Genomic DNA, 72,089 nt, shown 5'->3' with positions numbered 1-72,089 from the left:
ATTAGTGTGAATGGTCTGGAGCAATAAACTCCTCAGTTATTTCGCTGTTTGACCTCAGCTATGAGACATCACAAGCTAACATACCTGCGTTTGATTTGGGCTCACCAAAATGCTTGATCAAACATGTCCAAATTCAAGTTATTTTCAAAAACAGCTTTGTTTATGAATCTGCACTTTGGTTAGGACTTCGCAGGACAGGACCCATCATTTCTGATAGCATCAGGTGAAAGATTTCTTTCTAAAACGCCTCATTCACGCAGCTGCTGAGTTGGTCAGTCCTACCTGTCACCTACTGTTCAACTGTGAGTATATTGGAAGCTCCAGGGCTTTCCACAAGACCCTCTCCATAAAGGGCTGTCTGTACTGTATCACAGTATGGTGTACAGATATGAAGAGCAATGTTCAACAGACAGAAAGTGGAAGTCTCAGTTTAATTAAACAAACTTAAAACAAAATTTTATTTTCTTTCTTATTAATTAAGCCAATTTCTGAAAAGGATAGATTAGTGGATTATGTGTAATAATTCAGAAAAGTAGATATCCATATATTATACATGTAAGTACTCTCACTATACTTTATCTAAAAATGGAAAAGATGAGGGCCTAGCATGCACAGAGTCCCAGGTTCAATCACCAGTACCACAGATACATGAGAATGGTGAGTTATTTTAGGATATTAGTGTTATAGTTAAAAAACTGATCATGTTTATGTATTATAAAGTATTTTCTTATAAGTAATTATAAAGTTTTGTATTATAAGTAATGATATTTTGATTGGTTTTACTATAAAAGAAATAAAAATAGCTTTTTTTTTTTTTTTTTTTTTTACAAGGTTGATGAGCTGGCCCTGGTGAAATAATATCTTCAGGTAAGGACCATCAGTGACTCTTCACAACATGAGCAACCGGTTAGTACCTGCCTTGTCTGCAAGCCCACAACACTACCTAGAAAATTTTCTGCCAAAAAATATATACTATTAAACTTTAGTTTGATTAAGTCTGATGTTCTCAAGAAATAGACCCTTATCTAAAATTTCAAAGACACAGATTTAAGAATCTTTTAGTGAACTTGGCCAAGTTGTGTTTCTTCTTGTTCTGTAAAAGTAAGAGGTTAGACTAAGAAAAAGAATAAAGTCTCTGTGGGTTTTTGGTTTCCAGTAATCTGTGGCTCAGCTCTTGATTCATAGTTTCTCACTGAGCTTTTAGTATTTCATGTGCCCTTTATTTGTTTAATACTTTAGCATGGTTCACCTGTACTCAAAATTTACAGAAAGTTGGAGGAAGAAGGAAGGCAATGATTAAATTCTGGAATGTGGGAAACTCTAAATGTTAAATGACGGGGGGGGGGGGCGTGGGGGTGGGGGCAGAATCCCGTATTACATACCTCAGGATTTTTTTGTTTTGTTTTGTTTTATTTGTTTGGGTTTTTCAAGATGGGGTTACTCTGTGTATCTCTGGCTGTCCTGGTACTCACTCTGTAGACCAGGCAGGCCTGGAACTCACAGAGATTCCCCCTGTCTCTGCCTCGTGAAGTCTGGGATCAAAGGCGTGTGCCACTGTCACCCAGCTACCTCACAATTTCTAAACCTTACGACTAGCAAGCGACCTTTGGTCTGAATACGGTTTAGCTTTTAGCTCCAAGCTCCCACCTCTTCTTAGTTAGGATGATGCTGCCTTCTCAGGCAAGTTGTGGTAACCAAAAATATATCCAGACATTGATCTGTCTCCTAGGAACAAAAATGCCCCTACCTTTGAATAAATATAGACCCAAAGAAATAATTAAATGATACAATGAAAAAAGTAACCAATTTATATTCTGATATGTCTGAGTCAATTGTAAAGAATTAGGGGATAATTAGAAAAATTATAATAATATATACAAGCAACTATATTTGGTGACATCTATGGATAATTGTTAGATTTAGATGTATCATAATTAAAATATAATTACTTTTTATTAAACATCTAGATTTTTAATGATACATATTCATTAGGTATTTACAGTTAGAATGACAAAATATCTTGTATTGCTTTATAATATTACAGTTGAGGTGGATGGGTGGACAAGTAAATATAGATTTCCCAGGAAATGGCGTTACTCTCTAACTTTTTATGTAACTAACATTTTCCATAGCAATTTTTATGAAAAATGGTAGCAAGAGGAAGGTTCAACAACACATGCACGTGTGCATATTCTTAAAGTCACTTTTGCTGTTATTACCTTTGAATATCACTCTGCACATATGCATGTACATATGCATGTATGTGTGTATGTGTGTGTGTGTATATGTATGTATGTGTGTATACATGTATGTAGTCATGTGTTCATCAGTTCATGCTCAAGTTATTACCAGATGTAAGTAAAAAGAGTTGGAAATAGTAGCCTTTAAAGAGAGACAGGTGAATGCCAGGGAACTGCTTCATTACGTTCAATAAATATTTTAGTATTATTTAACAAAGCAATGTGCATGGATCACTTTGATGAGTAATAAAACAATTAAAATAAAGAATACAACACCGGAGAAAACCTACCAATTTAAATTTTGTAAACATGTAGCTTAGTGTAGTTATGTGTGTGTTTCCAAGAAGCCAAGTTGGGGAAGCTTTCAACTGAGCTCAGAATTTAAAGCATTGGACATGGCACATTACTTAAGTCTGAAGCCAAACTCTCTCTTTTCTTTTTTCGTCTTTTGTCTTAGACATGCTAAGACAGCAAGGGCTTCTAAGGATGCTCTGCTTAGCCTTAAGTCAGGAAAGCCCCAACTGAGGAATTTCCTAGATCAAATTGGCTTGTTGTAATGCCTGTCAAATATTATCTCGATTATTAACTGATGAAGAAAAGCCCCGTCCACCGTGGGTGTCACCATCCCAAAGCAGGTGGTCCTGAGCTGTAAGAGAAAGCTAGTTCAACATGCGCAAGGGAAGAAGCCAGCTGCGTTGTGCCTCCCTGGTTTCTGCCTTGAGTTGTCCTGACTTCCCTCAGTGATGGACTGTGACCTTGAAGTGTAAACCCAATCAACTCTTCCTGCCTCTAAATTGCTTTTGTATACAGTGTCTTATCTCAGGAACAGAAATCAAACTAGCACAAAGGAGGTGGGAATTTCTTGACAAGGCAGGGCTGGCCCTTTGGTCACAGCAGCCGGTCACTTTTCTCTGACCCAGTAAATGGACCATAGAGCAAACAAGAGTGTTTGCATGCTTAATCCTATCTTATGAGCTTTTTGTAAAAACAATTACTCCTGACATAAGCTTCATTTACCTGTTAAGTTTTTTTTTTATTTGCCACTGTTTTGTTTTTGCCAGGTTTTTATAGGCAGGGAGGGTGAATATTTGCCAAGTTATTAATAAAAGCCTTGTTGTTATCTCTACTGAGTTGTTTGTGTGATGCCTTGGCAGGGGCCCCACTGTGGACAAAGAATAAATGGATTCAGACTCAAAACCCCATCCTGAGCTCTAACAGCCTTTATAGTTACAAGCAAAACAAACATTTCTCCCAGTCTTCTATTCATAAACAACTTGTCAAACTCACAGATGCTTCTTTTCATACGATAACATCTAAGACAGCCAAGGTTCCTAGGAGACAGATCACCCTAGCAACCCTAGGCTAAGGCAGGTGAACAGACCAACAAAATAATGCAATTTAAAGGCACCCTGCCAGCATTTTCAGGTCTATTCCCTGAGGTTCTAGGTACCAGGGTGCTTAAAGGTTCCACTTTAAAGTCAAAGCCTTCATCTTCACTACAACATGTTAGCGTGGAGAAAGAATGCACCAAGTGTATACACCCATACACATGCTACTTAATCACGGGCTGCTTTATTAAGTTTATTTAAGTTGACAGGAGAGTTTTCCTACGGATTGAAGTATTCTCCTATCAAAGGCCCATCTATTGATGCACTGTATTGGAGATGGTCTACAAGCCTTAGGAAGTGGAGCTGAGCTTGAGGAGAAAGACAGTAGAGATGTATCTGGTCCTACCTCCTTCCTATCCTACCTCACATCCACCATGAAATGAACATGTCTTTCACAGCCTCCCCATAGAGACAAACTAAAACCTCTGATATTGTGAACTCAGTAAACTTGTTCTACTTTTAAATTGTTTACATCAGAAATTTTGTCATAGCAATGCGAAAGCTGATTAATAGCATCTCTACAGTAAGGAATTACAAAGTAGATGCCTTCTGTTGGTACCAGAAGATTCAGGGAAGGGGTAAAGGTAAAATAAGAGGAAGGAAGAAATCACAGAGAGATGCATAGGAGGTCATGGTCTAGGGACATCCTGAACAGATAGCTGGGACCAGGAAGACTCTAAGAGGTTTGGCCATTTTCTCCTGGAACTCCTGCTGTTATTTTTGTGTATCTGAGTAGGACAGCAACCATCTTTACCTTGGAACTGAGTACTCAAAATGTAACCAGTGGCTCCGAGAAACTAGAACTACAGAATTTAGAATTTTGTTTACTTTTCACTACATTTTACCTTTGTAACTTAAAAGGCTACAAGTGGCCAAGAACTCCTATTTTGGACAGCACACCTGGATGAGGAACACAGGGTTGTGCTATCTGATGTTTGTTGCACATATTGGCAGAGGAATTGACTTTATTTACTAGTGTTACTGTGAAGCATAATAATCTTTAAAAATTCCAATCATAAAGTTAGAAAGTATAAAAAAAGTCCATATGCAGTTGATAAAGGAAACAAAACATAATTGTACTTAATTCATGTTTTGCATGGTATTACTTTTGTAGGCAATTGGTAATATATCCATTCCAAAATATATATTCAACAAATTAACTTGTATTATAAAATGTACAGGTTTTATGGGCAGTTTAAAGTTACCATGGAAGGTTTGTTTTTTCATATGAACATAACCCATGAAATAAACACATGAGTCAGAAAGGGGAATTCATTAGTTAATGTTCAAGGAAGGATACACCTACATGTTACTTTTCCTAATGTGTGATTCCAAAATTTGAGTAATTTTTAAAATAATGATTATTTTTCCTCATTGCGGTCACTTTCACACATTTGAACTAGGATAGTCCACAAGATGTAGTCCTCATCGCCTTCAGAGACACTGCTGCTGATCCCAGAAAAAACCAATAGATGACGGCAGCAATGTCTCTTCTAGTGCTAACGTACAGATTAACATATAAGCATAGTTTTGTTCACCAGTGTAAAAATGTATAATAAAATAATTTTAGAATTGTTTGTATCAAAGGTGAACTGTTCAAAAAGTCTTAACAAATTGACACCAGAAATTTTGCCTAAAATGAATGGAATTAGAAAATAAGCTTCCTGAGCAAGACAGCCCAGACCCAGAAAGACAAACATGACACGTACTTACTTATAAGTGGATAGTAAAGGATAATCATGCTATACTCCAAAGACCTGGAAAGGCTAAGTGACAAAAAGGGTTCTAAGGGGCACACACGGATCTCCCTGGGAAGGGGAAATAGAATAGGAAATACAGGTGGACTGGGGATGGGTAAGGATGGGAACAGGAGGGATAGAGGGAGAGAGAACTGGGAGAGATGAGAGGAAATGAGGAGCATTTTGGGAGGCTATATAGAAATCTAGTATGGTAGCAGCTTCCTGGAACCTATGACAATGAGCCCAGTGAGGACTGCTAGTAATGGATTTGAAGTCCGAAGTAGCCGTCTTCTATAACCAGGCAAGAAAACCCAGTCACAAAACCTTCAACCCACAACCTGTCCTGCCTGCAAGGTGTGCTGCGACAATGGTGGCTCAGAGCTTGTGGGAGTGACTCACTTTTTTATACCACATGAAAATGTCAATGCCCCACTCCCAGACTTCTGTGTGTTTCAAGTTTATAATCTCGTGGCCATTAAAGACTCTAAAACTCTGTTTCTCCTGAATTAATTGGGTTGGAAGATGACTCATCTTACCATCCTCCTGCTGGGATTCTGTTCTGACAAACCAAACCTTGTATATTTTCCACGGATTCCTACCCTCGTGATGCTTGTGCATCAGAATTACACATTTTATTTATGTATATTGTTACCCAAGATACTAAAATTTCCTTGGAAAAGTGGAGGAGGATCCTGGGTCAGACAGGGCAAGAAGCATAAGTTTCATCACTGATGATCTAATTCCAGATAGGCCATTTGTTCCTCACACATAACAGATGAATAGACCATCTAGGATCTGGCCCTTGAGTTACTTTGTACAATGACCTCCCCTTGACTCTGATTTTACATTCTGTGGTTTCAGTCACCCATGGCCAATCCATCGCAGCTGGGAAGGAAAAAAAGATTTCCATAAATAAATAATTTGCAAGTTTTACATTTTATGCTATTCTTCATGGTGGTGCTGTTCTTCGTGATGTAATGAAACTCCATGTTGTCCTGCTCTGTCTTGCTCAGGACATGGACCACTTTGTCTAGCCTATCCATGCTGTACCTACTACCCATCCATCCATGCCTTCAGAGCCATCTTGGTTGTCAGGCTGACAACAGAAATCTTGTAGTGCTTGTGTTGAAGTCACCCTCAGTTTATGTGATGATGGCTCCAAAGAACACAGTAGTGATGTTGGTAATTCAGATATGCCAAGGAGAAGAAGCTATATTGCTCCTTTAAGTGAAAAGTTGAAAGTCATTGATTGAATAAGGAAAAAGGTGGTTATTCTGCTGATTGGTGGTGGGGAGGGCCATTCACACATTCATAGTTTTCAAGAGCACTCAGAAGTTTGCCCATGAATTTATGGGATTGTTTTCTTTAGTTTTGCCCTCCCTGCGATAGATTCCTGACACTCCCCAGCATCCATCTTCTCACAAGACATTCTTTTGGCAAGGTATTTAGACTGGATTTTCTTCACTCTACTGCACATTTTTCTGCAACTGCCTCTGTCCTTGGGTCTTAGGGATCATAGGGTCAGAGAAAAGCAATAGGTTTCTTAGAACACTTCTTAGTACCAAAAAGAATCAGGCCATCTTTTTTTTTTTTTTTTTTTTTTTTTTTTTTTTTGTCTTAAAGTCTTTTATGAATCAGGCCATCTTGTCAGGAACCCCGCACCCTCAATCTTCATTTCTGTCAACACCACCACACTGTGGGATTGCCTAGTAGTGAGGGTGATTTGTGAAATGAGGAATTTGTGTGTTAGTGTAGTGGTTTGGATGAGAATAGTCCCCAAAGGCTCATATATTTTCATGCTTACTTACCAGTTAGTGGAACCCTTTAGAAATGATTAGGAGGTGTGGTCTTTATTGAGGAGGTATGTCACTGGAATTGGGCTTTGAAGTTTCAAAATGCCAATGCCAGGCTCAGTTTCTCTTTGCCTCCTGTCTGTCTGTCTGTTTCTCTCTCTCTCTCTCTCTCTCTCTCTCTCTCTCTCTCTCTCTCTCTCTCTCTCTCCTGTCTAAAGATCAGGGTGTAAAGTTCTCAGCTACTACTCTAAAACCATGCTTTTCTGATTCCCACAATAATGATAATGGAGTAACCCTCTAAACTGCAAGCAAGCCCCCAACTAAATGATTTCTTTTTATAAAAATGGCCTTGGCTATAGTGTCTCTTCACAGAACTATAACTAAGACAGAATTCTATATCTGAGAAAGGGAAAATAATTCAGGATTTTTACAACGTGTTATTCTCTATGTTTTAAATTTACAACACAATTGGCAATTAAATATGTTGGGCTTGTAGAGATGCCTCAGAAGTTAAGAGTACTTGTTGCTCTTCCAGAGGACCTGAGTTCAGTTCCCAGAACTCATATTGGATGGCTCACAACTCTCTGTAACTCCAGCTTCAGTGGATCCAATGAGTCTTGCCTCTACTGGATTCTGAGGTCATGTGAACATGCCCACCCCACTTCCTTATACACATAATTAAAAATAACAAAAATAAATTAGAAATGACTAATGGATGATTAACTGAAATTTAGTTTGAAATTTGTTGGGCTGAAGATTGACTTTCAATTTTGTTTGGGTGAATGAGTGGAAAACCCAAGATAATAACAAAACCCTAGTCTAGGCTGCAGACTGTTCTTACCCTCAGAGCACAGGATCAGTCTCTCTCTCTCTCTCTCTCTCTCTCTCTCTCTCTCTCTCTCTCTCTCTCTCCCTCCCTCCCTCCCTCCCTCCCTCCCTCTCTCTCTCTCTCTGTATGCATATACTTGTGTGAGCTTGCATGTTTATAGATATGCTTGCAGTCATACGTGGAGGCCAGAGGTCAATATTGTTAGCCACTTTTCACTCTAGATTTTGAGGCAGTGTCTCGAGCCCCAGGGACCCTCCTGTCTCTGCTTCCCCAGTCCTGGAATTACAGGGCATGATGCCATACCCATCTTTTTATGCAGGTGCCAAGGATTACATTCAGGTCCTCATGTTTGCAGAGCAAGCCCTTTACTACCAGAACAATCTCCCCAGCCCCAGAAGCTATCTGTGTTCTTTCAGGCTTGTCATTTCTCATTGGGTTCCTTAAATTCAAATTCTGTTCTCTGACATCTCAAACTGATAAGCTTGCATATTTCTGTATGAATAATAAGAAAGTGATTTGGATTGAATATCCTTTCCAGAAAAGCTTTATATGCCCAAATTGTACACATGGAATAAATTCCTTTTTCCAATTTTTATCTTCTTATTCCACCATGTTAACTTCCATTATCTCTTATCTCTTGTCTGGAGTTCTTTCTGCCACAAACTTCTCTTCTAATTCCAGAGTAATATCCCAAACTGCTAAGCATATTTACTCATTTATACAGCAACTCTCAGATTCAAAATCTCATGACATTTTGCCATTTGATTTCTTTTTGCTTTTCTTTGTTTCTTTTCCTTTCCTTTTTTTTTTGTTTTTGAAAATAAAACTTTAGAGAATTGAAACCCTATTTATATCAATTCAAATCTTACTCTCTTTCCCAGTGGCAACCACTGCCTCGAGGTTAGTGAAGGGTCTCCCTTTTCAAGTGTCTGCATACTTACTGCATAATTTGTACATCTGTGCAAAGGATTCCATACTCTATTTTTGCAACATTCTCATATTTTACACGTCTATTTCTGGTATAGACCTAATTAATTCATCTGAAATGCCTAGTTACTATTTTAAAGCTATTTACATCTTTTCTTTGTTGCTTTAAAGGGCATAAACAACTTATCATTAAATCAAGATTGGGGTTTTCTTTTGAGCTAAACTTTAATGGTCCTTCAAGTTCTCCCCAGGTAAATGAAAAATGCTATTCTGAAATAGGAGTTTTGGGAGCAAAGAGATGCTATGCTCGTCTATCCAGGGAATATGGGCTTTGCTTTGAGCAGTTATGTCATGTTGATTAAGTGGTTAAGTGGGAGAGCAGGGAAAACTGAGGGTTCCTCTGAGATGACTCTGTCTACAGACAGTAAAATAGTGGCCATCAACTTCAGCATTGATGAGGTTTCTAGTGAATGAATATAATAAAGTTTCTCTTGCAGTAGAAATAACTGGTATCTTCTTTTAAGTTTTCTGTTAAGATTTTCAGTGTGTGGGGGAGGAGGCTGCACATGCAAGTGTACGTGTGTTGTATGTGTGTGGGGAGAGCTCATGAAGGTATAGGTGCATGCATGTGAAAGTGTACATGTGTGTGCACATGTATGTGGAGGTCAGAGGTTTGTGTGCCTAGCATGTATCAACTTTATTCCAACTGAAGTCATTTGGGAATAGGAAACCTCAACTGAGAAAAATGCTTCCACAAGATTGGCCTGTGGGCAAGTTTGTAGTGCATTTATTTTTTTAGTGATAGATGTGGGAGGACCTAGCACTTTGTGGATGGTGAATGGTGCCACCACAGGACAGGTGATCCTAGGGAGTATAAGAAAGCAGGCTGATTAAGCCTTGGAGAAGCAGTCCAATAAGTAACACTCCTTTATAGCCTCTGTCCCAGTTGTGGCCTCCAGGTTCCTGCTTTGACATCCTCTCCTGATTTCTCTGGATAATGGACTACAAACTGTAAGATGAAATAAATCTTTTTCTTTCCTAGTTGCATTTGGTCATGGTGTATTATCATAGCAAAAGAACAGTCCCCAAAGGCTTATAGATTTGAACTCTTAGGGAGTAGTACTATGTTGACGGGTTTTCTGTCCTGCCTGGTTTCTTTCCTCCCACCAGGTCCCAATGCTGCCTGGTTCCTGCAATCATTAAGACCCAAAGAAAATCACACAGAGTTCTACATAAGTTATAAACTGGCCCATTAGCTCAGGCTTCCCCCTCTTTTTTTTTTTTTAAATAAAACAAGAACATCCATAGTCCATTTTTGGGGAATGTGGACGTAGTTTTCCAGGTTCCTTCCTGTTGATTTAGGCTGCTGATAATCTTATGGGGACCTAAAGAAAATTTAGAATTATGATCAAGTCCTGATTGGAGTATCCTGTGAGTCTTGATCATCTCAGGCAGCAGTGTTGAATCTGTTCTGAATGTAAAACTCTGGCATCTGGGCCATCTGTTCCTACTGGAGATTTCTCAGGTGGGCTTCCTTGATCAAACCTGATTTTTCTTAACTCAGAATGAATCCACAACCTCTCATTTCCTGTGAAAACAAAAGCCAACCCTTTTCTCCAAAGTAACATACCTTTGACTTCAATTTTGAAGTCAAGGTATTTTCAAAATACCTATCTTGGATTAATCAAGATTCTCTGTGTATTTAAAATCTTTATGTCGCTTTACTTTAACCCCTATTTCTCTTATTTTTACTTTTAATTTTTGGCTTTTTGAGACAGGTTCTCTATGTATCTTTGACTGTCCTATAATTGATTCTATAGACCAGGCTGTCCTTGAACTCACAGAGATCTGCCTGCCTCTGCCTCCCAAGTGCTGGGATTAAAGGCATGTGCCACCATACCTTGAACTACCAAGTGTTGGTATTAAAGGTGTGCACCACCATACCTGACTACTGTCTTTCTTTCTTCTTTATTTTAAGGACTTTAGCCTGCATATATTTTTAACACACTGTAAAAAATTTAGAGGTTTTCTTCATCTTTGAATCTCTCTTTACTGCATACTCTCTTTTTCTGACCACACGAGTCGTTAATTTTCTAGGCAATATGGCTAGGATTAAAGCTGAGGCTTTGACAGCTGGATCCAGCCCATTCCTTAGCTTTCTGAGATTTTAGTCTCATGGCAGAGGTATCACTGGAGCCATGTTTATTGCCACAACTCTATGGCGTTTCAAGGTCCCTACCAGCAAGCAAGCTGTAGCAATGTGCTCACAAACCACACTTAAATGCTCCATAGTTGGACTGTCTGCCTGAAAGAGTGAGAGTTTGCCCTGGCAGAACAGCCCAGAAAGCCGGCATTTTAAAACAGCACAGCTTTTTTTCTCCTATGGCTGAAAACCAAAAAGCATGTGGTCAGCTTTTCATCAACACCATTTAAGTGTTTTGTTACAGGACCTCTTAAAGAGCTGCAGAGTTTTGCAGCTAATGCTGAGTCAGGAAGCCTCTCTTAAATAAGAGTGCTTGTCTCTAGCAAGCAGAATCCACCAGAGAAAATGCTGCTATCAATAAGCTATGCTTTATTCTATTCTTTTCTGTCTAGAATTACTTCCCGAGCTCTTTCAGGCTTTATGTGGATAAAGTCATCCATATGTTGGCATCATTCTGTAGCATGTGGGCCTGATTGCTGGGGTTTCTGTCCTGCCCAATTCCCACAGCCAGCAAATCCCAAAGAAAATCACACAGAGTTCCACATAAGTTATAAACTGATTGGCCCATTAGCTCAGGCTTCTTATTAACTTGTATAACTTATATTAGCCCATTATTCTAGTATATGTTAGCCACATGGCTCGGTACCTTTTTCAGCAGGGCAGGTCACATCTTCCTTCTTTGGTGTCTAAACAGGATTGGAAAGAGCTTCCTTCTTCCCAGAATACTCCTGTTCTCATTGCCCCACCTCTACTTCCTGTCTGGTTGCCCCACCAATACTTCCTGCCTGGCTACTGGCTAATCAGCATTTATTTTAAACATAGTTGACAGAATAGAGAATTGTCCTGCACCAGTACTGTTTAAAAGGATTAGAAAGTGAGGCCTTGTTGGAGAAAAACAAGTCATTGAAGGTGGGTTTTGAGGTTTCAGAAGACCAAGCCAGGCCAATTTGTGTATATGTGTGAGTATGTGAATGTGTATATGTGTATGCATACGTGTGTAAAAGTATGTATGTGAGTGTGTGAAGGGTGTGTATGTGTGAGGATGTGTGTGTAAGAGTGTGTGTATGTGTGAGTGTGTGAGCATGCGAGTGTGTGTTAGAAGATAGAAATCAATGACCCACAACTTATTTAAAGAACCCCTTTTCTTAGACTCTTGACTTCTGACAGTGTCTTGATTTTTTTTATAGCAAATTTTTTAGTAACCTCACTGCTGTTTAAAGAATTCATTGTAAAATTCGCCAGATGTTAGAAAACTCAATAAGACAGTTTTGGGTAGAGTTAAAATCATTAGCTACTTGGAGTGATAAACCACAGAAGGATTTGGTGATACCTGATAGAGTCACTGTGGAAAACTGTGGGACCTGAGTGACAAGTGTGGAATTGTTTGTTTAAAAAAACAAAAAGAGATTTATTCCAATTGTTACAGTTTATTTCTTAAGTGTTTCCATCCCCAAACCCATGTTAAAGGCTTAGTCTCTAGCTTAGAACATTAGGGAGTGGGGGAATGTGAGGTGTTTAATCCTGAAGGAGATTGTGAGCTCACTCCTTCTACTTCTCCTTCACTTTCGGGTGATGGATTATGTGGCTCTGCTCTCCCCCATTCCCCCACCATGATGCACCACTCCTGGCCCCAAGGAAAGAAGGTAATTTACCCTGATCTTAAAACTCTAACACTGTAAGTAAAAGAAAACTTTTTTCTATCTAAGTTGGTTATCTCAGGCATTTTATAGTAATGTAAAGTTGACTAACACAAAGGAAATAGTGAAAAAGGCATTTTGAGTATGAGCAGGTAGTTTTGGTTGTTTGTGTTTTGCACTTGAGAAATATCAAGAAATGCCGGTGGTTGAACAGAGATGACTCAGACAAATTGCTGCTGAAAAGGGAGAGAGGTGGGGCCAGGTTACGTATACAGTCCTGCAGGCTATGATGAGTTCTGTGTTTATGGACTTTATGATTGATTGAAAACATTATTTTAAAATGTCTTGACCAGAAAGATCCCCATTATAAAACTCTGTATTGATTCTTTACAGATACAAATACATAGAATATGTGTCCCCAAAACTTAACATGAGAAATCTCTAAGGGTTGATTTCAGATTGTATTGTTTCCTTTTTTTGATTTTTCTGTACTGTTTGAATTATCTATGAGAAAAACACAGCCATGCTTGTCAAATGTACATACATGAAAATCTACCAAACTTCTCTTTGGCTAAGATTTCATATTAAGAAAATATAGACAGTAATGTAGCTTACAAACTCAGGTGAGAGAAAGGGAGATTATATAAAGAAAATTTTGTCAACTTTAGTTAACAATTATAAAAATAAAATATGTTTGTGGGGGGAGGGTTTTCAATGGATATAAAATATTTAAAAGACACAAAAAGCCTTCAGTACCCAGAACACAAACAATCATTGAAATCCCTTTTGTTGTACACCAAAATTAAGTTTCTAACACGCAAGTGGCATTTTAAGGGTAAGTATTTAAAAACAAAACAAAACAAAAAAAAAAACATAAAACATGATTTTAAAAGATAACCCATTTAAATGGAATTTCCCTGCATGTGTAAATAATTCTGCTCCCAGAAGCTATCACTTATTAAACAAAAGTTCCAGAGACAGGTGTGGATACCACCCTGTAGTAGTTACTTTTTTTATTTCTGTGATAAAATATCACAACTGAGGCAACTTATAAAAGAGAAACTTTATTTGGGTTTGCAGTTCCAGGGGGATGGGAGTCCATCTTGGTGAGGGAAGCATGGTAGCAAGCGGCAGTGGCAGGAATCCGGTGGATCACATCTCCAAATACAGACATGCACTTGGAAGATGGAACTGGCTTTTAACCTCAAGCCCATTCCTCGTGCAGTACTTCCTTCAGCAGTGGAGGGCCATCTGAAGCTCCACAAACAGGGTCACCAACTGGGGACCAAATATACGTATGCCTGGGTGGTGACATTTTGTTTGTGATCTAACAAATAAAGCTTGCCTTGAGATCAGAGTGCAGAGTTAAGCCACTAGTTAGCCATAGAGGCCAGACAGTGGTGACACACACTTTAATCTCAGTACTTGGGAAGCAGAAACAAGTGGAGCTCTGTGAGTTCAAGGTCATCCTGGGCTCCACTAGATTGATTCAGTCTCAAAGAGGAACAGAGCCAGGTGGTGGTGGCTCACATCTTTAATCACAGTACTTGAGAGTCACATGCCTTCAGTTTTAGAACTAGGGAGGTGGAGACAGGAAGGGATATGTCTGGGAGGAGAGAGGAATATAAGATTCAGGAGGAGCCATGAGATCATGGCGTTTAGTCTGAGGATATGTGGAGACAGAATCTTGCCCATTTTGGTCTGAGGATTCGGTAGTGGTAAAAGGTCTCTCTAGGTCTGGTTCCTTTACTTCTCTGATCTTTCAGCATTTACCCTGCTATCTGACTCTGGGTTTTTATTTAATAAGACTAATTAGGATTATGTTACAAACCTGAGATTGTAGGGACATTTCTCATCCAAACCACCACACACTCAAAGAGCTGTTGATGGCAGAGGTTCCACAGGATATTGCCATCAATCAATCTTGGTAGCCCTCCAGAACTTGTTGGTAAGGCCCTTTTGCTGAAGACATCATAAATTTTGTCTCAGAACATGGAGAAACCAAGGTGGAACTGAGTCGAAAGTTTCCTTCATGCTGGCTAATTTTCACGGTGCTAGGAGGCACAGTGTAGTCTGCTGTGAGAAAAACAAGTCCCCAGTGGTTTCTCCCAGTGATCAGCTCTGTGTGAGACAACATTCACTGTCAGAGAAATGTGTTCCCTGGTGCCACAGGGAATGACTGACTCCTGGGGTATCCAGCTGCTCTGGGATTGGATTTGGGGTTCTCCCTACAAGAGGAAATTCATGCCTGGTACTGTCAACCAGACTAGGGAGGTCATAGGCCTTAGAGGGGATTCTACACCATTGCTTTGCTAAATGGTGTTGTCAAGATGTCTTCTAAATATTTGGGTCTACACAGACAGACAGGACTGCTCTCACCCTTGGTCAGAGAAGTTTCTTTTTACAGTGGGCAGCAGTCAGTATAGAGATGTGTAACTGGTCAAAGCGCTTAGAATAAGTGACTGGTGCTCAACTCCAGTGGTTGGAGAACACCCGCTGCTTCTGCAACGGACCGGGATGCAGTTCTTGGCACCCACGTGGTGGATCACAGCCATGTCTGACATCAGCATCAAGTGACCTGGTGCCTTCATCTGGCCTCCTTGGGAATCAGGCACACATGTAGTCCACATACATATATATAGCATGATTAATAGCCCAGAGATAGAAATTAGGGTTCAACCAGAAGGTCAGAAAAGCAAAACAGCCAGCCAATGGCTCTTCCCTCTATCCCAGTCTAATATGGAGATCCTGCCTCCAGGAATCTCAGAATGAGATTTGTCTGAGAGCTGTCTCCTCCCATTTTATAATCCTCTCTAGTTCTGGGATTAAAGGCATGCACCACTGCCCCCTGGTTTCTAGGGTACGGTACTGTGGCTACTGGGATTAAAGGTGCATGTCATTGCTGCCTGGCCTGGCTGGCCAGTGTGACTGTTTTACTTTACTGATTCCCAGGCAAACTTTATTTATATACAACTTTATTTATATTTATTTATTTATTTATATACAACTTTATTTATATTTATTTATATATATATATACAAATGAAAGGCAGCTACACATACATGTAAGGAAACACTCATAAACATAAAATAAAAATACATACATTCTTGAAAAGTACTCAGCTGTGAAAAGGGTGTCCGTCTCTGTCACCCTCTTAGACACTAAGGGAACACTGCTGATAATGGGGTGGAAAGAATGTCAAAGCTGGAGGGTGAGGAAAAGTGCTGTGAAACACAGCTATGGCCACTGCACACTTGAATTCCTAACAACTGTTGTTACCTAAATAAGGCCCGCATAATACTGAACCTGTTAACAAATAAACATGCATGGGGGAGGGTATTATGAGGGTCCCACTCCTGGCAGAGGAGCTATAGGCAGTTAATGGTTACTTAAAGGAGGGGGAGTCTTTTTTTCTGGGGTGTAGCCATTGGCATATTACCCATGCTTCAGTAAATAACCTCAACCCACACTCATGGAAGCAACTTTGTTTAAAACATAGTGGGTCATTAAAAAAAAAGAAAAAGATTAAAAAGTAGGCGAGAGAGATTTCTTGTTGGGCAGAAAAATCAGTTAAGAGGGAGGAAAAAAAAGGGTCATAAGGGTAGATATGATCTATATGTATGAATACATAAAAAAGTTTAAAAATGATAACAGAAGGAAGGGAGTAGAAAAAAAGAAATAGTATTCAAGTTATATGTTGATTTGACTATGCATTTTCTCCACAGAGATTTTAATTTAAGCTGTGCTAAACAAACAGGTGGCATGCATGCGCTGTAGCTGAGTAAGAGTTTGATGGTTATAGAATAATGAACACAAAGGGAAGTAGACAGGATAGCACAGAACTTGTCAGTTCACAGAGCCTTGCCAACCTCTTGAAGTTTCAATACCATGCTAATAAATTACTAGAAAATTATTTTTGTATCTTCTTTCATGAAAGCATTTCTATTTTTCTATATGACTATTCTTCTTGTGATCTATGTTCATCTTTTGTCCCATTAGATTCTCATATTTTGAAGTATCAATGCAGCTCTAAAGCATAAGAGTTTGAGCTAGGTTTGGATGTCACATGTAACAGCCACATCTAACAGTCCCAGGAAAACTGAAAGTGTCTTTTAATGCTACGAATTACTTATTAAGATAATCCAATGAGAACCACCATTTTTTCTGCCTGTAAAATAGCTTACATTTTATTTTACATCTGTAGGAATAGCTTCTGTGCGTAGACATTTAAATAATTATGTATCTTTTGGGAAGGAAGTAGAAAACCATTAATCATTTCCAGTCCATCTGTATCAGGCTGTTTGCTCCCCAAAGACAAAGATTGAATTTCTTCCTGAGATCTCCAGGTATGTTCTCACCAGTGTGGTAACTTTAGAAAAATTGAGAAGGGTTTCTTTGCACCTGCATCTTGCTTAGAAGACTAGTCTATGAGCAGGAGCATAGGCATGCCTTGCTAATTCATGTAGATGACCTGCTGTCTGCACTGCTGTCACCTTATTGGAGGCTTTGATTCAAAATCAGTCACATTCAGCGAGGCTTGAGGGTGCTGCCGCTTCCCACGCCCCACCACTATCTCTTCAGACATGCCAGATTGTTGTCAGAGTTGGATCGTATACCTGGTTATATTCAAACACACCCTTCATTCTTCAACTTTGGTTCAGTTTCTTTACCACACAGGATTGCCCCACCCGACCTTTTGATCACTTCGGTTTATGGGCTCAGACTTGGCTTTTGATTCTTAGTTTAGGAGCCGCTGCAGTAAGTGTGGCAACTGTTGCCAGCCTAGCTCCCCCTTAGACTCTGACTTAGGAATTGAGGCCTGAGCCGAGGCTGGCCTCAGACTGCCGTGGTGGGTACCAGTACTGTACTGTAAGGAAAAGGGATGAAGCAATGATGGGCAGAAAGCATGACGGTATATGAGTCAACCCATGTCCGCGAAAAATACAGAAGCCCAGGCTAGTGAAGGGCTATAATTGTCACTCGTGACTTTCTATAAATATCCCATCCACCCCACACTGAGATGACATGGGCTTTTCTTATTCATGTCTGTAAGTCTTAGCTGAATGGGCCATTTGCTATTCAGCTCTGACCAACACTTTAAAAACATCATTAAACAGTCTATGAAATTTACCACTTAGCATTCCTGATTTCAGATTCTACATTTGAGGATTAAGTCACTTTTTAATTCAACTAGTTACATCCTCATTCAATCCTAAAGGTAATCTTTGATAAATGGAGGTTAATATTTATTTGACTGTTTCAGATTTCTTACTAAAACAGGCAATATAACAAACCTTTTCAAAATATTTAAATATATAGAAACATTTAGAGAAATAATAGATACTCTTTACATGGATTTATAACCACATCGTAAACTCTTCTGACCTTATTCTTAGATTTTTCTATTGAAGTTTTCTGCAGTCTTAGGGCCCTTTCTATGGTTGTTATATGGACTTGTGGTCTCATTCACATCAGTTTGGTGTTAAAAGCTGTTGTCGTCACCCAGGTTAGCATCACAAATCTGTTTCCAAGTCAGTGACATTTTGATTGCTTTCATCTGCTGTATCTTCTTAGCTTTATGGAACAGAGGAAGCAGAAGAAGTGAAAAAGAGGAAGGGCATTCTATCTGAGGACACAGCAGCTGCATTTTTATAATTGCACAGATGTCGTAAGGAGAAACATTGAATTCCTACCGATTTTTAAGCTACTGGGAAATATGTGGTATTCACAGTTGAAACTGTATACAGTGTTCCTGTTCTACGCTATGTACTCTTGACAATTTATTCACAAGTCCACTGTGTGAAGTCTAGACCAAAAGGGACGAGGATCTATGAAAAAGAAAAGGAATAAAAAATATTTCTGCCCCATGTCGGCTGTTACTTGGCAATTGGGATGCATGACTAAGGGGTGCACAAATGTATTATTGAACCCAGTAAGAAGTGGCAGATAGAACATTCTACAGCAAATGTTCATACTTAACCAATATAATCCACAGTAATCACTCAAAAATGTTGATACTCATAAGTTTAAAGTTATGTTTTTGCATCGTGTTCCTTCATGTCCCTTCTATGAATTACAACCCGGCGAGTTGCTGGCTTCAAGACTAGGACATCTGTATTCTTTGAAGTGGAAATTTACTTTCACCCTTTTAGGAGCCTGAACAAATAATGAACTTTTGGTGGAGTGTCTTGAGAATATAAACAATGTAGACTAACATGTTTTAATTTCCTTTTTAAAAAAACAGACAAATAAATAAATGAAATAGTTTGGATAAACAAATGCCCGAAGAAATGCGTCACCCTGTTCACAGGTCAGTTCTGGTATTATTATTGCTGTTGCTGTGATTATCAAAACTGAGAGTGATTGCTAGTTTTAAAATATAATTATGTTAAGACAAATAAGGTGACTAAGATTACAGTATTGGCTAATACTATCCAGCAGCTATGATAGTTATTGCAGGATTGTCTGACTAGCTAGCAATGGCCTCTGAGAAAAGTGGAAAAGTGTGAACTTTTTATCTAATGTTTTTTTTTCCTAAGTTTTGCAGAAAATCAGAACCTCTGTATCTCTAGAGAGCCCACTTCTGCTCTGTTACATTGATGTTTATTGATGTAAGCAAGGAGGTACCACCTTTGTGAGTTCCTAGTTTCCCCGGCTTGCTAACACCAGAACAGGAAGGAAGTAGTTACAACTCAGAGACTGAAAAGTTTCTGCAAAAATGGTTTCTCTTTTTGTTTGAGAAAAAAGGTCAGAATCCTCCTTGGCTCACAGGCAAACAATGTCAGACATGTTCACACTAATGAAGAACATGGTTCACAAATGCCTTCCAATGTGTTTGTGTTATGTGTGAATGTGTGTGTGTGTGTGTGTGTGTGTGTTCCTAGCTGTATCTTCAAATCATGAATGTTTAATTTTTTGGAACATTATCTCTGCAACATGATCTAAAAACATGGCAGTGTCTCATGGCATTTCTCTTTTTGAAAATGAGTCTTATATGTTGTCCTATTAGAGGGCCAGAAAGTTTCACAGTAAAACAACATTTGCCCTTAATTTGATCCAGATCTCCAGCCCCAATTATCTTTTATCATAAAAAATCCTTTTTCAGATAATGATGGAGTAATTACCAATGCTTCAAAATTGTTGAAGAATAAGAGAACAGTGTTTTCAAGACACTAAGGAGGGTAAAAAGGAAGGAAAAAATAGAGAAAAGTTAGATACATGGTACTGTCAGTTAAATGTGTTAGGCAACCTTAAAGGCACCAAAATGCCTCCTGTCACATTAAGGAAAGGAAATATATCACATCCCATTAGATTACTTTGACCAGGATGAGCCTGAGTTTGAATTCTTCACTTCTTTCCCTGTTTCTTTTATCTGTTTTTTAGTTTGTGGTTTCTGGCTTGTGCATAGTCTGTCTGTATGTATCTTGTTGGTCTCCATTGTCTAAGTGTGTTTTATCCCTAACATCCCTGCTTGATCTTTTTTATTGAATGGCACAAAAAAACATCATATAGGGAAGCAATGATGGATACTTTATAAAAATCTTTAGCATATTTTTACAAAATATTAAGTCACTGGTATTTTTACAAGGTATTAATTTCAACTGACCCCAAAACACCTGGTATAACATACATACCATTATCAAATAATATCTATATGCTATTTCTAATATTTTTGAGAGACATTTGTTATATAAGGTTGCTTTTTTAAAAAAATAGTTAATTAATTTTACATCCTAGTTGAAGTCTCCCCTTCTTTATCTCCTCCTAGACCCTTCTTCATACCCCTACAACTCCCCGATCCACTCCTCCATTTCTGTTTAGGAAAGGACAGGTGTCCCATAAGTATTAATAAAACAGGGCACATCCATTTTCAGTAAGACGAAGCATCTTCCCATGTATTAAGGCTGGGCAAGGTGACTCAGAATGAGGAATAGGGTACCAAAAGCCAGTGAAAGAGTCCGAGCCAGTCCCTGTTCCCACTATTAAGAGTCCCATAAGAGGGCCAAGATACACAACTGTAACATATATGCAGAGTGCCTATGTCAGTCCTATGCAGACTTCCTGGGTTTTGGTTCAGTCTCTGTGAGCTCCTATGAACCCATGTTAGTTGATTCTGTGAGTTTTTCGGGGGGTGTCCTTGAACCCTCTGGTCTCTACAATCCTTTATCCCCCTCTTTTGCAGGGATTCACTGAACTTTGTCTAATGGGTCTACATCTGTTTTCATCAGTTGCTAGATGAAATCTCTCTGATAACAATTAGACTAGGTACTAAGCTGGCCACAGGAGAAGGCCAGTTCAAGCTGTGTATCCACTATTGCTAGGAGTCTTAGCTGGGGTCATCTTGTAGATTCCTGGGATGTTGACAGAGGTTTCTGTCCTACCTGGTCCTGTAGCTATTCAGTTCCAAAGAAACACACAGAGGTCTACATTAATTATAAATGGGTTAGTCTATTAGCTCAGGCTTCTTATTAACTCTTACATCTTAAATTAACCCATAATCCTTGTCCATGTTAGCCCCGTGGCTTGGTACCTTTTATCAGTGAGGCATTCTTATCTTGCTTCCTCTGCATCTGGGTGATGACTATAGATTGAGCCTTTCCTCTTCCCAGAATTCTCCTGTTCTTGTCACCCCACCTATACTTCCTGACTTGCATTTTATTAAACCAATACAAGTGACAAATCTTTACAGGGTACAACATTGTTCCACAGCACTGGGAGAATTCCCTTGTGCCAGGATTTTATTTGACCCCCAAATTCCTCCCTCTATTTCCAGTAGTCTCTTTCAGTACTTCTCCCTCCATGTGCCCAACCTGATCACTCATGTTCTCATCCCTACCCGCCCTCATTCCACTCATAAGTTCTCTTCTACTTCCCCTTCCCAGGGATATTTGAGTGTATCCCATGAACCTTCCTTGTTACCTAGTCTCTCTGGGTCTATGGATTATAGTATAGTTATCTTTTATTTTATAACTAATAGTTACTTATTAGTGATTATATACGTTTGCCTTTCTTGGAATGTGTTTCCTCACTCAGGATGATTTTTTTCTGGTTCCATCCATTTGCCTTCAAATTTCCTGATGTCCTTGTTTTAAACAGCTGAGTAATACTCTATTGTGTTAATGTACCACATTTTCTTTATCCATTCCTTGGTTAATGGACATCTAGGTTGTTTTCAGGTTCTGGCTATTACAAATAAAGCTGCTGTGAACATAGTTGAACAAGTGTCCTTTTGGTATGACTGTGCATCATACGGTTACTTTTGACTTGCCTGTTTTCAGCAAATGATTATCTTCTCTCTCTCTCTCTCTCTCTCTCTCTCTCTCTCTCTCTCTCTCTCTCACACACACACACACACACACACACACACACACAGCTCTGAGTTGGTGATGTGCAAGAGTACATAATTTAACAAAGTTATACATTAGTTTACATTGTAAATGCTGCTTACATGGGAAATCCAAGACAAGAAAGGATGGCTGTTTCATGATTTTCTTTAAGGCAGTTAAACAAACAGGCTGAGAACACACCAAGATATCAGGCTAAATCTTAAGTGATCTTAGGGTGTATTATTAACTTGACTGTGAGGTTCAGCACAAGTTGCAGTCTCTTGGGATATAAGTGTTATTTTCACAATAATGTATCACCACAAGGTACCACTCTAGAGTAAGGTAGGAGAAACTTACTCTAGCCTTGTGCAATGAAGTAGAGTGACTCCATTGGATGACCATTTATGGTATGTTTTAAAGCAAGCAAAAAAGTCCCAATGAATAGAAATGACACATGTTTGAGGAAATGAAAATGTTTATTACTTTCATTAGGTCATTGCACTTTAAGTGTATTGAATTATTGCATTTCTCATAATTGTTATAAATATGTACCAGTTGAAAATGTTTGAAAATATTATACACTGAAGTGTTTTAGTTCTGTAAACATGCAGAAACTACTAACTTGGGTGATTTCTCAAAGCCTGGATCTGTTTATGTGCTATTAGGTCCCTAAATTCTTTCTATTTTAATAGCTGTGGATAAAGTGGCTTCCCGAGCCTTGTGATAAGACAAACATTCACACTTATTTTCCTTCCTAAAATCTCATTCTGTTGTGTTTGGCCAGTCAATTAAGCTAATGCCATGTCTCTTCTGTTATCTTTTGCTATCTCTGGTATTCAGTGAAGTTAGCACTAAAATATGTATAGTTTCTTCTAGGAGAGCATGCTTGTCTCAGTGGGGGGAAAAGTAGAAATAAAGGGAATAAAAGCTCCTCTGGTATCTGAGGATTCATGTCCTTGGTGGAACTTACAAAAGACAACAAACAGTATTTTTTAAAACATAATTTTTTATTGATTCTTTGGAAATTTCACATCATGTACCCCAATGCTGCTCACCTCCCAATCACTCCATATCTGCCCCTTGCCACAAATTAATTAAAACCAAACCAAAACAACAAAAAACGACCATCTTTCCAACAACTCTTCATTCATCCTAGCGGCATCGAGAGCTGCAGTGTCTCACATAGTGGTATACCCCTTCTGTCTAATCGGCCCCACTGCAAAATATTCCTTTCAACGAGTCATTGGTCTGGTTCAAGGCCTCTGGTTTTTGGTACACCACCATCACCGGGCTGGACCCTCACCGAATTCCTTTCAGATATCTTATTGTTGCCCTGAGTTATGGAGACGCGGTTATCGTCCTGGAGGAGCAGTCCATTTGCCCAGCAGGTCAAAGATGGTGCAGCTTAAAGGCGGGCCAACCCAACATCCAGGATGCATGTCTGAGTGGTAGCCGAGCTGGTTGGTTTGGGTCATTGTGACAACACCCTCAGGTAAGGGACAGAGCCAGTAACTCTCCTAGACCCATGATGCGTGGTGGGGCCATCTCTCCCAGTGCTGGGCTCAGCTATTCAATGGATGTGGATGGCGCCAGTTTTCCTGTTATAGTGTCCAACAAGGTCAGCTATCCTGGGGCCAGTGAGGGACAGGGCTGACTCAGCACAGCCTTTGGATTTTAATGCATGGTTCCTATAACCGACCCCCTGTGACACTTTGAGCCATGGACATCATCCCATACCCTGGCTGCTGTTGAACCATGGACCCCGATATGGCCCCAGGATTCGGCCCAGACACTGGACATCAATGTGGCCTTTGGTGGCACCCTGGGTCAAGGATATCACAGACCCTGACTGTAATTTGACTACAGACTCGGACATAGTCCCAGGCAGTAGCCTGGGCTCAGATGTCACCATGGACTCAGGTGGGGGCCCAGTGTAGGGGAGACCCAGCCAATCACCCCGCTAGCAGGGGGCGGGGTCCCCCGAGGATATTTTTTACTTATAAAGATTGCGGTTGTGCTCCCAGCCGCCCCTTCTGTTTTCCTGTTCTCTGCTGGAACTTCGGTTCTGTGAGTCTTTCCCTAATTAAAGCTGAATATTTTATTATAATTTCCGTCTGCTGTTCATTTACGCCGTGACAGCCCAGAGCCCTGGTTTCAGCATGGCCTTCAATGGTATCAGGAGCCCCCAACACCGACTCAGACCCACCCTGGCTGTGGTAGGGCCACAGAAACAAAAGTATTTTTAAAATACAAATTCACTTTGTGTCTTAGATTATTTCATAAATGGAAATTTGCATATATTAATTTAATTTAAGGAGGAAATTCTAAGTTTCTTGGTTCTTTGTCTAATATTAAAAGGATTAGTTGGTTAACTCTGTAGATGTATTATTTGTTTAATGGTTCAGATGTCAAAGAAAAAATGCAGGCAGAAATGCAGAATAAGTGACTGCTAACCAGGTTATTCCCACGTATGCTGCCAGGAAATTCAATACCCTGTAAGGTCCCACTTTGTCCTCTGCCTCACCCACAGATAAAAACCAAAGAATTGGACAAGCTGAAATCTTGACCAAGAGAAAATATTGAGGTTAAAAATCATAGACACTTTCTCCAGGCCGTAATGCACACATGGCTTTCTGATTTGCTTCACAGAGCACATAGCACAGCTGTGCTTTGGAGCTTCCTGAATTAAACCAGATAGTTCAGACTGGTAACGTAAACAGCAGAAGCCCTGCCCTCCCAATCATTTCAGATAAAAGTCTTATTGTGAAGATTAATACTCTCAAACATAAAAGACCTTATTAGGAGTTATCCTCATATCTGAGGACATCTGTTGTCTTAAACGACTACTTTTTAAAGGTGTGTGTAACTGTAGACATATTTTAGAGTATAAAAGGAAAAGCAGAAAATGACATAGAAAACTTCAATGTTAATATTTCATCACTCTTGCTATCTCTCTTTACTACTTCTTTTTCTCTTAAGTATTTCAAAACTAATACCAGGAATTGTATGATTTTGGAACATGCACCTCTAGTCAAAGTTTTCATATTTCATAATGTGCATTACTCAATTTGATAAAAATGGAAAATATTCCTTAATGTCTTCTGATACTGAATATCCTCCATGATCTCTCTAGCTTGGACTCTGGTTTATTCCTTATGCGTTTTTGTCCAGCTAGAACCCTGGTTTCTCAGGATCGGGGACACGGGGGAAGTGGAGTGCTCTTTCTTCACCCTAAAGCACCAACTTAAGCCTTCATTTCCAGATTTCTCTAATTTTGAACTCTCAGGCCACTGACACGGGGAAATGAGATCAATGAATGAGATTCACATCAAGTTATTTCTCTGGTCAAGAGATATTAATTCAAAATCTTAGAGTCCTTTCTCATTAGATTCCTCAGCCATATGGGAAGCATAGAAGCAGAAAGGGAGCCCAGCTGCTGGAAATAAAGCAAAACTCCCTCCTGGGAAGCAAGGTGTTTTCCTTTCATGGGGATGCCATGCTTGGGTATGCTTTTGAATATCTATAGTAGCTCTGGTGATAGTGGGTCACTGTTTCTGCATGCAGCGGACTCTTCCTTCATACTTACTGTATGAAAGTGTACTAACAGAAGCAGATGGCCTAAAGAAAAGGTATGGGAGGGAAATGCAATAAAGTGCAATGGGACTCAAAAGCACATTTCCTTTTTATGTGTGATGTTGGTTCAAGAGGCACTTAACTGGGACCTTAAGTGAATTATAAATTTTGAATACTAGGAGAGCAAAAAGGTCCATTGTAGGAGAAGGTGTGAGCAAAGGCAGACAGGAAGAGAAAAGCAAAGTCGTGCAGGGAAATGCTGAGAGCGATCTGGAGGATACAGTATTCTCTTCGGGTCAAACATCACATAATGCCGTGACTAGCCTTGCCATGCAGCTAGGTGTAGCTATATAATAACCTGGTAAACAGAGATTCTGGTAACTCACATCGCTTGCTGCTGCTGGGAACTATTAGTCATCCAGCATACTTAGGATGTCAAGACAATGATTGTTAATGAGTGACCAAGCACGAAAACTGATGACTACTCAAGGCATCCAATCCAAAGAGATATAATAATTAATCTAATATTTTACCTCCATGTGGTTGGGGATTTCTCAATTATCTCATAAATTTCCAGAAGGTCAAATTCCATTAAGTAAAGCGTTTTGTGTGGGACTAGGTCCTCCTCCTTTAATGAATTACTCATTTATTATTCTCAAGGGACTTTTTTGTTTGTTTGCTTTCTTGATTTTTCAGATTATTATTATTATTATCATCATTATTATTATCATATCAAAATCTTGTTGATTCCCAAATTAGGCTTGAAGCTGCTGTCCTTTGATGACTAAAGAATGGATTCAAGTAGGCCATGTCATTATTGCTTTGAGTTTATCATTCTGTGTTCCGTATGGACCTCCAGAAAATTAGTTCACATGTAGGTGGTCCAGTATCTGACCATGTATGTGCCTTGTGGTGCTGCAGAAAAAAAGTGTCTTCTGTCATTCCCAACGTGACCTAGAAATGAATTTTCAGCTGACGGTGCACCGCGTGTGGATTGTGTGCTAGGCACTGTGTCAGTTAGATCACAATTATCTGGTGTAATCCTTGAAATGAACATAATTGCCTTCAGTGCAGAGATGAGGAAGCTAGATCGTAGGAAAGGTTAGTAATTTATGCTGGATCACAGAGCAAGTGGCAGGGCTGGTTTGGAAGCCTGTTTTGTCTGTTGTGACAGAGCATAGAGCACCTGTGTCTGACAGGGCCCGCGTGTAGAGATGGGAAGCGGCTGGCGAGAAATCAGATGGCTCTTCTTCCCCTCTCTGTCTCTTCCAATCCCCAACCTTTTCCTCACTTCTTCCTCTTTCATGTTTCAAGCCTCCATCTCCCTGCTCTTTTACATAATTTTCTTTTTAGAAACAAAAACAAGTTAACTTATTGGGAAAAATCTGAAAATAATAAAATGGCCTTCATAATAAGTATAATAATAATAATAATAATAATAATAATAAAAACAGGCCTGCCCGGCTACCACATGGCTAGCTTTATACCTGAAATAACAACACACAAACTGTATTCATAGAAACACTGCTTGGCCCATTAGCTCCAGCCTCCTACTGGCCAACTCTCACATCCTTATCAACCTACCTCCATTAATGTGTGTAGCACCACGAGGTGGTGACCCACCAGGAAGATTCTAGCGTACGTCCATCTTGGGCTGGAGCTTCATCGCATCTGCTGCTGGAGAGGAGAGGCATGGCGTCTGCCTCACTTCCTCTTCCTCCCAGCATTCTGTTCTGTTTACTCCACCCACCTATGTTCTAACCTATCAGGCCAAGCAGTTTCTTTATTAATTAACCAATGAAAGCAACAGATTGATATATGATACTCCCACATCAAACAATGAACAAATTTTAGGATATTAATATGAAACATTAAGAATTCACATGAAAACTCCATGTGTTCTAGGTTAAGCAGCTGTTTCTAGACATGTCAACACTTGCTTCTTAGATGCATTCCCCACACTGCAGACCTTGCTCTCCTCTGGATCATAGCAGAGGTCTACTCTGCTCATAATCCCAGATGAACAGCACAGATCTTGGGGACAAGCGACCACAGCAGACCAGCCCTGAAGCCAGATCACTTAGGACTTTATTGGTACTGAGGTGTGACAAGGACCTAGTAGGTCCTGGCTTTAACAGGCACAAAAAAGCTCAGCATGGCCAGACCTACAGCAATTAGCCAGCCTTTTGGAGCACCACGAGACAGAAGCCTGACTTTGCCCCAGAAGCCAGCAAAAGAATGGGCAATCCTCTCTTCCTACTACTGCCATGAGAGGTGAAGACGAAACTGAAGGCAGACGCCTAACTGAGGAGCTTTGGCTGACCTCTGACTCCACAAAGGCTCCTGGGCCTGCGTGGCACCCATGTGTGTTACTTGTTTATGTACATGCACTGCACACAGGGCTCCCTATGGCTGCTGCTCATATGCATACTAAGACTTTTGTGGAAGGAGGGCAGGTCCTCAAGCCTGATGTCAATAGTGAGCTGGTCTCAAAACCCTTGGGACCACTGTGTAAGGGACGAGTGGAAGTCCAGTCCTGGGCTGTCTGAATTTGCCTGGGCATAATATAAACACTAGACAACAGGCAGTCTCTTCTAAATCTTCACAAAGCATGTACAAGAAAATATGTACATAATCACTTCACAAAGTTTAAAATGAAATAGATGTGTACACAGAATTTAAGATGTCTCAGGAAGTGCTACCCTGCTATTTGAGGAATGAGAGATTGCTGAATGGCTGAGCAAGGAGCTTTCTCTTTCTGCTTTGGAAAGAGACAGGGGCCTTGGGCCAAACTTAGAGGCACCTAACCATCACATGCCTTGCCAACCCATAGTAAAGCTGCCAGGTGACCCCAAGAGTTGCAGGGGGAAAGGTACAGGCCCTGGGGAAAAGCACTGCAGCTAAAGGGAAATTTCTGGCTGAGACATTTATTTCGTTATCAAAGGGAAGAAAAATTATTTCTGACCCCTCAGAACTTCAACAGACTGATCTATGGAAATTCTTGACCTGGAATCTCAAGGGGGCCCTTGAGAAAGATGTAGGACACCCAGTCCCATTCTCATTTTGCTTTTGTCGAAATGAAAAAGAGGTTTAAAGACATTAGAAAGCTGACCTGTTCTTCAAAAGACTCACCCAAGCTCTCCCAACAAGGTATACAAGACACAGATGCCTGGACAGCCATGTAGTTTGTCAAGGCCAGGCCAGTCAGAAGGCCAGCGGTAAGGCCCCCAAGTGCTTGAGGGTTCAGGTTGGAGGCTGGGAAGTGAGGCCTAGCTGTTCTCCTCATACTGGACCTCATCTTCTGGGAAGTGAGCTTGCTTCCTTCGAGCATTCCAGTGCAGACACTGGACAAGGCTCTCAAACCCGCAACTCACAGGGCCACACACACAGATAGAGGGCAGCAGGGAGCAGGAGGCGCTGATGCTGATGCTGTCTCCATGGCTCATTTCCTGCTTCTTCCATCCATCAAAAGATACTCATGCAGTGTTCCTGGCTTCAGGTGACAGCATAATCTTCAGCTTGACTCCTGCGGGGACCACAGTGAGCCAGAATGACAGTGAGTGGGGGCAATGACTGTAATCATGATGACCAGCACACTGGGGAGGACCATGGAAGCCCCGGCTGCAGCTGCATATACCGTGCTGCCCATCAGGATGGACATGATCACTCCAGCACTCTGCACAGTGGTGACAAGGTATCCATCCAGGTAGACATCTATGTTTGACAGGTATGAGGAGGGGCCCCTGTCGATCACCACTTCATTCAAAACCTAGTACTGAATGACCAGCTTTCTGTCCTGTGTGGCCAGGCCATTTTCGCTGAGGCCATAATAGATGGCTATCTTCTTGTCTCTGAGCATTTTCACCACCTTGACCTTCAGCCGGCTCCTTGGGATAACAACAGCCGTCACCTCTATCACCTGATTCACTTGGGATTAGAAGTTCTCAAAGATGAATGGGGTCAGGAACCCAGAGAGCCAAGGTGGAAGGAAGGCAGTGACAGGAGGCATACTGCCCTAGAAAAGGGAGGAAGCATAGAGCATGGTGCTGTCTCCTCCAAGGCATATGATGAAGTCTATCTGGTTGGAAATGGCATCATAATCTTCATGGAGAGTGTAGAACTTCTTCCTCGTTGGTCTAAAGTTTTCCCCACTCACTATAGCAGGGTCTTCAGCACTGTCTTTTCCACATACACGATCATGTTGCTCTCCTCCATGAGGTATATACAGAGCTCTTTGAAGGGCTGCAGTAGGCTGGCATCTCAGATCTGTTTGATGATAAGCACACTCTTGGGAGACTTGTTCCATGTCAACCTCTGGCTTTCAGGGTCCTGGATGTTTATGATGGTCTGGGGGTTCTGTAGCACGCAGACCTTTGGTTCAAACATGGTCACCCGGCATGGCCCATTGAGAGAGTGGGTCCTCCTGAGCTCCTTGCTGCTGCACAGGGCAGGTGAAGCTAAGAGGCTCTGGGACTTGGCTCGGAGCCTGATGGAATGATTGTAGGTCTCATCCCCATGACACGCTGTGCAGTGGTATGAGGCTTAATGAGGGCTCTCTTCCTAAATCAATTCTTTTCCTGTTCAATTTCCACTGTTGATATGAGGAAAACGCCTTGGCTACCATGTGCCCACGTGGGTGTCTACATGCTGGGCCAAGTCAGCAGTCCCTGCTGCCCTACTGCTACCTGGCTGTTAGTGACCCAGCTGCCAGCCACCCCACGGCTGCTCAGTACAGAGTCCCTTCTATGTAATGTTCTGTTTGATTACCATTAATTTATTTTATTAGACCTTGCCCATAGTAAAATCTGAAAGAGAGATAACAAGCGAACAAATGAAGGAATACATATCGCACACCATTGTAAATACTGGGTTTGCATTATCCTAGGGACACAAAGCCGGGGGAGGGGGGGATTTGAAGTCTAGGAAACTATGCTATACTAGAGTTTTGTCTTCAAAAAAGAGAACCTGTCCAAATGAGGTAGGAAGGGCTCTTTGGGCAGGTGTTTAGACACTGCCTGTCAGTGGATCAGCCAGGGTGCTTCCTGATAGTCCTAAGAGACAGAGTTGGAGAGAAAGGCAGGGGCCAGATCTGAAGCACTGTGTGCTCGGTAAGAATCTGATTGTCAGTTACAGGGATTCTTTGTAAGGCTTTAAATAAGGGAAATGAACAATTGTGTACTGTATAGGTAGCATTCCATATCATTGTTATATTAGATATATATCACCGTATTTGCATGACTAACTTCAATGTCTGGAAACAAACAAACAAAAAAAACAAGTTAGTACCAAGAAAGGACTTGGTCTTCTTCTTCTAATACAGCTAACTCATGGTCTCAGAAGTTCTGATTAGCCGTGATCCTCAAGAAAAGGTGTTTTACACACACACACACACACAGAGAAAGAGAGAGAGAGAGAGAGAGAGAGAGAGAGAGAGAGAGAGAGAGAGAGAGAGAGAAGAAGTCCTACTTTCTCTCAGGCTCCTCTTTCTACATCCACTTCTTAAGCAAGGTTCAGTGCAGCTGTATCAGAATAGTAATGTTCTGGGCAGTTTTGCTCTGCCATTACGTCTGAAGGCTGGGGAAAATTCAGTGAATTTCTCTGCAGGGGAGAAACCCACGGAGGAAGGTGGGTGGGAGAAACAGTAGGTGTCACCGGAAGTTGCAAGGAGCAGACAATAGAAGTGTAGGCTGCTTAAATGTGGATAGACTTTGCACACTCCCCATGAAAATACTTTAGTACAATTGCATCCTCCATCATATTTTAACCTGTATGTGCGTATGTGTCTATTGGGGTGTGTGTGTGTGTGTGTGTCTGTGTGTGTGTGTGTGTGAGTGTCCACGCTTGTGGAAACCAGAGGGCAACCTCCAATGACATTCCTCATGAATTTATTTACTTTGTTTCTGTGATAAGGCCTCTCACTGGTGTGGAGCTCTCTGATTGGGTTGGGCTGGTTGGTATCCACCTATCTCTGTTTCCCGAGGACTGGGGTTGCAAGTTCCTGCTGCTTTGCACAACTTTTTACATGGATTTTGGGGATCCATCTCAGGTCTGTGTGGCAAGTACTTTATTGGTGAGAGAGAGAGAGAGAGAGAGAGAGAGAGAGAGAGAGAGAGACCATGATTTTTTTTCACGTTTTGTTTAAAAAATTACAAGTGGAAGTTCTACTGTGTTGTACGTATTAGCAATTTCATACTGAAATGAGAACCTTACTCTTTTATGTGTATAGTATGGAATCCAGGAGCTCTTACCATCTGATATTCTCCAGTGACTAGACAATGGACCCATGGCAATGCAATCAAGCATAGTATAGTTAAATGATAGTGTATCCAATGGTTCTAATAGCAAAATGATTGAAGGTAATGATAATCATTACTTGTAAGCTTGCCTCATTTCCAGTTTTGCCACTGTGCTGATATCAAAGCAGTTCCAACTCAGTTTCCCCCAACTTTTTCTATGATACATTCTCCCTCTGTTCTTTCAAGTATTTCTGTGACAACTCATATAGATGAGTCTCTTAGGAGCACAACATTCCAGAGAAGAATTCTGTTAAAGGACTAATCCTAAACAGGGCGGAGATGGTGCACACCTTTGATCCCAGCACTCAGGAAGCAGAGCCAAGTAGATCTCTGTGAGTTTGAGGCCAGCCTGGTCTACACAGAGAGTTCCAGGACAAGGAGAACTACACATAGACACTCTGTATTTAAAAAAAAACAAAAACAAAAACAAAAAAAACCCCAAAACTAAACAAAAATAGTAATTTATGTATCTGGTACTCCGATTCAACTAGTGGATGGAATCAAGGCTCAGGGAATTAGGTCAAAGGTGCTGTTTGAATGCTTCCTCCTTCAGATTGAAGCTTGATGACCCAGGTGACAGTTTTGAGACACGGACTAAGGTAAGTCTGATGGATCAAGTAGTTACTGATTCCCCGACTGCCCCTGCTGATTTACATATAGATCGAGTATGACCAGTTCTACAGAGAGAATGAGGCTCAGTATGCCTGTAATTCTCACTTTTACACTTTCACAGATGTATATAAAACAGTGTCAGAACTTGATGGTAGCTGGTTTAAAGTAGCAGAGGCTGCACAGAGTCAGGGCCCACATTCATGTTTCAGGCATAGAAATGACATGTCCTTGTGTCAATCCTCGGGGAGGTCTCAGTGTCCTCAGATGTAAAAGCAGAGTGTGGGCTAGAGGAGTCTTAAACTTCTCTATAGCGCTACCTTTCAATAATAGTGTGTTGCCTACAATCCAGACAAAGTCACAGTTCCATTAAAGGTTCGAATATGAATCAGTTAGCTGAGGTTCAGTGCCATAAGGAAGGTTTCATGGAGAAGATAAAATTGGGCTGAGGGGTCACAGAGGCATGATGCATGGCTTTGTCAGGGCAAGGTGACTGGAGCAAATGTTTCTCGCCAAGGGCTAGAAGCACTAAGGTGACAGGCATGGTGTTACCAGAGTACTGAGATCACAGATAAGCAATTGCAGCCAGTATATAGTGACATTAAGTTACTCATGGTAGTTTTATGTTACACTGAGTCACGATACTTGTCAAATACTATTGTTTGCTGGGGAAATTCAGGATTACATTCTGGTAGCCTTAGGTCACAATATCTTCTTCAATAGATTAATACATAGCCCTGCTTTCAAAGTGTGTTTAAAGGTACTTTATTTAATATTTATTATTGATTAGTTAACAGTGAATTCACAGATAGTAAAATTACGTCTTATTCCTGGATATGACTTATCTAATATATACATATTATCCTTAAGGAATATTATAGCCATATTGTAGTCAGAAACACCAACTGATATTTCAACAGTATGATTGATGGCATTCTTACACAGTGAACTCACTAAGCAACAGGACAAAAGATGAACAGCAACATCCACCGGGGCACATTAATGGGGCTCTGTGAAGGATACTTGTTTACAGACTGAGAATTGAGCAAGAAAGGAATGCTGCCCTGCTTGATCCCAGTGAGGAATATGCATGTTAGATAACGAGAAGGTTTTGCTGTTCAAAGCATGGCAGCAAAGGATTTTGAGAGTACGTTGCTATCAAATGAACTCAAGTTTCACGGTATACCAAATATGTGCTTTTGTGTTTCAGCAAAATAAGATGTCTTCCTCAAATTGGGAGGTATCTGGAGGGAAACTGATTTCTTATTGTTATCTGGACTACTTTCTTCTGCATTAGCTGTCTTGTTGGTAAATTATGAAAACTGAGTTGCTTAAAATTATGTCTTAGGGTTTTATTGCTATGAAGAGAGACCATGACCATGGCAATTCTTATAAAGAAAAACATTTATTTGGAGCTGGCATACAGTTTGGAGGTTTAGTCCGTTATTGTCATGGTGGGAAGCATGGCGTCATGCAGGCAGATATGGTGCTGGAGATATAGTTGAAAGTCTTACATCTCGGTCTGTAGACAGCAGAAAGAGACAGTGAGTCACTAGTTCTAGCTTGAGCTTTTGAAACCTGAAAGCCCACCCCCTAGTGACATACTGCCTCCACCAAGGTCATACCTCTTAATAGTGCCACTTACTGTTGGCCTGTGGGGTCATTTTCTTTTAAACCACCACAAAAGTGAAGAGTGAAGTCAACTCAAACCAAGACATCGACATCAGATCCTCCTCTACATGAAATACACAAGTTTTTCTGGTTACAGAGTTCTTGTTAATTTATATTTGGGCCAGTTTTGAAAATGTAGTAATAAAAGTTGCATTTGTTGACATGCTGTGTTCACATCACTCGTTTATATTAGCCCAGGTTCAACAACGAAGTGTTTGAACGTTACCTTTCTTTTAGTACCTGCAAGATCACTTGAATTAATTATATTGTGTATTGCTTACTAATGGGATACATTTTGAGATATGCATCATTGGCAATGTTATGACTGTGCAAACATCACACAATGTAATTATGAAAACCTATTTGTACAATCTCCTACTGGTATAGGCTATATTAATGCATACATTAGCCTTTCATTCTTAGGGCTATGCTAAAGAAAATAAGACGAGAGTAAACGTAAACATAAGAGAAAATGATGTAACCAAGAAACACAAACATAGGATTTATGAAACTGTGGTTGGCATAACACAGCAATGTTTCAACTACAAATTTTAATAAGGAAAGTGTGCTCTGAAATAGCATTAAAATATATTATGGTAAATACATAAAGCAATTTGTTATTTATTTTTTATCAAATGTATTGCGTTTTGTACATAGCTGCATTGCTGTATGTTTGCATGACTGGCAGCGTGGAAGGCTTATTTAGATGAGTATTTGGATAGTTATGAGACTAGTACATTGGGCTGTGATACTTGACGCCTATACTGTAAGTAAGTGTAGAAAAATCCCAGTTCCATTAAGTTTTCTAGTACAGCCATCATATATATAATATATAATATATATATGTATATATATATATATATATATATATTTCATTTTGACTAAGGTGTTACTATTTGGTTGGTGGCTAAAATTTCTCCTACTTTCAGATCTTTTAAATAATGGTTTCTATGTGCTTAGAGAAAGAATTATGTCATGTCTGAGTTTATTAATTACTGACATCCTGCTTCCCATGCTTGGGATGAACCTGAGAAGTTCAAGTCTGGCACTACTTGGGGCAGCTTTATAGTCCATAGAATGTCTCTAATTGGGCTGGTCACCGGTTGGATGTGTTAATTTGGTAGGCACTGTGGTAGGCCACAGGAAGAAGAAGATAGATAAAATTTCTTCCATCTTTGAAGTGTTTGTGACTGCCAAAGGCATAAGGGAATCTTCAGATATTAAAATACGGGTAGCATTTTACCTGCAGTACCTAGTTCTCATTGCTAAGGTAAACAGTGGAGTAAGAAGAGGCAACCTGCTTGTCCAAGCCTCTCGTTTCCCGTGCTTCAAACAACTTCTTGAACTTATTGTGAAACAAAAGCTTTCAAAATTAATCCCTTATAAGGAGACAGAGACAGAAACCAAATTCTAGGGGAAATGTGACTCAAGACAGGAACGCTTCTTGTGAAGATTTCTCCCTGGCTTCTTTCTCCCCATATGCTCCCTCCAAAGTACCTACCTCATGGGAATACTCTTTGATTCTCTTGTTGATACCATGAGCATTTTCTTGTTAGGTAATAAGTAACAAACTCAGTACCTTGACAGAGTACCATTAATGCAAATTCATATGCAAAAGCACAAACAATAGCTAAAGATTGCAGGCCAACTTCTCCTGAGAGCCTTACTCAGGAAAGGGCTTGATGAGGGAGTGGCCTCTGCTCTTTTGGACTTGTGGAGGCACACTCAGACTTATCTTGTCCTGGTACCTGGAGACCAAAGTCTCATACTCTGCCATGGCTTTTCCTACCAGATAGGATCGTTTTTGTTTTAATTTAAAACTGTCCTCGGTAAAGGCTTCTTCTAGGAAGACTGTTTTACCCATGTGTTTGAGGTAGTATCTCTTTACAGGAAAGTTTAAAACAAAGAAATCATGTTCCAATGGAAAGCTCTGCAAATGAAATAGCGTGGGTGCTGTTGATAGATGAAGATAACAGAATATTTAATGAATGCCTCTTCACCCCATTGCCGAGAGCTATATGAAATCATTTGATTGAATCTGCTGATACAATGTATGCAGCAGGAAGGGGATGGTAATCACACAGCGGTGAGGTATGTGGAAGAAAGGGCCTTGCTACTCTATTAATAAAATTCTCTGTCTCTAAAGTCCCATCTTTCTAGTCCCACAAGCAGAACACTCAAGATAAGGCAGTGGTCTCATAAAGGACTATGTAAGATTGAAATTCCTTACTTTATGAAATTATGACAATAATCTCTTACAGAATTGTTGCATATATAAAGTAATACATAGTATGCATATAAAGCATATTGTATATATATATATATTTACTACTGTTATTACTACTGCTATTAATATTCCTATGTGCACCATACACTTGTACACTTTCTACCAAGGTCTGGAGAAATTGCTGGTCAAAGTTCACTTCCTCTGAGGAGATTGCTCTTTGGTTTCATTGAGCACTGTTTGGTTTTGTTAAGTATCCATGGAGAGGACCATAGGCTTGGTTCTCAGCTCATGGTCCTTTAAGAGGTAGGGCTATTGAGAGGTCTTTAGACTAATAAGACTGAGATTCCAGCCCCTTCTTCTCCTTCTCTTTCACTTCCTGACCACAAAGTGAGCAGTTTTGTGCTATCATATGCTCATTCCATGACACACTGTCTTACTAAATAGACCCCAAAACAATGGAGTTAATCAACTGTGGACTGAACCCTCCACACCCGTGAGCCACAATAAGACTTTTTCCTTATAAGTTCATTCATTTCAGACCTTTGTGGTAGTGACAGAGTGCTAATACATGCATGATACATAGCTAACACACAGACACATACATGCACACACGCATGCACCCACACACTAAACATTGATTCAAGTCATTTGCTCAGCTGACATAGGGGTGCTGGTGTGTCTAATTGAGCAATGTGGTGTCCTCTATTTCTTTACTGTTGACTAACTAGATGACATAAATCAGAGTGGAATAAGTTGAAGTCTAACTAATCATATTCCATGCTGAGACATATATCCAGTCAGCAATATTCTATCTATTCTATAAGCAACCAGAATATTTGTTATTATTATTATTGAGTTTAGTAACAGTCCAAGCAGACCAAAGTGTGACGACTTGAGTTATTCCTTGGTCAGAAAAGGCATCCTGGGGCACAAAGTCATTGGCGAAAGGATGGTTGTCTGGGAGGAATAGTCTTATGAAGAGCCAGCTCCTGAGTACCTGAAGGACCAGGCTGGCAAGATGGGGGCAAAGGAGAGGAGTGTGGGAGTGTACTTTGCCAAGGGCAGTTGAATGGTTGGTATGTCACTAAGATTCCCCAGTAAGTTGCCTGTGGGTTTCTGGCTCAGGGGTCAGCTGCTGATGCCAGAGGTGAGATGTCAGAGCTAGTTTGTAAGAGTAAACATTCCAAATATTTTGAGTTTCGGCCAGCTCAGTCTCTTCTAATCCAGCTTCTATATATCCCCTTCTACCCTAAATACAGTAAAATGTCTGTTTTCTTAGTTTCAGCTTTATTTCTGAAAAGTGAAGTTAAAGCAGAAAGAAAATAGAAAACATCATGATGCAGAAAAAACAAGCAACTTTACTTCTCCTGGAGGGAAGGTTGATTGGAGCCTCAGGTCCCTCCTTTCTGCCTTCTTTGTGTTTATTACACGCATAAATCAGAACTTTTGAAATGTAGACCTAGAAATGCTTACTGCCTTGGTACTTTTTCTTTGCTGAAGAAGTGATCATCTTTTCTAACTGCTAGTGAAAATGGTATAATTGAAAAAAATTCCTTTTCTTCATATAGAGTTGAATATAGAAAGTTACTGTTAGAACATGTTTTACACTTAGCAGAAACATTACAAGTGATTGTGTGTAGTTATGTAATCAGAAGAAACCGAGAGGCTAAGGGAAGGATTGATTACAAGATTCTTTCGACTTTAGACAAGGCAGACTTTTCGCTGCACTCTGCTGGAATGCAGCAAGCTTTGAACTTTCAGTTGGAATTAGAGAGAGAAGTTAGGAAAACAAAGTAGATATACCTCAGACTGGTAAAGTGGGTCAGGCCTCTTATTTTCCCAAGGGGATTATGAAAGTTCATCTCAGAGAACCTGAGTGATTACTTGGACTAAAACCAAGGAATTGCAACAGAACCTTCATGCCAGGTTCCCAGGGTGCATTCCTGTGACAAATAGGTTTGGTTGGAGGGGAAAACAGATACATGGTATTTTTCAACTGCTGGAGAAAGATCTATTTAACTCTTATTTAAGACCTAACAGCCTGCAGGTGTGCTTCGTGGCACCCGAGCACCGGGAAGGTGAAAAAGGAGGCCTTTTCTGAACTGACCATTGCAACCCTTCTCTCTACTCCTTCCTCGACTCTATGAACTCTCTGTTAGCAGAAGCTCTGACTCTGTTGAGTCCCAGTTTTGAGCATGTGCCTAGCTCCTAAGGAACACTAACATATTTTAAATTATGAAATGGATAAAATTTAAACTTGGGGTAACATTGAAGTCATTTCATTGTAGAGTTAGAATTTAGATACCCACTGGATTTTAAACTGAATATATCAAGATGAAACTTAATAGCTAAAAATGGAGAAGCCTTGCCCTTGGGTCCAAAGATTTATTATACTGAGTCTCCATATTGGGAGACAGAACCTGGCAATGTCTCATATTAAAAATGTAGTTGGTCATAACACAGCACAAATCAGCAGTGGGTTGTGACCGGAATAAAAATTCCGTATAATAGCAGGCTGCATTACTAAATATATACCTAGCCTCGAGCATGAAATCATATTACATTTGTCTGATTTATGCTGATCAAGTGGTACACAAACTTCTGTTCTGAGTAATTAAACTAAAGCAGATGTAACCAACTGAGCTGGCTAAATGAAGGACAACAAGGAAACCAAAAAGTCAAGGATAATTGCAATGTTGAATTACATTTGTTTAGGTGACTCCAATAAAGATTTAGTAAAATTTTACCCTCAGATATCTGTATAACTATTCTTTGGAAGTGACATTTGTTCATTTTCTGGTATGAGGAGTCAAACCTAGGGCAGATGGGTCAATATCTTGGGGGGGAGGGCGAAGATTTTAACTCGCTGGAAAGGATTTCTAAATCTGTCCAAATTGTGCTGACAGGAACTGAGGTTTCTGGGTGTGGGTGTGCTTACCAGCCAGCTACACAAGGAATGTGCAAAAGTTCCAGTGCTCAGTTGAAATGAGGATCTGTAATGTGTGTAGAGTTAAGATACTAAGGCACGCAGAGCTGCCCTGAAGGCTAGGGTACCTCACTGATCCCAGAGCCAGGCTTGACATTGGGATTCTTACCCTAGGCACTACACTACTGGGATATACTTTAAGAGTATTTTTGTTTACATAGTCTGCTCTGTTATACTTTAATAGTATAACTCAGAGCGCTCGGAACTTATAAGTGGGAACAGCTATTCACTGAGCTCTATATCAGCTCTGTAAACTGAAGTATTTTCTAGAAGCCAAGGTGGAAGAAGATGGAAGAACATACAGCCTTCACCTTCTGCTCTCAGAAACCACATAGATACAATGTGTACAGGACCTTCACCCTGAAGATCAATATTTTATCTAGAGGTTCTGTTCTCAGGGTTTGATGTGTGATTTGTCTATTATTGGTTTTTTTTTTTTAAAGGGGCTGGCATTTTCTTGGAGGTGAGAGAAGAACTTCATCATCCATTAATACAATGTCCAAGTACAAGGGTTGGTATTCAGTAGAAGCACATCAGCCTGTGCAGATCACAATCTTGAAAATGTACTGAGAATCAGAATATAGCCTGTGAAAGTCCAGTGGAGGAACTATGCTTTAGAAACAGAAGGAGGAGTAGAGGGGTGAAGTAGGAGATGGAGAACTGAAATGACCACACTGGCTTCAGGGTTGATGGGCCATCAGGGGAATATCAGGTACAGAGCCTTGGATAATCCATGACAACAGTGTGAGTTGGGATAGAGGAGCATTGCGGGACTTTCCTAGAGGGTCTTACTTGTCTCAGAAATCACGTAGGTGAATATACCATTCAGTAGCAAATAGTACACACAACACTAGGTTGTGGAAATGTTAGAACGTCCAGGGTTGAGGTATCTAGAAAAAGGAGACAGGGTTAGCTAATCTCAGTAGGAGCAGTCTCCACAGGGGACTGTCTTTAAATAGCAATTATTCAGGAGGGGCTGCTACAGTGGACATTTTCTGCACACACTGTCAACATCTAACTCAGACCCCCAAGGAAGACTCTGCCATCCCTGTAAGCCTCACCTGGAAAGGCTTTGCCACCCCCATGGGGCTGGAACACTGTGTGTGGGGTCTTGATGTGGCCAGACCTATTTCAACAGCACACACCCACTCAGGACTTTCTCCCCTCCCCATACTCCACTTCTTAAAGGTCACATTGTCTCTTGCCACTGCCTCACTGTGGCAGACCCTCCAACACACAAACTCTGGAAGGGAAATCACACCTAACCCATAGTTCACAGCACATGTGATGCGGGAGGTGATGTATGTTTTAAATATGTTTTATTGCCATTGGTTAATAAAGAAACCGCTTTTGGCCAATGGCTTAACTGAGTAAAGCCAGGCTGAACGAGATATACAGAGAGAGTAGGCAGAGTCAGAGAAGCCATGTAGCCGCTGGAGACAGACGCCTCTGCTAGAGCTCGCCAGAACCTTGCTGGTAAGCCACAGCCACATGGTGATACACAGATTGATGGAGACGGGTTAGTTTAGGATATAAGAGCTAGCTAGAAATATGCTTATGCTATTGGCCAAATAGTTTGCAAATAATATAGTTTCTGAGTGATTATTTCATGACTGAGAATGAACAAGCAGTCTCCCCCAATACATGTGAGGTCAATAAATGTTTTCTGTGTGGTTACTGATGTGTCTAACGTGAAAAGAGAGTGCTGTGAGAGTTTCTGTGGAAGTCTGAAGGCAGACAGCTTTAGGTTGGAGAAGAGAGACAGAAAGTTCTGTTTATAGCATGGAGATTTTCATGAATTAGCAGAAGTCTATACTGAATTACAGCTAAAAATCTAGATTTAGGAGCCAGGATGGTTTTGAGTCTATTATTAAAATGCAGAGGTAGTAGAGAATGCTCAGAGAGAGTTTATAATGAAGACTGGGTAAAACAAGGTGGCAGTGAAATAAAAACCTCCAGAAAAAACAATCTGCCTGGTTGGACACATACCAACCACCCTTCATATGGACATAGGAAAAGAGAAGGGTTGCCATCACCCTTGATTCTAGCATAATATGGGGACGCACACTGAAGAAGAGGCAGGAAGGGGAGAATTTTCTTTATCATCTTTCCTCCAACCCAAAGAAACAGCAAAGAGAAAGATGTCTCCCAACTTGGCGATGGGGAAGAATTAAATCCAGGCTTTAGACTTGTGTTCTGGTAACAGGTTTAGTAGGAGGAAACCTCAATGCAGGCAGAGCTTATGGTATCTGTCACTCGGTAAGAGGTTAGAGATCTAGCTTGTGCTAGCATGGCAATCAAAAATCTTCTTCCATAACTCCTTCTTCAGGCCCAGGACAGGGGAGGAAATACCAAACTTGGCCTTAGAACTCTGATGAGCCAATGAAAACCAACACCAAAAAAATCCTATTAGTTTCAGCACACAGGTCAGTGCACAAGACCGGTGGCCTCTGCCCACCCATCTCCACCTTACCCCCGTGCCAACTACCATGGCCAGAGTTGAACAAATGTGTTATAGTCTCTATCACTCATAACGGGTCTTGGGGCCACTGGTTCAATTTTAGCAGTTGCTAAACCATAGTATCAAAGTGTCTTAGTCTTGCATTGGATTCAGTGAGTTGTGAGTACCATAAGCAACAAAACAGTGCATTATTAGTCACCCGACTGTCTGTCCTATTGTGCTCCCAGCCAAAGGCAGTATGACATTGTCCCCTGGGAGAAGAAGGAAATAGTTGCCAAGTTGTTGCTTTGGAGTTCAGGGCTAGACATTCTACAGTAAAGCAGAGACCCTTAGCTCCAAACCACAGGCTGTTGGGCTGTGAATGAAGCATCCAGACCCACTCAAGATACTCAGGCAGTATCTTATTAAGCTGCATTACTGTTTTCCAGCATTTTCTCAAACCATTCTGAATAGCAGCACAACAGCTGCAGAATTGAGGGCAAAAATAGAATGTGTAACTTCAGAGGTGAAATTGTTGACTCTGCACCAATTACGGACTGGCAGCAAACCTGAACCTAGAGTGTCATCTAGTGCTCAAACAGTAACAGTGACCCAAGGTCAGATAGAACAGAAAGCCTGGTAAGAACTTCTGGAAGGATGGGTACACACAAAGCCAGATTATGAAGACTGGAACATTTAAGTAAGGATTCCTTTTACTCAAAGTCATTGGTACTTGTCAACAACTGTCTAAAACTTCTAGGACACTTGGCCTCACCTAAGATAAGACACCAGTGAGACTGATCACATAGCAACTAATATATGCAAACTCTCAGACAGAAAAGTCAAAATAGGTGTTTTTAGGAAACTCAGTGAGGTTCAAGAAAGAGAAAATAATTCAGTATTTTATCAGTAAAACGGGGTGAACAAACTAACAATATCTAAAGCAGAAACACTTGAGCTAAGGAGAATTTTCAGCAAAATTAAAAATGGGATGGAAGGCATCAAAAGCGGAAGAGACCTAAGTGTGGCAATCAGTTGGAAGATACATAGAGGAGAAAAAAAGAGAAAAGAATGAAGATGAAAGAAGAAAGCTTATATGAGCTTTGGAGTAATTCCAAATCAACTCTTCAGGTGATGCTGATTCTAAAGAGGTAGAAAGACTGTTTACAAAGGTCACATTGGAGAACATCTCAAGCCTAGAGGAGACTGCAGATATTCATACTTAAGATAAAAGATCAAGGTCATAAGTCAGATTCTACTCAATGGAGACAAACCGAAGCTACCTCAAAATTAAGATCTGAAAGATTAAAGACTGAGAAAAGACCCTCAGCTGAGCAGGAGAAATGCTCTACCTTTGTTTGCGGCACCACATTTTTCAGGGACACTTGGAGGCCTGGGATAGTATGAGCGTGTGTTTACAGTATGGAAGGGAACAGATTAAAACAATTAAACAAAACAAAATCTCTGCCAGTCAGGAATATAACACTTGGAAATGCTTTCTTTTACAGATGAAGGCAAGATAAAATTGCAGAAAAATAGCTGAGACAATGTATTACTTCCAGACTTGTCTCATAAGAAATGATAAATAAGGTTCTTTAATGTGAAAGAAAAACCTGCTAGTGAGTAAGAAAACATCAAAAGGTGTGAAACCCACTGGGAAGAGTAACTGTGCAGAAAGAGTTTAAATACATTAATACTTTACATATCACAGTGTGGAAATCAGAGCTTCAGAATTGGAAACTGAAAAACTCAAAAAGCAACAATGAATCTGTGTATTAACATGTAGGTATCACACAACATGTAGTTAGACACAGAAATTCCAATTGCTCAGGGGAATGAACGGCATGTAGAGAGCCCTTTATCTTATATTTTTCTATGTTTCCTTTTTTGTTTCTCTTCCTGGATTTACACTGTTATTAGTTTCTTATAACCGAGATTTTAAAATTCATCTTCGTTATAACTGTAATTGATAACACAATGGCTGCTACCGAGGGATTAGTACACATTTTGGTGATGCCTGCCACTCAGTGAGCTGACCCTGGGTGGAGAGGGAAGATGGAAATGAAACGTGGCAGCAGCTACCAGAGTCAGCTTACTCCAGGGACATATTCCTCATACCCCTGTAGCAGAATGAGCTGCCTTTTACCTCTATTTGGTGAAGAAAAAAAAATGAGTTTGAATTAAAAAATCTCGGCCTCAGAAAGTCTCTCCCTGACCAGCTTGCTTTGCTGCTTGCTTTTGGGCTCTTTCGAGCAATTTGAAGTCCTTTTGAAGCATTTGGAGCAGCTGCCATTTGGTGACTGGCTTTGTCTTTCTGTGTGTTTCTGTTGAAGGGTATCAGTTAATATTGTAAAATAGAGAAACATAGCAACCATGGTGGTAGAGTAGAGAGCTCTATAATGCATTTGACACCTGACCATAACTCAAAGTCAAGGATGTCAACAATAGGGAAACAGAGCTTTGCAGTTCCTGAAAGCCAGAGGCTTCAGGGAGACATGGTTTGGTCTCCTGGGTCTTGGGTTTGCATTTTCCTTGCTGTGCCTTGTGTATAAGGGGCCTGTCAGCTCTAGGAGGGAACGAGGCTTGACTTTCTGTAATAATAAGTGTGTTAGGTCTATAATCTAAAAAGATTGCATTTGTAGGACAGGCCTCACCAATTTGGAAGCTCTCCTGAGAAAATTTGGAGTTTTGTTGAACTATTTGGGATATCTACCAAGTAACAGGAGAGGCTGGGGCTCTCTTGAGCCATTGGGACTCTGCTGAACCATTTGGAAAAGAGAAATCAGGGTGTCATGATTTAGATAAGCATAAAAATATTGTGTTTACTAGTTTATACTGCTAGGGAGAACTATAGCTAACTAGTCTTTTATAAGCTTGTGGTGATTTTTCAAATAGTAACGGGGCAGAACTCAATCTCTGGCTCTAGAGCTAAGAAGGGAAAACACCCTGTCCTAGAATTAATATTGTTATTATTGTTCATCATTTTAAGAGACAAGCCACGTCCACTTCCTACAGCCCCTCCCCTCCTCTCACCATCTTGACTCTCTCTGTTCCCTTTTCTGCCCCCTCCCTTTTTCTCTCTCTCTCTCCTCTTTTTCTCTTCCCTTTCTCTCTCTTTCCTCCCCTTCTCCCCTTTTTCCTTCCCCCTTCATAATTTAATAAATATCCAATTCTATTCTGTGCAATGTGTCTGTCTATGTGCCTCCCACCCACTCGCCTGCCCACATGCTGGGAACTTGCACCTTCTCTAGAAACTTGCACTTTCAGGGGACTCAGTCTGCGGGACCAGCCTGCAGCCACATGGCTGGGCCCTGCCCAGAGCTGGCGGCTCTTGGGACCCGCTGCCTGGCCCCCGCTGCTTAGGACTCGCAGGCAATTTTATAACAAATATGTCTTCCCAGTGAGTACTCATTTCATCACTTAGAGATTAGTAAAGGAAAAAGCTCTTTTACATAGCATGTGTCCAGCTCTGGCTACTGCTCACAGAGGAGCCTGCTGGGAATAGAAGGTTTTAGTAACTTATTTACACTTTGGACTTATTCATTCCACATATGCTGTCATCCTTAAATCTCTTTTAGCTCCTGGCCTCAGGTTATACTTTGAACAATTTAAGATGTGACAAGAGACTGTGAGTCTGGCTACTTGAACAGATAGGAGATTTACACAGTAAAGATATTGCCAGAATTATTTAAGCACACTTTTTGAATAGTTGCCCACATTCATCTTGCCTACCTTGTACAGGGAATGTAGTGGCAGACCAGAACTTTCCTTGTGACCCTGTGCTGCCCCTTGAGCTGTCCCTTAGAGGCACGCTCTTTGGTGTGCTATGGAACAGGCCTAATTGCTGGTTGAAAGATGGGACTGTCTCCTTTTGCTAATAGGAGGCTAATCATTGTGAACAAGCATTAGTATACTAGAACCCTAAATTTCTGCTTATCTCTAACTGGCCTGGTTAGCAGACAACTTATCAGTGGGGTATTTTGGAGGCAGTTTTCCTTTAGTTAAATTCTGTTTTGTATAACTTAATAACTCTGTCAGTAAATCTGTTAGTAAAATCTTTAGAGCATCAGTTTTATGACTAGAGCTTCCTAGGTCAGGACCACTCAGTTTCACATGCTCTTGTAGACTCCTTGTGCATTGTTGATCATGGTTGACTTATCTTTAAAAAAGTGAATGTGTGTGTTATTCTTTGGTCTCTGGTCCCTTTAAGGGACAAGCCATGCCCACTCCCAGTGAACCCCCCAAGCCTGGCCCCTGCCATCTTGAATCTCTCTTACTGTCCCCTTTTGGTGTGCACGCACGTGTCTCTGTCTCTCTCTTTCTCTACCCCCCCTCTCCTTTACATAATATATGTTTAGCTTTATGCCTATTTTTTGTGTCTATGTGTCTTTTACCCGCTGCCTGTTTACACCTACCCGCTTGGCTCTCCCAGACCCGCTGCAGGCTGGCACTCCCGGTCGCATGGCAGGACCAGCCCGCTCAGGATGGGCCACTGCTTGTAAACCGCCTGGGAATCTTGCAGTAACCCACAACCGTCTCTGCTGAGCTTGCTGCCTGCCTATAGCCGCTTGGGACTCGCCAGCATTCCCTACCCGCTAGTTGCTCGGGAAACCGCCTGGGGATTTAGGAACATTATTTGGTGCCGTGAGTCACGGCACCAATCTTGTTCCTTTTTTCTGCAGAGACAAAAGAGAACAGAGGCACAAATGAACCCACGTGTATAAGTTTATTAAGGAGAGGGTGAGGGTGTGACGAACAGTGAGGGAAGGGGACAGAGAGAGCCGAGAATGGCACTCCCAGCTTTTAAAGGGGACCCCAGCGCATGCGCGTCAAAAGCTATGTTCTGCGCCCATGCACAGAGGCCTCTGCATCAGACGCTGGTGATGTAGATGTTTTCAAGTGGCCCGCCTGTGACCCGGGAAATGTAGTCTTCCAGGGGAATAACAGTGTGGACAAATGTGTTTGGGTGATTTGGGACTTAATAAGAGCAACCTTTTGAATGTAATTTTTAAATTTAAAATCCAAGAATTCAAAAAAATTTAAGAAAAAGAAACTGGTTCTCTACTTCTGGCAAGGTTATCTAAAATTATTTGAAATGTTAATTTTAAGCTTATGCCTTAAAATTATTTGAGGCTGTTGCTGGGTGGTACTTTTAATTCCAGCATTTGGGAGGCAGAGGAAGAGGATCTCTGAGTTCCAGGACAGCCTACACAGAGAAATTCTGACATGAAAACCCAGAAAACAAAACAAAAGAAAACGACAATAAAACAAAATCAGATTTGAAGATGCTGCTTTCAAATACTACTTACGCAAATTTAGGCGGAGGAAAATATCTGGTTACAGAATTTAGAAGAGATAATCTGAAGATAGGTAAACATTCTTATGAAGTGCTCAAAAATCTGAATTGCTTTTGCTAGACAAACTTAAAATGTAAAATTAAAAGATTAGTTTCATGGTTGACCTGTACAGAGATACATCTTTTTTCTTGGTCTGTTTAGAATGTAGGCATCTTGACAACTGAGATGATTTTTGGCTCTGAAATAGTTGCTAAGAAATAATACACGTGCTGTAAATAACAACATTTCATTATTTATATATGTTGCTAGGGCTCCATTTCACTGGTTGCTAATATAGAAATTTGAAAACAAGAAGCTTAAGGAAAAGATGTGTTGGAGGCGGGCAGGCATCTTTGGTGCCTGAAGGTCCTACAACCTGCAGCTCCTACCAAGACAATTAGAAGAGAGTGCTTTGTAGAGGTGATGTATTTAAGTTTGGGCTTTGGTAGCTAGAGCAGAAACTACACACAGGTCCTATTTTCAAAGTGAGGAAGTGGTTCTGAGAGTTTTCATTGGGAGAAAAGATGAAAAACAAAACAAAAAACTTGCTTAGGTGAGTTCTTTGTTCTACTGTGAGAGGGTCCTTCAGGCACAGGAATTTGCTCAAATTCCCACAGAATTTTTGTTTCTGGCTTAGCAGAATCTTGCATCTCTTTTAGCATACTAAAGGAGGGAAGTCTCAAAAAGCTAATGTGCCAGGTGAGGAGAGCTTAATTTGCAAGTCAACAACAGTGACAGCTGAGTCAATGGGTGAGTCTGGCAGTGGAATTACTTGCTTTGCATATCTTTGCTCTTAGCTAAAGCAAGCCAAGGATGTCTGATAAAACCTCTATTTCATTAAAAACAAAACAAAAATCCCCTTATTTTTGTGTTTCTAAATTTTGCTGTACTCTATTATAATAAAACTGTATCATTCACAAGAAAGTAATAGTAGATTTAGAGTCTATGTGTCTATGTACATTGGATTATGAAGTTCAATATTCATATTTATGGGTAAGCTTTTCCTACATGGTGTGTTATATAACAGACAATTTCTTTGTCAGCCCTACACAAAGAACTGCAGGCAACTAAGGAAAGCAGAGAGTGGCATAAAGTCTTTCCCGGGGAAGAGCACACTCATCAATTGGTTATCCAACACCAAATGGTCATCAACCTGAAAACACATACAAGTAACATTATACAGACTGAGTTGGTTGCTTTTCCATGAATTTGAAAGTGAGAAGGGGAAGGTATATGTTTATATTAGGAGGGAGAAAAGGGAAAGGAAAAATGAGGCAATATAGTATAATCTCAAAAAGACAATTCTTTAAAAGCATGCTTTTGTTCCTCCTCTTTTGATAAAAACCAGCCAATAATAACAATATTTTTTTCTCTTAGCCATCTGCCTTTTCATCTCCCCCAGAAAATACCTGCCTGAGGTCTCTGGGAGGACAGTAAACCAGATGCTGCTCCAGCCATGCCTCTCGCTGAGCATGAGTCCACCAACTCCCAGCTCTCCCTTCTCCCATGTTGCCCCATGCCTGCAGGAAGTCACCATACTTGAGCCAATGCCCCTATAGCCAATGAGTCTGGAATGTCTGGTCAAAAGTGAGATCCTAGACCCATATATCCAAGAAGTCTGGGATGTCATCCCAGACCCTGGAAGCTATCCTTGGAGTACCAATGGAGAAGGAAGCTCCATTTCAAGCCCCCTCCCCTGGGAGTTGCCTTGGTTCAACTCCAGGAAAGCCCACCAAGCATTGACCTCTCCCCAGGGAAGGTGAGAACCACTCCTACAGGCTATTTAGGCTGCCACCCAGAGAATGAACACATGATCTCTGGGTTTCACATGGTCTCCCCTTCTCTTTCTCTTCCTTGCTATGCTTTCCTGGGCCATCCAGGGGCGCTGCATTAAACATGAACATCTTTTATTCCGCTTAATTTGGTCTGATTGAAATTATTTGTGTCAGGGGAAAGGCTTGCTTTAAGCAATATTCCTAATACCTTTGAAGGCGCCATTAGTGCTCTTTCTAAAGATGGGAGAAGACCATGGGTATTATTGGTTTTGACCCCTGGTCCCTTTAAAAGACAAGCCACGCCCACTCCCTCCCCCATCCGCTGAGGCAGGCTGATCTTCAGCTTCTATCTGAGCTCGCTCTCTTTTCCATCTTCCTCTCACAGAGGCAGCTTTACTTCTGCCTCTCTCCCCACTTCTCCACCTTCTCTCTCTCTCTCTCTCTCTCTCTCTCTCTCTCTCTCCCCCCCCCCACTCTTCCTCCTCCATAACCCCCTGAATAAATATTCCACCTCACTCTGCATGTTGTGTCTATCCATGTCTCTGTCTCCTGCCTGCCTGCCATGTATCTCCCTGCCTGGGACCAGCCACTGCTCGGGGACCGGCAGCCATCTCTGCCTGGGACTGGCTGCTCCCAGGGCCCGCTGTCTGCTGCCACATGGCCCACTACCACCATTTGGGACCTACAGCATTTCTGCTGCCTACTGCCGCCGGGAATCTTGCAGCATTTTTTAAAAAAATATATAAAAATGGGCCCAAACCTTCATGATCAAACCAATTAATTCAAACAAGCTCTCTTATTCATGTGCACAGGCTGCCTCCCACTAAAGTTTGAGAGGTCAGTCTTGGGTATGAGGAAGAAAAGTTTTTTATAGCTAAGCAGTTTCAAAATGGGGGATTTGGTAGGCAAAACAGACTAAATTACATGAGCAGAATATAAGCGTAATAAGTTAGTCCTAACAATCTCCTGAAACAAAAGCATGATTGCAAGTTGGTTGTAACAAAAGGTAGTCACAACAAGGGAGTTGTAATAACCCTTTTGAAACAAAGGTAGGATTGCAAGATGGTTATCAAATTAAAAAAAAAAAAACTCAGAAAACCATGATTGCTATTCCTGGAACAGGCAGAGCAGAACCATTTGTAGTTAAGGTTATAGATGGGACATAGTCCCAATCCTTGAAAAATAAGAGGTTTAATCATAAACAGGAATGATCCTGGTTTGTCTTTAATACAAGATGAATTTTAAGTCTAAGATGAGGTAGGCTGGTTCTTTATTAGAAACATATATTTTTTCTAATATAATAGAATAGAGTAGAAACTTTACATCTAGTACAAAATAACAAGTGTTGTTGCTCAGCACAATGCCTTTGCAGCCATCAGGTGTGGCTAAAAGAGAGGCAACAGGACCTGCAGTCAGCCAGAGCCGACCTGAACAGTGGACACAATGGGCCAGAATATGTCCTGCTTCCCTTTGACCCTGCATCAGGCTGAATAGTCTAAGCTAACATCACCGAGGATAAAAGGATAGAAGAAGCCCCACAACAGCACCTGCACAAAAAAGAGACAACTCATGGGGAGTGTGGACTGTGAAGAACTCAACAGGGCAGTCTTCTTATTCTGTTCATAGCAGAACCAACTTTGCCCTGAAAAACAAACAAGCAAACAAAACAACAAAATGTCTCATACAAGTGAAGAAATCTCTTCATGTTGTATTGGGACTTACTAACATTTCCCCCTTTACTTCTAGTTACTGGCTCCTGAAGCCAAATGACACCTGTTGAAAATGAATAGAGATGGGCGGTTGGAGACTCTCCCACCTTCTGTGGAAAGGTTTCATTACTTGTAAGGAATAATACTCATCTCTTCATGTTTTACAGAATTAAGATGGACATTTAAAAACTGCTGTTCTGCAAAACTCAACTTCATATGGAAAAACAAAACAAAAAATCCAGAATAGCTAAAACAATCCTGTATATTAAAGAAACTTCTGGAGGCATCACTATCCCTGACTTCAAACTCTACTGTAGAGCTATGGTAATAAAAGCAGCTTGGTACTGGTATAAAAACAGACACAAGAACCAATGGAATCAAATCAAAGACCCTAACATTAATCCACACATCTATGAACACCTGATTTTTGACAAAGAAGCCAAAATGGTGAAATTTTGAAAAAGGAAAGCATCTTTAACAAATGGTGCTGGCATAACTGGAAGTCAGCATGTAGAAAAATGCAAATAGATCCATACATATCCCCATGCACAAAACTAAAGTCCAAGTCGATCAACATAAATCCAGTTACATTGAACTTGATAGAAGCAAAAGTGAGAAGTAGCCTTGGATGCACTGGCACAGGAGACCACTTCCTAAATATAACACTAGTAGCGTAGACACTGAGGGCAACAATCAATAAATGGGACCTCCTGAAACTGAAAAGTTTCTATAAGGCAAAGGACCCAGTAAATAAGACAAAAAATGACAGCCTACAGAATGGGAAAAGATCTTCACCAACTCATCTGACAGAGGGCTGATCTCCAAAATATATAAAGAACTCAAGAAACTATACATCAAAATACAAAACAATCCAATTAGAAAATGGGGAGCAGAGCTAAATAGAGAATTCTCATCAGAAAAATCTCAAATGGCCAAAAGATATTTAAGGAATTGCTCAACATCCTTAATCATCAGGGAAATACAAATCAAAATGATTTTGAGATACCATCTATCAGAATGGCTAAGACCAAATATACTGAGGATAGCTTATGCTGGAGAGGATGTGGAGTCAAGGGAACACTCTTCCACTGCTGGTGGGAGTGCAAACTTATACAGCCACTTTGGAAATTAGTATGTCAGTTTCTCAGAAAATTGGGAATCAATCTACCTCAAGATCTAGCAATACCACTCCTGGGCATATACCCAAAGGAGACTCAATCATACCACAAAGACACTTGCTCAACAGTATTCATCGAAGCATTATTTGTAATTGTCAGGATCTGGAAACAACCTAGATGCCCCTCAACTGAAGAATGAATAAAGAAAATGTGGTACCTTTACACAATGGAGTTTTACTCAGCTGTAAAAATTAATGACATCATGGAATTTGTAGGTAAATGGATGGAACTAGAAAAAAACCTTCCCAAGTGAGGTAACCCAGAAAGACAAACACAGTAGTACTCACTCATAAGTGGATATAAGATGTAAAGCAAAGGATAATCAGAGTAAATCCATACTTTCTGAGAAACTAGGTAACAAGGAGAACCCTAAGAAGAACACATGGATCACCCTGGGAAGGGAGTTAGATGAGTTCTCCTGGGTAAATTGTTGTGGGGAGGTGGTAAAGGGGAGGGGATGGGAGATGGGAACATGAATAGTAGGGGAGTGGGAGAGCAAAGAAAGAGATATCTTGAGAGAGAGAATCACTATGGTGTTAGGGAGAAACCTGGTGCTAGGGAAATTTCCAATAATCCACAAAAATGACTCAAGCTAAGACGCCTAGCAATGGTGGAGAGGGTGAATGAACTGGCTTTCCCTTGTAATCAGGTTGGTAAATACCCCAACTATCATCATAGAACCTTCATCCAGCAATTGATAGAACCAGGTGCAGAGATTCACAACCAAGCATCAGACTGAGCTCTGGGAAGCCAGTCTAAGAGAGGAGGGAATACGTGAGCAAGGGAGATCAAGATCATGATGGAGAAATCTACAGAGACAGCTGAACCAGGCTTGTGGAAACTCATGAACTCTCAACAAACAGTTGTGGAGCCTCCATGGGACCAAACTATATCCTCTGTATGTGAAAGACAGTTGTGAATCTTGGGCTATCTGAAGGGACCCTGGCAGTAGGACAGAGCTCTATCCCTGGTGCATGAGCTAGCTTGTTAGAGTTCATTTTCTCTGATGAGATGTCATGCTCAGTCTTAATGCAGGGGTGGGGCTTCGGGGGGGGGGTTGCCCCAATTTAATGTGCCAGACCTTGTTGACACTCTTCATGGGAGTCCTTAACTGCTGGGAGGAGTGGGTGGGGATGGGCTGGGGAAAAGGAAGCAATAGGGGGTGGGAGGAGATGTGGGAGGGAGAACTTGGAATATAAAATGAGATTTAAAAAATAAGAATTGTGTTGGGACTTTAATGAGGATTGCATTGAATCTGTAGATTGCTCTAGGTAAGACAACTAGAAACATAAACAAAAAACTGCTGTAGTCAGGGGTTGCGTCCTGAAGCCATGTTAATGTCTGTGAACTCGGTACAGCTAGTCTCACTCCACTCTGGTCATGGCAACACCACCTCAGTTGGTGGCTTCTGGCCCAGATACAGGAAGAGATAGACTCATCCTCCCTTGAGGGAATGGCCACTAGGAATTTGACCATGCTCCAGTGAATATACGGACAATACAAAATGGAGGGCTTTTTTTTCTTGCGGGGGAAGGGGAGGGAAGGATAGGTGAGAGGTGAGGTGGGCAAGGTCAGTGTGATCAGGGTGCATGTTGTGAGAGCCCTACATAATCAATAAGAAAAACTAAAATCCCTAAAAATTGTTGTTTTTCTGGTCTCTTCCATTGAACCTAAGATTTTCATTTTCTATTTAGAAGAAGCTTCTGTGTTGTTCTGAGTGATGAGGCTCATTACTGCCAGATGTGTGTGCAGATGCTCTGGAACTATGTAAGCCTTCTCAGGATTGACCAGTGCTAGAAAATCAGTAATCTGTACACAATTAGTTCATTTACAAAGTAGTTTTGCTTTTGTTGCTTGTGTGTTACTTGACAGCTGCCTTCTGTAAAGCTGACTGATGATGCTGTCTGCCAGTGCCATTCAGAAGTGAAGCTTCTGGCAAAGGAACCTGGGCATCTTTGAGATGCTAGGACAGTATCCGCAGGATGGGCAGAACAGACTTCAGGTATGCCTTATCTAAGAGCCATTCTGTCGCTGCAACCTGCCCTAAAGGGTCTGTTGGTACTAACTGCTTAACATCTGTCACTTCCCTCTCCAACATGGGGTCAAATAGACCAACTAGGACGAACCTTTCCCTGACATTGTGGAGTTGTGGGGAGCAAACCACCACATGGTTAATCAGCAATGTCTTCAGCAAATATTGTTCAGAGACAATTGGGGAGTTGTCGGAACTGAGGAAAAGTCATGGGGACATAGTGGTCCTTGCCTATAACCCCAGGATTTGTGACTCTGAAGAAAGAGATTGTAAGCTTGAGGCCAGCCTGAGCTTCACAAGGAGACCCTGTCTCAAACTTGTACGAGGTTGCTTGTGTCAGCCTTTCCACGCATAACTAAAAGCCAAGAGGTTCATCAAAAGCGCTCCTTCCACTTGGCTACTTGACACTAACTAAGCATATTCTATCCTTAGCCCCTACCCATGTCCTGTTTAGCCCCTACTTGCATATTTCTTTCAGACGTAGACATATTCCACTTTAAGACTGAGACGGTAAAAGAGAAAGCGGGGAAGTGTAACTGGTCTGGCAGAAATGAAGATGTTCTAAAAAGACACTTCTGCCTCAGTCTGGCTGTCAGACTATCGAAAAGACAGATGCTGAAGATATGGGAATTTCCCCAGGAATCCCCAGAAGGAAGGAACAACAGTCAGAGAAACTTGTCCCCCTTAAAGAAGTTTCTCCAAGAATGCTCTCCAAGATGAGACTGAGATCCAGATAATGATGGGACAATGGCAAGCAGCATTACACCTTGGCTAGGACTGTACATACCCTTGGCTCTCTATTTAAATTTTATCTCACTTCAGGACCCTGGAATTTGAAGGGTTTGCTGGATTCCTTTGTCTCTCTTCCCAATGTGGCTGCATTAAATAAATCTTCTTTTTCTGCTTTCCACTATTAATTTGGCCCTTTTTATTGGATTACTGAGGACCTGACTTGGGACATAGACTCTTCTGTTTGATGACAAACAAAACAAAACAAAAACTAGACAAATAATAATAGGGCAAGAGTCAAACTTATCTCTGAAGAAAAAGGAAAAGCATATGATAGTAACACTGAAGAAAAAAGTTGCAGAAAGCTAGAAAGTAGTACCACAGTGAAAAGCAGTTCCTTTAAATATAAAAATGATATTAACTCCCCAAACGGGAGATATAATAACTGAATGGATTTTTAAAATGACCATTGGGTGTCACTGTGAACAGTTCCTTTAAATATAAAATATAAAAATGATATTAACTCTCCAAAAGGAAGATAGAATAACTAAATGGATAGTTTTTGTTGCTTTTTTAGTTTTTTGCTTTTTCAAGACAGGGTTTCTTTGTGACTTTGGAGCCTGTCCTGGAACTAGCTCTTGTAGACCAGGCCTGTCTCGAACTCACAGATCCACCTGCCTCTGCCTCCTGATTTCTGGGATTAAAGGCGTGTGCCACCACTGCCCGGCTAGCTAAACGGATTTTTAAAAATGTCCATTGGGTGTCACTGTGAAGAAATTCATTTCCCTTCTAAACACAAACAGGTTGAAAGTTACAGCTGGAAACTCAAGTTCATGCAAATGGACTCCAAAAGAAGACAGAAGCAGCACTAGTTACTTCAGATATAATAGACTTTAAGGCAAAAGTTGGACAAAGAAACAAAGAAGGGCACTAATGAGAGTGACAGAAAATATCACTTCAAGGTGTGCATGCATCCAGTCCAGAGCACCAGGTAAATAAAGCCAATTTTAATTGGAATAAAAGAAGAGGTAGACTCTAATATATGGCAAGGGACTTTTTTTAAAATTGAAAATAAATTTCTTTCAAACAACATATTCTGATTGTGATTCTTTTTCCCAACTCTTTCCAGACTCTACCCACCTCCCCACTCACCCAACTCCACATCTTCTTTCTCTCTCTCTTTAGGTAAAAATGAAACAAACAAAAAAACAAATAAACAAAGTAAAAACAAACAAAAACAAAGAAAAAGCATAACACACCATAAAAACACAAAATCAGAGCCATAATATACAAGCACAAGAACAGTAAACAAAAAATGCCCAAACAAGCAATCGGAGAAACAAAGAGGGGAACTTTGACACTTCAGTTTTAGCAATCTACAGATCTTCTGGACAGAAAATAAAAAAGAGATATATGTATTAAACAGTATCCCAGACTATACAAAACTAATCAATAGCTATAAAAAAACTATCCATCAGCTGAAAAATCAAAATGGAGAGAATTTTTTCCAAAGCTAGCTCATAAAACCAGCAGTATCCTGATAAAAAATACCCAGATAAGGGTTGAGGGGCTGACTCTGGCGGAATTTGGAGCCCAAGTGCCTGAGGAGGTTATTGTAGAGAAGTTGCAACTGAAAAATCCCAGACTCAGCAGGCTTGGGGCGAGGGAGAAAAAGTCAACCGACTCTGGTGGCTGTGGCTTCAGCTGCCACTACTGGTGGTGGCTGCTTTGGTTGCAAAGCCAGGGGCAAACGGGTATTGAGATTATCCTGTGGTATGTCTTTATGAACATTTTTAATAGCTTCTGTATAGGAAGACTATACCCCAACATAATAAAGGTATTATGTAACTAGTCAGCGGGCCCAGAATAAGAAAAATGGAAAGTCTTCTAATTTCATAACAAGACACGAATGCCTGCTTTTGCTGTAGACCTGCTCAGCCCCGGCTTCTAGCCCATTCCTGTTTCTCTGTGTTTACCACCTATGCTTAGAAACACTCCCTACCTGGGAACCCAGTGGCTACCCAAGGTTGGGAATTGGACCAGAGTCTCACTCAGCCATCATCAGAGTCATTACTTTTGGCAGGAGATGGGGAGAAATACATAGACCGACAACTGGACCTTGTGCAGAGAGGGAGAACACTTGGGATATGCTATTCTAAATGAGATGTCTCCATCATGCCCCTACCCTCAAGGCACAAGGAACTGCGGAAGAGGAGGCAGAAAGATTCTAAGAACCAGCAGGGATACAGGATACCAAGGAAGCAAGACCCTCTAAACACAACAGGACCGATGCACACATGAATTCACAGGGACTCTGGCAGCATTACCTGCCCATGTCCGAGCCAGATGGGGTCCCACCCCTGAGATGGGAAGGGGACATAAGACCTACCCCAATACAGAAGCTATTTGCAAATGTTTGCAGAGGAAAAAAAATATTTGTCTCCAGTGGAGACTAATGGGGTATACAATCAGACTTACATGGCAGGTCCCGTGTCCAACAGTACATGACCTATATAAAACTAACTCAGTGATATTTTTCAAGTGTTTCATTTTTTTGTATCATAATGTTTTGTTTGGACAGTTTTTGACCTTATATATTATGCTTGTATATTTTGGTCTCTGATTTTTGTGTTTTTATAAGTTTTGAGTGTATGTGAATATAAATGTGTTTCTCATGCTCTTCTTCCTTCCTTCCTTCCTTCCTTCCTTCCTTCCTTCCTTCCTTCCTTCCTTCCTTCCTTCCTTCCTTCCTTTTCTTCCATTTGCCTGTTTGTTTTTTAAAGAAAAAGAGATAAAGAAAAAAGTTGTATGGGTGGGGAGATAGGGAGGATATGGGATGAGTTGGGGTGGGGAGATAGGGAGGATATGGGATGAGTTGGGGGAGAGGAAACTGTAATCAAAATATATGGTACGAAAAAATTATTTTCAATAAAAACAGATATGTACTTCAATACTTTTACTTAAAATAACATGGGGGTGGATGCTAGACATTGCAATCAATCAACAGCAAAAAAGAAGTTCATCAAAATTGAAAAGGAGGATGTTACTTTGTCCTTGTGTGCACATTGCATGATTTTAAAAAATCCAGAAGACTGCTAAAGTGAAGTGATTTGAGCTAACACTTTCATTCAGCAAAGTTACAGAATACAAAATCAACACACAAAACATCAGCAGTATCTCTGAATGCCAAATAGAAATCAAGGAAGCAACCTTATCTACAGTAGTTACAATAATTGCATGAGAATAAATTCAAACAAAGAGGTAGCAAAAATTATAAAACACATTAATCAGTTATAAAAGTCGATTTGAAATGGGTGAAAGGCAGAGAAACAAGACCCTAAACTATAACTTACAAAAAGAAAATGTAGAAGGAATACTTCAGGACATTGCCAAGGATTTGCTTTTCTTCTGATAAGATCCATAATCTGAGCTGGGGCTAAGGCTCAGCCAGTAAAAAAGGCATAAAGATCTACATTTGACTCCCAGCAGTCACATGCCTAGCTTGGTATGGTGGTGCATGCATGCAATCCCAGCACAGGGCAGTAGAGAAAAGAAGCCTGCTGGCCAGCCTAGCCTTATCACCACGACCCAGATTCCTCTAAGAAGAGATCCTGATGTCGTTGAAGAAGACACTTGATATTGACCTCTGGCTTCCAGAGCTCCCCCCCCCACACAAAATCTTTAAGCCACAGGAAACATAAGCAAAAATAGACAAAGAAGATGACATTAAAAGTGCTCATATAGAAAAGGAAACAGGGATCATGTTACTTTAATGGTAGTTCAAATTCAAATGTGTTGATTATACAGTAGTTGTTATGATTGTTCATCACTTTAAGAGACAAGCCATACTCACTCCCTGCAGCCTCTCCCTCTCTCGCTATCTTGGCTTCTCTCTCTGTTCCTTTGCCTGCTCCCTTCTTCTTTCTCTGTCCTCTTCTCTCTCTCTCCCCCCCTCTCTTTCTCCCCTCTCTTCCCCCTTCTCCCCTTTTTCATTTCCATTCCATGACAACTAATAAATATCCAATTCTATTCTGTACGATATGTCTGTGCCTCCTACCCGCTGCCTGCTCACACCACCAGGCTCGCCAGGACCAGCCTCCCGCCGCATGGCTGGGCCCTTCCCAGGGCTGGAGGCTCTTGGGATCCACTGCCCAGCCCCCACTGCTTGAGACCTGAAGCAAAAATCATAACAGTAGTCCTTATGTAATGTTTAATTTGTGTTAACTAAACATGGTAGGACCAGCTAAAGAGAATACAGAGAAGAGTTTTCAGGGGACCTGTTCTATGTGTTTATATTTTGTCAGAAGGAAATTTTTAGAAGTAGCTAGAGATGGGTAAAAAACTCTGTTTAGAGAAATACTGAGAAAATCAAAGAAAGGATCCTGCTGAATCAAAAGAGTGGCCATGAATGGTAAAGTGTGCCTGGGCTGGAGATGGCCATTAGCTCTCAAAGTCATTGTATTGCTGACTTTCTTTGTTGGGGCAGGCTATGGCATATCCATGAAACTCAAGTAGAGAAAGGATAGGATATATCATGGTATACCGAGGAGAGACAAAATCATCCACCAAATCTTTGTATGAACCATTTTTAGTATGATAAAAATTCCAAAACGAATCTCTAGTTTGGTGATGGAAACATAATATGTTTATTTCTTAAATACTGTTGTTTGATTTATCTGTGAGCAATAGAACACCAAGCTTCCCTAATTTTCAGTTCTGGGCTGTTTCTGATTTTTACGCCTGGCCTGTAGTTCCTTCCTGAATATTCTGATCGGCTGAACTCTGCTTCCTGTGGTTGAGTTTTGGTGCTTTCCAAAGATGGTGCAATTACTTCAGGTTGTTGTAGTAACGCGCTCCACCCAGCCAAGTCAGCCCAGAGGACACACATCCTAGCACAGGAACGAACCCAGGGCGCAGAAGTGGCTGAAGAAGGCTAGGCAGAAGCTGGCCTCTTGGGAGGTGGATGAGGAAGCTGTGACTCTTTCCATGTCCTGGTGCCCGGTGAACTGGAGCCACAGCAAACAGAAGCCTTCTAAGGTTACCCTAGGAAAGGCGTTCCCACAGACTCACTTCCCACTTTCCCATGGTGAGTCACACCCTGGTTTTGTTTACTCAAGCAGATAACAACTAATGTCAATGAAACAAGGGACTTTTTAAAGAATCACTGATAACAGATTACTCTGTGTTTAAAAGTTAGTTGCACTTTTAGTTCGTCCATGAGAGAAGTCAGTCATAAGTTTGGGGAAAATGTTTCTGTTCACACATGCACACTTACATGCATAGCACGTACACATACATACTCAAATTCATGCTTTACTATCAGATGAGATTCCAGAATTTAGAAGAAAACACAAAACTTGGAGAAATTAAAATACATTTCTACCACTCCAGGAACCTAAGAAAGAAATTGGGTTCTTAGAAAAACACAACATAACAAAACAGCTAGAATTCCAAACTCAGAGAAAGTTATCAGCCATGGTTTTCTGGTTCCCTCACTCCTTCCTTCTCTTCTTCCCTCTCCTTTCACCTCACGCCATTGTTTGTAGTGATAGAAGTGGCGGGCTGCATCCCGCTGCCCGGCTCCCGCATGGTTAGCTTTATACCCGAAATAACAACACACAAACTGTATTCATAGAAACGCTGCTTGGCCCATTTCTATTAATGTGTGTAGAACCACAAGGTGGTGACTTACCAGGAAGATTCTAGCCTACATCCATCTTGGGCTGGAGCTTCATTGCATCTGCCCTGGAGAGGAGAGGCATGGCATTTGCCTGACTCAGCTTTCTTTCTCCCAGAATTCTGTTCTGTCTATTCCACCCACCTGATTTTCTGTTCTATTAAAGGGCCAAGGCAGTTTCTTTATTAACCAATGAAATCAACACAAAACAGAAGACTCTCCCACATCATTTCCCCTTTTTCTGTTTAAACAAAAAAGAAAGGCTTTCACTTTAACATAGTAAAATTACATATAACAAAACAGTTATCAAGCAAGAATTACAGTTACAATACTTATATCTACCTTATCTTTTATCATAACTAAGGAAAACTATAATTATCCATTCTTCAACTCCATCACAGATTCCAGAAGGATATAATATTACCTGAGCAAATAAGAAATCCAAACTCTAGAAATGACAGAGACATCGCTCTGCCTGTACAGTCACCCAAAATTCCTCTGTACTGTTGGGGCATCCATCTTCAGCCTACAGGCCCATAGTATCCAGCAGACATTTCCATGAAGCAGGAAATTTCAAAGGCAGTTCAGTCACTATCTGCTGTGTCCTGCAGAATGTCTCACAGACTCTTTCATGAGTCAGGAACCCCGAAAGACCATTTCACCTTTAGGTGAGTTCAGCAGTCCTCTCTCTGTGGGTTCTTTGTGTCCAGTCTATGCATCAGTCCAGGCAAGAACAGTTTCTTGCCCAAATGGCTATCAAACTCCATAAAGAGCCTCTTTGATGCCCATCTTCCTCTTGAAGTAGATTGGTGCTGCCAGGAGGAGACGTCTCATTGTCATGAAAAGCCCTAAGTTATTAAAATATTTTAAATGCCATATTCTGCAGTCTTTGAAAGATATGAAGAATGCCTATCTAACTGAAATATATCTCTATATATCTAGAAAATCTACATGACTACAAATTTGACTATTATAGATAATTATCCATTAACAACCTATGTACATTACATTTTTAAATGAACTACACAATCATAATACCTTACTCAAGATTAGAAATATGCATATACATAAAACAAAATTGACCTTAAAATCCATACCAATGTAAATTATTCATATCTATATCATATCCCCCTTTAAATGTAAAAGAAAATTTATAAACAATATTTGGAAATATGGGCACAGTTATTTCTCTCCAAAACTGCTTCATGCTGAATGGGGGCACTGTTATTTAGGTCTTTCATGGTATAACCTGTCTGTAGGTTCATCTCAGTCGGCAGTTGAGCAAAGCAATTTTTTGAGGGTGTTCACAGCAACCTTTCAGGAGGGTGTGGTCTATCATACCATATTGGGATAGAAGCAATCTACAGGGTTTCATCCTTTGTGAAAACAAAAGAAGACCCTCTCCAAAGCATCATATCCTTAGATCCAAATTCTGAAGTCATACCCTAATGATATCCATTCTGGTTTAGCTTGGTAGCCCATATAATGAAATGTCTCTCTGTACTTAGCTCCTTCATAGTCAAAAATTTTAAAGAAAACACAATGTACATAATCCAGACACTCTGTGAATTTTCCATTTTTACGTGGCTTATTTTCCTTTATTTCTTTTATTCTGTCTCTTTAAAGACTTTACCCTTTTTTTAAGGACATTAACTTTATTCTTTCTATATATATTTTTCTCTCTCCTAAGCCTTCGTACACTTATCCAACACTGTGACCCATTTAAGTCTCTTATGTCTGAATCTGTCCTATTGTAAATCTGTAATTTTTTTACTATCCAGGAGCATTTCTTAAAATGTTAAGTTGTACCAGGTAGGGGTAATATGGGTACTGCCTGTTTACTGCCCGTCTAAACCTTAATTGTGCTGTTATTATGGTAATTACGATAGTTCCCACTTGAGGTCAATACAGTTCAGCATGGAGCAGCCGCTCCTGCCTCCGATCCATTTGGTGCCTCTGAACTGCGCAGAGTTCCAGGCACACAGCAAGTCCACATTGGAGCTGCACTCAGCAGTTTAATTCTGAGACTGAGCATGCAGCACAGAAACTCTTTTCATCCAAGTTACAGCCAAATCTGACACGCAGAGCACTGTGCCATCTGAAAACACGTCTCTGTATGGTGGCAGGAATCCGCCATGCTCTCCTGCCTGACCAAGTCTGATTCTGCCATCTGCCCAGGCAGAAAGAGCTGAGCCAAGGGCATGGTCTCAGCTACTTTCCTCCCAATCCCAGCGGGACACAAACATCCAGTTCCATAAAAGCCATTGAAATGCTTTAAATCCAGAGTTTAAATCCACAGCCCCAGGAAGCCGCACTTTAAAATGACGCAGCTTTTTTTTCTGCTGCTGCTGAATCAGGAAATCTCTCTACAGCACGCCCTAGCAAATAGCAAAAATCTGTGTTAAATTCTGATTTTTCTCTGTTTAAAATTAAGCTCTCTCAGGTTTTACGTGGAGTTTGTTACCATGTTGGGTGCCACTCTGTACTAATAGGAGCGGCGGGCTGCATCCTGCTGCCTGGTTTCCACATGGCTAGCTTTATACCTGAAATAACAACACATAAACTGTATTCATATAAACACTGCTTGGCCCATTTCTATTAATGTATGTAGCACCACGAGGTGGTGACTTACCAGGAAGATTCTAGCCTACATCCATCTTGGGCTGGAGCTTCATTGCATCTACCCTGGAGAGGAGAGGCATGGCATCTACCTGACTTAGTTTTCTTTCTCCCAGAATTCTGTTCTGTCTATTCCACCCACCTAATTTTCTGTCCTATTAAAGGGCCAAGGCAGTTTCTTTATTAACCAATGAAATCAACACAAAACAGAAGACTCTCCCACATCAATTGTTCATGTCTGTCTCACTCCCTAGCCTCTTCCCTTGACATGTGGATATGTTTTGGCCTCTTCTAATATTGATGATTAAAAAACAAAACCAAATCAAAATGTAGGCCTTACACTTACTGATCTTGTCTGCCAGCCACTTGCCAGCATGACTATTAGAGTGTTACTGTTCTATTATTTTATCCAAGAAACTCCAGACTCCTTGGTCACTTTCCCTTCTGCTATTATCTGTTAATTCTTTTTTTCCCCCTTTAATTGATAGCATTTTGCTCCAGAACTCAGGCTGGCCTCCAATTGGTGATCCTCCTGCCTCAGCTCCCCTAGTGGTGTGACTTACAGGTGTGTGCCTTCATTGCTTGTGCTCACCACCTTTTATCTTCCTCACTTCTTAGATGATGTGCCTTTCCTAATTCCTCTCCAGTTTCTGAAATGCTCCTATTGGGCTTCTAGAAGTCAGGAAAACACAAACAACCCCAAATAACACCTGCTATCTGGATCCTGTGCAGTCTTGTCTCCAGGGCTGTTCCCTACAGTTCTCTTCCATACAGGTGGCAGAGTGCCACTGAAACTCCATGTGGACTTGGTGTCATGGAGGCTGAGCCAATCGTACGCACTGGTGGGACACTAAAGTGCATGAGAAAAGGAAAAGCCAGGCAGCTCTGTTCTGCCTTGCTGCTGTGGCCAACAGCAAAGGCCACATCTTTTCTTTGAGGCTGCCTCCTCTAGGTAGTTTTCCTTTGTTTCATCTTGGTTCTGGTTTCTGCCAGACAGTTTTGTCCTGGATTCTAGCGCTATCATATCCTCCCCCAAACTTCCTAACCAAATCAGGGACAATGTCCTCCTAGTCTTAAGGTATCAGTTTCTTTACTAATCTATTTGAGCTTCTCAACTCTTCTAATACCTTCCCCCCCCTCTGAGACAGGTTTCTCTGTATATTCCTGGCTGGCCTGGAATTTACTCTGTAGACCATGCTGGATTCAAACTTGCAGACATCCTCCTGCTTCTGCCTCCCAAGTGATGTGATTAAAAGAGTACACCACCGCTGTCTGGCTTTCCAATACTTTTGTAATTAGTTCCTTTAAAAATTATTTCTTTTTTTTTCATGTATATGAGTGTTTTGATTACATGGCCAAATGTGCAGCACATGTGTGCAGTACCCACAGAAGCCAGAAGAGGGCAATGTATTCCCCCAGAACTCTAGTTACAGAGAGTTGTGAGCTGCCAAATGGAATGGAACCCAGGTCCTGTGCAAGAGCAGCCAGTGCTCTTAACCTCTGAGTCGGCTCTTCAGCAATGTAGCTAGTTCCTTAAGTAAAACCAGCTGCCTGGAATAGGTTCACTTTTCCTCACTGGATCTTGACTGATTATCTATTTTCCTTAGGTGCACAATGACATAGTTTATTCAAGACCCATTTCAAGACTTGGAAGAGAAGACAAGTTTTGTTTAGCTTCCTGTCCTGACCCAAGATCTGCTCTGGGAATTCTATTCTTCCCTCCCCACTTCACTCCCTGCCCACCAGGGTTCTGTCCTTGGCTAAGGCTCTTCTTTCTGTCATAGCTCTAGAACCCTTGGGTCTGACTGCAGGCTAGGGGTCCCACTTGTTTCTTACTGATACTTTATATACTCCCTTACCCCTCAAATCAGGAGTCTCATTCAGTCTATATTCTGTGCTTCCCTTCACCTACTGCTTTTTGAATAATTAGTTTCTGGGTGACTTTTAGCTGTGGGCTCTTTAGTATAACTCCTGTCTTATAAGTGAGGCCTCCAACTCTGCTCTTTCTGTCTGGAACTCTTCTCCCCTTATCAAGGTGCCCTTTAACCCATGACCACCATTAGTTCTCTGGGTATGCACTAGGCCTTGTTATTTCCAATAACTACAATCCAGCATCTCAGTTCCATATATCCCATCTTCTGGTCACTAGCTATAAGGTCTTATTTCTGACGCCCTCTTTACAGAATCTAAACTTCACCTATGTTGTATATTAGAATAGGTTTCAGTTTACCAATTATCTCCCTTCTGTTGTTACTGGTTTTGTTTATTTTTTAAAAACTGTGATGCCTTTCTGCCTGTCAGTTATTCCTTACTCCTGTGCGTATATCCTCAGATACCTCAGGTCCCTATCTTGCTTCATTGTGTTTAGTTGCTGATATTTCAAACCTGGCTGAGTTATTTTCTCTCTGCCCTGGACCTGAATCTGAGCTTCTATACACATCCAGGCAAAGGCACAATCATTCAGATCAATCACGTGATTTTCAAATGACCCTTAACACCGCCTGAGAAAGAGTCGCACGCTGTTCTCCATTGTCTCCATTGCAGATGGCGGTGCACCCTTTCTCTTCTCTCCTCAACTTTTATGGTGGTCAGAAAGGCTTGTCCCTGAGCTCTGCTGCTGAGAACACCTCCAAAGTAGGACACTGAGCCAGATAGTTGGTAGGTTCTGTACACTCGTGGTTCAGTGGCATTCACAACATGGCTGTTTTATTCCCACGCTGCCCATCCAGTGACTGGAGATTTCCTCGAGCTGTACCCTTCCTGGCAGATGTGAAACTTCTGTAAGGGAAATCTTTGTGCAGAAACTTTGTTATTGGTCTTTCAAATTCTCTCAAGTTTGCCAGATTATCTCAGAGTCTGGGTCTTTGCCTGTGTGCCTTTTCCCCTCTTCCTTCACAGGTACAAATTCCATGTTCTTGCTTTCTCTCCAACTGTTATTTATAAATTTTCCTAATAAATTTCTTGCAATCTACTTTTGCTTCAGCCAAATTTGCTTCTTGCAGAACTGGAAATAGTCTTGTCCACTTGGACTATTTCCAATCTCTGTTTCAATCTCTTAGCTGAAATTTCTCCCCATTTGATACCATAGATGTCCTACCAACCTCTCTAGTTTGTTCATGAATCCTGTGTCAGCTTTTGTTCTTAGGAAAGTTTACTCTCTTGACTGCGTATTTCTTTCCCCCTCATCTGTTTCTACTCTATTATTCATATGGGTGAACAAGCAGGTATTGTGTCTCCTGTCTCAAACAACAGCGATGTCATCAGCAAAACCCCTAAACAAGTCATCCAGCTGACTCCACCTCCGCGTGTTTTCTCAATTCTTTAAATGCATCTCTCTATATTGTATTTCCATTCTTATTGCCTATATTCTTCCATTGCTCTCATACAGTTCAACCTGACTTTCACTTAATCTCCTCAAAATTCTGGTTACGTTTGGCCTCAACGTGACTAATTTTACCATCCAATTTCATGACCTACATGTTGTATCTAGCACAGTGGATCATTCCTTCCTTTTTTTCCCCTCACTTTTTCAATCTTTTGACATCCAGGGCATTGCACTGTCTTGCTTATTTTCCTTCCTCATTATTCATTCCAGTCTCCTGTCATCTGTTTTCCTGGACTTATTCACAACAGTGGGATGCTCCAGAGCTTTGTATACACAACTGGACATATTTGGACACAAGGATGCGACTGTATCTACCACAACTCATATTTCTAGTTTGGATCTCTTTGAGTTTCAGACTCACATGCCCATATGCCTGTTTGAAAGGCTTAGATGGAGCTTAGCAGGCATTTCAAATGTCTATGTACCAAGTCTAATCCCTTATCTTAGCAGACATCTCAAATGTCTATGTACCAAGTCTAATCTCTTATCTTCCACGAGAGTAAGAATTAACTCAGAATCAAGTTAGTTTCCCCATAGTCGCTAACATCTTATCAGTCATGCTGCCAGTCAGCTTCTCAATCCAGAAACCTTAGATCTTTCCCATACTTTTTTCTCCTGCAGCCAGTATCTAACAGATTGGTAAATCTGGGGATTCTAATGTATGTAAACTGCATCTAGGGCCAAAAATACTTTTGTATTTTTCATCATCCCCCATCTTAATTATCATGACATCTGTTATTGTTTCTCCAATGTCGTCTAATGCTTCCTTACACATTGATTTTTTTCAATACATAACATAGGTAGATTTTTTTTTTTGTTTTTGTTTTTGTTTTTTGAGACAGGGTTTCTCTGTAGCTTTGGTGCCTGTCCTAGAACTAGCTCTTGTAGACCAGGCTGGCCTCGAACTTACAGAGATCCGCCTGCCTCTGCCTCCCGAGTGCTGGGATTAAAGGCGTGCGCCACCACTGCCCGGCAATGGCTGCTCTTTTTACTTTGATTTTTAGAATTTTTAGCTTTGAGGTATGATATAATTATAAATTTCCTTCTCTCCTTTTCTCTCTCCAAACCTTCCCATAAGCCCGTTCATACTCTCCTTCAAATTCATGGTAATTTTTGAAATGATTTGTTATTGCATGCATCGATGTATAATGAACATACATATATATTTCTAAATATGATCTGTTCAGTCCATATATTGCTACTTATGTATAAGTTTTCGGGGCCGAGAGAATAAAACATAATGAAACTTATGAGTAATAATTAAAGCATGCGGGCTTTATTTCCTTTACTTTGAGTTTGTTTTCTTCTCCATCGACGCTGATGGTGAGTCACTTACTTAGAGGAGGAAGGGGTATGGATATGAGACAGAAACAAGATCTTCCCTCAGAGTGGAGTCTTCGTGACATGCCCAGCATCCGCCTTCTGTCAGTGTGAGGCAGTTCACAGCAGTTTTTCTGGAAAAGACTGTAATTGTATTGACTCCTAGTCCCAGAAGATGTGGATTTAAAAGATAATGAGTATTCTGCACATAGTCCTTTGTAGCGAGCACTTCCTTTTTGGCAGCTGAGGAAACTGAGACACATGGGCTGAGCAGCATGGGCAAGTAGTACAAACGGTGGCATCTGAGCAGAGCCCAGGTCCCAAATACCCAGCAGCTTTCCTGGCATCCATTGCTACAACGCCTGATACACAAATCCATTGAAAGTTATGGCTTTCAAACTCAGCAGCTCTGTTGTGGATGAGGGCACATAGTAAGGTCTGGTGTGGTCTTCTCTCATTTTCTAGTTGCTTCATCTCTTCAGGAGGAATGCAGACCAAGTAGAGCAACTCCATATGGGCATGCTCCACAGTATCCTGGTATCAACGGACAAGGCAGAAAAGCTCCCGCTGAGACATAAGACAAGAGGACACAGTAACTTCCCAATGCTGACTTTAAAATAGTTTCCAGAACTGAGAATGTGAGAGGCAGCATATTCAACAGACAGAAAAGGAAACATCACAACTGGAATATAGCATCATAGTTGGCATAAAGCATTGTCCTACAGCACAGAGAAAAGAAGGATCTTCATGTGTTGCATGATGAGGAACATCCGCAAAGACTGGTGCATTTTCACTTCCCAAATACATGAGGGAAATCAGAGCTTATTATATTAAAATGTTCCAGGTGCTTCAGGCCTCTGGTTGATTCTCAAGAATGTAAAATCTGGAAGAGCGCCCAGTCAGGCACATTTGCCTACCTCAAACCTGGAGCTGTTAAGAATGCAAACTCCCTTCCTTTGAGGGTGGGGTTTTGGGTCTGTGATTTCATATAGCCCCCCCCTGTGATTATCATCAGTAAGAGACCCTGCTAATGGAAACTTGTCTGATTTATATACAAATCAAAAACAATAGTTTATACAGGAAATTCATGTCTCCAAAATATTTAGAAGCTTCCAGGCCTTTTGAGTTCTCTCCATTTCCAGGAAGGCTGCCTCCGCTTCACTCCCACTTCACAGAGTAAGAGAATTACTTAATTCTGAGAAATAATCCAGTTCTAGGCACTCTTGGCTGATTTTCACCCCACAGTTTCAACCCTATCGTTCTAAAATGTTTCTAAGGAAACACTGGATGATTAGGAGTGAGATGGTCCAGTGACAGCAGATATTTGGGGCATGTGAAGCATGCTTGGATCCTGACTCTGAGCCAGAGGCCATGCTGCCCTTCTTTCCTGTGGATTCTTGCTTCGCTCCCTGCAGCCAACACCCATGGATCCCCATCCCCTCCTGAGCATTTCCCCAGTGATTCAGGGGATGTTTCTTCCGTTTGGTATTAGTCGATAGACTCTGTGCTGTAGTTACTTGTCTCATAGTTGGCTTGGCTCTGGTGCCTTGCTTTCTTATCAATATTTTAAAGCAACAAGTCATGTAAAAGGAATGAAGCTATAATCATACTTCTTGTCTTTACTTTCTTCAATAGTTCCAGCATGCTCACTAATTCAACTCCATCATTTAAGAGCCTTTCCCCATGTGGGTCACCTTTTCCTTTATTCCTCTCTCCCCTATTCCAACTCTTTTCTGTTTTCACCTCTTTTGTGTTTTTTGTGCTGTTCATATGACTTCTCCCATTCTACTGATTTGGGCTTCATTTTCTCCTGAACAGTTTAGACTCTTCGAATGTTGGAGGTAGGAGATCTTCCAATACCTTATTTCTCAGCAATCTAATTTGAAGATAAACACACTGAAGTTCAGAGAGGTTACACGGTTTCCCTAAGTACACTGTAGCACAGAGGCAGAGAAGAGACCCTGGTTAGTGTTTTCCTGTGTTGAGCTCTTTCCTTCTGTTATGCCAAGACTTTGCAGAATGTCAGTTTAGTGGCAAGTTTATTGACTTACACGGAAATAAAAAAATGCTAATATTTTAAAACACAGGGTTTTGGAGGTAGACAGTACAGTTGTTGAGAGTTCACAGAGCTAGAAGTTTTAGTGCAAACTTTCATGTTACTAACAGATTACCTTGGTTTAGGATGAGAGGAGAGATGCTTTTCTTGCTGGGTCTCTGGCCAAAAAGGAAGTTCAGCTGGTTGCTTCTCAGCATCTCTGATCTAGCAGGTTTTCACCCCAACATCTGACTCCTGAGTCTTCATTGGTAAACAGAATGATAGAGACTTAGTTAAAACCTACATTTGGTGGCCTTGATCAAGCTGGTGCATGTGGGACTGGAAATCAGGCCAGGCTGCTGTCTGAGTGGCAGGGTGCTGCCTGCCTGGCCACAGGGAGTGGATGGTTGTTAAAATATCTGTAGATTCAGGTGTAGCTACTAAGTTGACAGAAAAACAACAGTTGTGTTTCTCACAGAGGAAGAAGGCTATACTCTTATGTTGCTGTCTGGTTTGGAATTCCTATCTGTGCCTTCTGTCCTCTCAGAGACTTATAGGGACAGCAAAACTCTGCAAACACATTTATTTGAAAGGACAGCTTGTCCAATTTAGAAACATATGACATACTAATGCAATTCAAAAAGGAGAGCAATGGCATTGTTGCTGGGGGCATGGCATGGTGAGTGGGCTACCAGTGTGGTGTCCTTCAAACTGCAGGGGTGGGATTTTAGTGAAAAGACAAATCAGTTTAGGAAGTTGTGGGAAGGCCACTTGTTGGTTCCCAGCTGCTTAGCCCTGAAATAATCACACGGAAATTGTATTAATTAAATTACTGCTTGGCCCATTAGCTCTAGGTTCTTATTGGCTAACTTTTATACCTTACTTTAACCCATTTCTAGTAATCTGTGTATTGCCACAAGGCTGTGGATTACTGGATAAAGTTTCAGTGTCTGTCTCTGGCGGAGCTATATGGCTTCCCTCTGACTCTGCTTAGTTTTCTCTGCTTCCACTTAGCTCTGCTCCCCTACAGCTCTGCTATGGGCCCAAAGCAGTTTCTTTATTAACCAATAACATTCACAACATACAGAGGGGAAACCCACATCAGAAAGTCACGGTTAGATATTTTAAAAAATGGAACAGGCATGTTCTCTATAATAAAGGAAAATTGTTTTATGAATTTCAATAAAATGTAAAATGCATATTTTGAGGGTTTTCTTTTTTAAGTTTTATATAACATTTTATATAGATGCATCAGGAATATTTTTTAATTTAAAATTTTTAAAACAATCTTTTTAATTTTATGTACCAATCCCAGTTCCTCCTCCCTTCTTTCTGCTCCCCCCTTTCCCCCCAATCCAGCTCCCCCACCTTTCCCTACCCCATCCCTCATCTACTCCTAAGAGACGGTTAACTCCTCCCATGGGGAGTTAACAGAGTCTGGCGCATCACATTGAGGCAGGACCAAGGCCCTTCCCCTTGTATCTAGGCTGAGCAAAGTATCCCTCCATAGGGAATGAGCTCCAAAAAGTTCAAGCACTAGGGATAAATATTGGTTCTACTGCCAGTGGCCCCACAAATTGCCCAAGCCATACAGCTGTCACCTGCATTCAGAGGGCCTAGTTTGGTCCTATGCAGGTTCCTCAGTTGTCATTCTGGAGTCAGTGAGCTCCTACTAGCTCAGGTCAGCTGTTCCTGTGGGTTTCCCCGTCATGGTCTTGACCCCTTTTATTCATATTGTCACTCCCCCTCTCTCCAACTGGACTCCAGAGCATGGTCCAGTACTTAGCTGTGGATCTCTGCATCTGCTTCCATCAGTTGCTGGATGAAAATTCTGTGATGACAATCTGATTACAGGGAATGGCCATTTCAGGCACCCTCTCTGCTATTGCTTAGAGTCTTACCTGGGGTCCTACTTGTGGATTCCTGGGAATTTCCCTAGTGCCTGGTTTCTTGCTAACTGTATAATGTTTCCCTTTCTCAAGATATCTCTTCTGTCCTCCCCGAAACTCGACTATCCCATTCCCTTCCCCTTCTACCCCCCACCTTCCCCCACACTCACAATTTACTCAGGAGATCTTGTCTATTTCTCTTTTCCAAAGGGATACATGTATGTCTCTCTTAGGATCCTCCTTGTTACCTAGCTTCTCTGGGGTTGTGGACTGTAGGCTGGTTACCCTTTGCTTTATATGTAATATCAACTTATGAGTGACTGTATACCATGTTTGTCTTTCTGGGTCTAGGTTACCCCTATGTAACCCTGGGTATCCTGGAACATGCTATACAGATCAGGTTGGCTTTGAACTCAAAGAAATCCACCTGCCTCTGCTTTCCAAAGCCTGGCATGTCTTAAAGGCATGCACTACTATACCCAGTTATTGCAAAACATTTCTTATTAAAAATTTAGGAAGCC

At 41.0% G+C, this 72,089-nt stretch overlaps 1 pseudogene; it reads right to left on the bottom strand.

Annotated features, from left to right (window-relative positions):
• Positions 1 to 28,924: 28,924 nt before the first annotated feature.
• LOC130871275 (NAD kinase-like) lies at positions 28,925 to 60,232 on the bottom strand (annotated as a pseudogene).
• Between the last annotated feature and the right edge of the window lie 11,857 nt (positions 60,233 to 72,089).

Source organism: Chionomys nivalis, chromosome 3, assembly GCF_950005125.1.
Source record: "Chionomys nivalis chromosome 3, mChiNiv1.1, whole genome shotgun sequence".
Taxonomy (NCBI): Eukaryota; Metazoa; Chordata; class Mammalia; order Rodentia; family Cricetidae; genus Chionomys; species Chionomys nivalis.
This window is presented reverse-complemented; position numbering and strand designations above follow the sequence as displayed.